Here is a 72,089-nt window from a genome sequence, read left to right on the forward strand (position 1 = left end):
TTGCTGCCACTGGGCTTGGCTTTTTTTGTGAGGGCACTTAAGAATCCCCAAATGCCCTGGCAACTCTTCCACAGCAACGGCGTCATTTTATGGAATATTAACCGTATGTTGCAGCATATTAATACTGCACAGTTTGAAGCAACTGGAAGCATAAGAAGCGACTCCTTTTGGAACAAATCACTCTCCAGACCCATAACAATATTATTCAAACGTTTACTAGCAGAACTCTTTAAAATAAAACAGGATACATCCAGAACATCCATGCAATGTCATGTGCTGTCCTGCACAGGCTTAGCACCTTACAAAATATAAAATAATCCAAACAGACTTAAAAGAAAAGACCTCTCTCTCCCCCTCCACAGTCTGCATTCCAGCCTCCAGGCTGATTACTCTCCCTCCGGGAGAGCTTCATTTTACATCTTCACTCCATGGAGTTTGGGAGAAAAGACTCAAAGGCAACTCCCATCAAAATGGAGATTTGGAACCCAACACCTCTCACGTGATCTAAGGTTACAACACTCACATGTTAGCTACCAAAGAAACAACAACCAGTTAGTTGATCATTAACTAAGCAAGAGTTCGAAGTGTTCTCCTTGGCTTTAATATAGCCCAGATGGGAACGTGGGTGGTGCTGGGGTGTAGCCACTGAGCCTTGGGTTTGCCGATCGGAAGGTTGGTGGTTTGAATCCCTGCGACAGGGTGAGCTCCTGTTGTTCAGTCCCAGCTCCTGCCAACCTAGCAGTTCAAAAGCATGTCAAAGTGCAAGTAGATAAATAGGTACTGCTCTGGCGGGAAGGTAAACGGCGTTTCCGTGCGCTGCTCTGGTTTCGCCAGAAGCAGCTTTGTCATGCCGGCCACATGACCTGGAAAAACTGTCTGTGGACAAACGTCAGCTCCCTTGGCCAGTAAAACGAGATGAGCGCTGCAACCCCCAGAGTCGTTCACGACTGGACTTAACTGTCAGGCAAACCTTTACCTTTATCTGGGGATATCGCCAGACAGGAGGCCTGCGTGAAATCTGGGATGTTTTTAGGGGAGCAGGTGTATCGGTCTGCACCAGCCCATTACCTGGCGGATATCCACTACGTGGAATACCGCAGACTAATTACTGCGGCTAGACTGAATGTCCTTGATTCGGCGGTTTTGAGGGGAAGATTTGGAGGAGTCCCATACGGTCAGAGAATGTGCCATTGTGCCTTGGGTGAGGTAGAATCCACAGAACACATTCTACTGAGTTGCCCCTTTTATAATGATTTAAGGCAATATCTTATAGACCCGTATTTATCTCAGTTTAGTTCCCGACCAAGAGAACGGCAGGCAGCATATTTGCTCAACAAGCCCACTGGGAAAATAACCTCAGTGGCTAAATTCCTCTTCCTGGCGCTCAAGTGTTGGAAACGTATAATCGAATGTCTTGATGTGGGTTATCTGTAGGAGGTTTAGTAGCGCGGTCATACCCCAGTTATGTATCCCTCTGATGCCTTCAGTTTTATATTTTTATATTTTTATGTATCCCTCTGATGCCTTCAGTTTTATATGTTTATCTTTGTATTGAGAAATGTTTTTTTGTTTCTGACTATCGGTCAAATAAAGTACATTGAGACGTGGGAAAACCCCCATGTTAAACCTCCTGCAATCTACCTTTAGCCATTTTTCATTTCTGTGACAATTAAACCAATATACTTAGCACTGCACACATGTCAACAGTGTTTGGGGGAGGCAGAGAAAATACAAAACATTGTTTTCTGCTTCTTTGCCTGCTGCCTGCTGTTTTGATCTGTCCTGCCTCGTATGCCTGCGAGTTGCATGCAGAGTGGAACGTCCCCAGCATGGCGGAGAAATTCCTTCCAGTGCCCAAAGAAAAGATGACTGTGATTCTCATCTGCTAAGAAACGCCTGGAAGAAAAGCAAAGGAAACTTTCAGGCATGGTTAAGTCTGCGCTGTGTCTGCAAGTGAGAAGGGGAACTCTGAAGCAGAACGAATGGAACTTCCCAGCATGTCAGGCCAGCAGGCGGCTCCTGGATATTTTCTCCTTTTTACTGGGAACAAAAGCTTTCCTAGGTGGAGATCGAGCAATTCTAAATATTTCATACCTCCTTTTAACACACGTGCACACATGACAGCAGAGACATTTCCGCCCAAGTGTTTCGGTTACTCTTCCTTTGCCTGAGTAATGAAATTCCGATTCATCTCACTGGGAACGTTCCGCTGTATTTGGCAGTGCATATTTAGAAATTATTTTGAGGTTGGCTGTGGTTACTGCAATTAAAGCTGCCTTAAGAGTAAATAATAATAATAATAATAATAATAATAATAATAATAATAATAATAATAAATTATGTATACCCCGCCCATCTGGCTGGGTTTCCCAGCCACTCTGGGTGGCTTCCAACAGAAAAATGAAATAAAATAATCTATTAAACATTAAAAAAGCCAGCCTCCCCAAACAGGGCTGCCTTCAGATGTCTTCTAAAAATTTGGTTACAGGTAGGTAGCCGTGTTGGTCTGGATCGAAGTAAAATAAAAAAAATTCCTTCAGTAGCACCTTAAAGACCAACTAAGTTTTTATTTTGGTATGAGCTTTCATTGCCTACAGACAGCCACCCAATCTTAAACAACTCCTAACCCACAATAATACAACCACCAGACTTAACATGGACACTGGTACCAGAGCCTGCAATAAACCCAGATGCCAACTTTGCTGCCACATACACCCAGACAACACCATTACTGGCCCCAACAACATCCAACATACCATCTCAGGACTATTTAATTGCTCATCCTCTAACATTGTGTATGCCATCAAATGCCAACAGTGCCCTTCAGCTCTCTATATTGGACAAACAGGCCAAACCCTACGCCAAAGGATAAATGGACATAAATCTGACATCAGGAACCAGAAGACAGAAAAACCAGTAGGAGAACACTTCAATCTCCCAGGACATTCTATACAAGATCTCAAAGTAGCTGTCTTACTACAAAAGAATTTCAGAAATAGACTGGAAAGAGAAGTTGCTGAATTGCAACTTATCACCAAGCTCAAAACCATGGAGGCACCTGGTTTGAACAGAGATATCTTCAGCCATCTCAACCCTTGCTTTTTCATGCAAAACCATTTGCAGTCGTTTGCGGTCATCAACAGCTATCAGTCAGTCAATCACCCATTTCCACCACCCTTCTGAGTGATCCCCCCTCCCCATCCCCACCCCTCCCCACCCCTTCTCTACATAAGTGCCTGGAAACTTCCATTTCACTGTATCTGAAGAAGTGTGCATGCACACGAAAGCTCATACCAAAATAAAAACTTAGTTGGTCTTTAAGGTGCTACTGAAGGAATTTTTTTATTTTTCTAAAAATTTGGTAGCTGTTTTTTCTCTTTGACATCTGATGGGAGGGCGTTCCACAGGGCGGGTGCCACCACCGAGAAGGCCCTCTGCCTGGTTCTCTGCAACTTGGCTTCTCGCAACGAGGGAACCACCAGAAGGCCCTCGGTGCTGGACCTCAGTGTCCGGGCAGAGCGATGGAGGTGGAGACGCTCCTTCAGGTATACTAGACCGAGGCCACCTTGGTGTAGGCACACCTTGCAGGCTTAATGCTGGTTTCATGCCACCTTAACCGTCATGTCAGCTTCACTCAAGGAATCATGAGCATTGGAGTTTGCCAAGGGGTTGAGAATTTTCCGATATTATTTATTATACAGATTTAGAAGCTGCTTCGCAGGCAAATGCTGTTGAAGATGTGTACAATATGATAAAATAAAACCATTCCTACAATTGTACAGACCTGCTCCCGGCTGCAAGGCCCATTTCTCCCTGGCTCCTGGGAGGCCGGAGGGACAACGCTGGAACAACTCTTGGGTTGGGGCAACTGGCTAAAATGTTTTAAAATGTTTTAAGCGGTTTTAATTTTGGTTCATCTGTTTTGTTTTTGTTGGGTTGGTGTTGCTTAAATGTTTAGTTGGGGTTGGCAGCTATTTTAATTTGGGTATAACTGTAAACTGATTATTATTATTAGTTTCTATTGATTTATTGATTTATTTATAGTCAGTATCAGTGCTTTTTTTCTGGGGGGACACAGGGGTACACATACCTGTAAACATTTTGTGTTGCCCTGACCGACGGACAGACCAGCTGTCTCCACAGTAGCAGCGCAGATGGGAGCTCTGTCATTCTCCACGCCGTTGCCTGGGGAGGGGAGTCTGGGGCGGTCACAGTGGAGGCGAGGGCGCTCCTCCTCCTCCTCCTCCTCCTCCTCCTCCTCCTCCTCCTCCTCCTCCTCCTCCTCCTCCTCCTGTTGCCAGGCTAGAGGCAGCCGGCGAGCGCTCGCCCCTCCTTGCTCAAACTGACTCTGTCGCTGGGGGCCTTCCCGTCCTCTCAGTGCCAGCGCTGCCTTGAGTTCCTCTTCTGGGGGTTGGAGGGGGGAGGAAGGGGGCAAGGGGGAGGGGGAGCAGCCAAATGAGAGTACCCCTAAACATTTTTAAAGGAAAAAAAAAGCACTGGTCAGTATAATATATTCTGTTTTTTCATGTTTGATGTTTTTTCATGGTTTTGTATGAGGTGTAAGCTGCTCAGAGTGGCTGGGGAAACCCAGCCAGATGGGCGGGATATTATTATTATTAATATTATTATTATTATTATTATTATTATTATTATTATTATTATTATTATTAAATATTCCATAAAGCATAAAGTTGGGAAGGGTTCAGAAAACAGCAACCAAAATGATCAAGGGCATGGATCGACCCCTCCATGAAGAAAAATCACAGAATTCGAGACTTTTCAGTTTAGAGAAATTCAAGTGAGAGAGTACAAGCCCATCCTGGCTTATAAAAGCTAGCCGGGAAGGGCTGGGTGATGGGCTTCGTGGGTTGGTGAATGCTTTTCTCTGTGAGGGAGCCTTCCCAGACCCGCTGAAAGAGGCGGTTATTAGACCGCTTCTTAAAAAAACCATCTTTAGATGCGGCCAATATGGCCAACTATCGCCCAGTCTCAAATCTTGCAAATCTGGCAAGGTGATCGAGCGAGTGGTTGCTGAACAACTCCAGGCACGCCTGGAAGAAGTGGACCATTTGGATCCCTTCCAGTCAGGATTCAGGCCTCATCATGGGACTGAAACTGCCTTGGCCGCACTGGTTGATGATCTCCGGCGGGATAGAGATAAAGGTGAGAGCTGTTTCCTAGTATGCTGGATCTCTCAGCGGCTTTTGACACCATCGACCATAACATCCTTTTGGACCATCTAGAGGGCTTGGGAGCTGGCGGCACTGTCATGCAGTGGTTCCGCTCCTTCCTCCTAGGCCGTGTTCAGAAAGTGGTGGTTTGGGATGAGTGTTCAGACCCCTGGGCCCTCACTTGCGGGGTTTCTCAGGGTTCTGTCCTCTCCCCCATGCTTTTTAACATCTACATGCAGCCGCTTGGAGAGATCATCAGGGGGTTTGGGCTGGGTGTTCATCAGTATGCGGATGATATCCAGCTCTACCTCTCTTTCAAATCAGAACCAGTGATGGCGGTGAAGGTCCTGTGTGAGTGCCTGGAGGCGGTTGGAGGATGGATGGCGGCTAACAGATTGAGGTTGAATCCCGACAAGACAGAAGTACTGTTCGTGGGGGACAGGAGGCGGGCAGGTGCGGAGGACTCCCTGGTCCTGAATGGGGTAACTGTGCCCTTGAAGGACCAGGTGCGCAGCCTGGGAGTCATTTTGGACTCACAGCTGTCCATGGAGGCGCAGGTCAATTCTGTGTCCAGGGCAGCTGTTTATCAGCTCCATCTGGTACGCAGGCTGAGACCCTACCTGCCTGCAGACTGTCTCACCAGAGTGGTGCATGCTCTAGTTATCTCTCGCTTGGACTACTGCAATGCGCTCTACATGGGGCTACCTTTGAAGGTGACCCGGAAACTACAACTAACCCAGAATGCGGCAGCTAGACTGGTGACTGGGAGCATCTGCCGAGACCACATAACACCGGTCCTGAAAGACCTACATTGGCTCCCAATATGTTTCTGAGCACAATTCAAAGTGTTGGTGCTGACCTTGAAAGCCCTCAACGGTCTCGGCCCAGTATACCTGAAGGAGCATCTCCACCCCCATCGTTCAGCCTGGACACTGAGGTCCAGCGCCAAGGGCCTTCTGGCGGTTCCCTCACTGCGAGAAGTGAGGTTACAGGGAACCAAGCAGAGGGCCTTCTCAGTAGTGGTGCCCACCCTGTGGAACATTTAGAAGACATCTGAAGGCAGCCCTGTTTAGGGAAGTTTTAAATGTTTGAAGTTTTATTCTGTTTTTAATGTTCTGTTGAAAGTCGCCCAGAGTGGATGGGGAAACCCAGCCAGATGGGTGGGGTAGAAATAAATAAATAAATAAATAAATAATAATAATAATAATAATTATTAAAAGGTCAGTGCCTACTTTTGTTATATTTATACATTTAGCATATATTTCATCCTTTGTTGAAATGTGTGAGCCATTCTCCGCAGAACATCAGAATTTAGGATATTACAGTAGTGGATCTAACGGTCCATCTCTCTTGTACAGTACACATTTGTACAGTAGAGTGGTAAAGACCTGGCTAAGGTAGGTGATAACAGGGGGATGTCTCCATGGGTAATTCTTACTGAATGTGCACAGAAAAACTGCATTGGGGGGGGGGAGGAGGAACTTGAGAAGGAAGCGCTGAAAAGGTTTACAGCAAATCCAAGAAATCTTGTTTTAGTTTGAATTTTTTAAAATATAAGATGAAAAAAGGAGTGTTCTTTGTAATTTTGCAAAATAGACTTGTTAACCACATGAAAGGTACTCCTTGCTGTTAATTTTTTATGTAACTTCTTCGTTTACAAACGACTGAAGATTCTGACAGATTTTTCTGAGCGCTTGGGGTCGAAAGAAAGTAACTTCAAACAACTGTTGCTGAGACATTTCTTTCCGAAACTGCTAGACCAGACATGTTCAACTCGTTGACTGCGATCGACAGGTAGATCGCCAGGGTGTTCCCGGTCTATCGCGGGATTTAAGAAAGTGATTGTCTAGGTTGATCACACCTAGCCCTGCCCCCAGTGGTATGTCTCATTGCCGACGCTGCTGCAGCTGTGAAAACTTTTGTTCCCTGCACCTGCGTCAGAGTTGGAGAAGGAGGGAGTGTGGCAGAGTGTTGGCTGAGTGGTTTTATGCAACACCCCCGACAAAGCTCAACAACTCCGGGTGGGTACTCCCTCCTAAAAAAAAGCTCCACAAATCTGGGCAATCCTTCCTACAAAAAGCTCGACAACTCTTTGCAATGACAATGGGTAGCTCACTGCCAGTTTTATTATACTGGGAGTAGATCGCAGTCTCTAGAGAGTTGGACATGCCTGTGGTAGACAGAGCCAGACAGAGGATGATTGGCAAAGACAGAGGATGATGACAGGTGGATGTCTTGCCCCTCCCACATAAATCCTGTCTATGCCCATAGCCACAGGATCTGGTTGGCCACTGGGAGAACAGGGTGCTGGAGCAGAAGGGCCACTGGCCTGATCCAGCAGGTTTTCCCTATGTCCTTATACCATTACAGTCGTACCTTGGTTCTTGAACACAATGTGTTCCGGGAGTCAAGTTCGACTCCCAAAACTGTTTGAAAATCAAAGCATGGCTTCCGATTTTCCGATTTTCAAATCGGAAGCCGCGGAAGTCATGCCGGACGTTCGGCTTCTGAAAATCATTCGAAAACTGGAACACTCACTTCCGGTTTTCGATCGTTTGGGAGCCGAAACATATGAGTTCCAAGGCATTCAGCAACCAAGGTACGACTGTATGTTCCTTTGGAATTTGTCATAAGAAAGAGTTAAGTCTTTAATTAAAGCCCAATGTGGCATAGGAATCTGGTATTTCACAACACTCCAGGAAGTAGGTGTGGGCGTTTAGTGTTTCATGACAATTAACTCCCCCCCCCTCTTAATCAATATCCCTGTTCTGTAATTAGGTGCAAAAGAGAATGACACTTCGTAGAAAGGTCAAGTGTTCCCACCATAACATATTTCAAAGCTGAGAAGCTAGTTTTCAGAAATAACCCAAACAAGATACTTAGCAGTCTGGCAGTACTCTGGCTTTATTGGACAGCTCATCTTCACTGCAGGAACAAAACTTGATCAATGAGCTCTCGAATGAGAGTCTGTGGAAAAACATCCGGTAGGCGTACTTGGCTTCCCCTCCATAATTTGAACAGCCCTGAGCTTAATGGCCTTAACTCCTGGACTACAAACAGCAAGGCAGAATGATGGGAGTGTGTGGTTTGTGTAGGATCTTTCATTCCTCTGTGATATATGGATGTTGGCTCTTTAGCAGGGAAACTTTATTTTGGCTGAACCCCCCCCCCCTTACTTCTCCATTACCAGCAAAGCAACATCCATCATGGCCGTGGAGTACAACTGTTCCATCTTGTGGTCCAGCTTATTTCCGGACACTGTTTCAGTGTTCCATTCCCCAGGACTTAAAAAAACAAAACAAAACAAGCTGATGTTGAAGCTATCTCAAGCTGTTTCATGACTGCTGCCTTAGTGCAGCAAACACACTTCCACATTTCTGTATTTTGCAGAGTGGTGGAGCAGCACCACATCTAAGATGAGCTTTCAGTCTCACTGTCAGGATAGAGAAAGTTGTCGCCACTGCAGAAGCAGGATCTGAGGTGATGTGAAGTGGGAACTGGAAGCCATGTCCACCATACCTGCAATTCTCTGAATTTTCTTGGCCACTCTTGGGTGGGTGCCCATAGGCTCTACTGCCAGTGTCAATATGGCTGGAGCTCTGTGGTTGGGGAAAGGAGGACAACTTTCATTGTACCTGACCATTGGCCATGCTGGCTGGTGCTGCTGGGAGTTGTGCTCTGCCACATCTGGAGGACCTTGGCTACCCCTGCCCTCAGGCCCGGCTCTAGGTACAGTCCCGGTGGCACGGGGCGCCAGGGCGCCGGGCCGGCAGGGGGGGTGCTGCACGATGAAGTCGCGCGGAAGCCGTGCTGTGCGCTGTGAGGGCGGGGGTGCCGGAGTGATCTCCGCGCTTCAGCGCCAGGGCGCCCGACCTGCTCGAGACGGCCCTGCTTGCCTTATGTGCTTATGCATTCAGAGCATCTCTTTCAGTGGCCCACCAATTAGCTGAATGTACTGAGTAAAGGTAAAGGTAAAGGTACCCCTAAAAGTTAGGTCCAGTCACGAATGACTTGTTGAAGATTCATTCCCCATGTTTGCTGTCGTGGGATTTTGTCTATCACATGATGGTGTATGTTTTCATTCCACAGAGTCGGACGTGACGGAAACAGGATGTTTGTGTTACTGTGTTTCCTGAAGAGGGACTATTGTCCTTTGTTCATTCTCTTTGCTGTCTGATGCTAGAGAGAGAGGGAGCCATGTTGCAGTGCTCTGTGTGTGTTTATATGTAAATAAACATAGATTAGCCAAATGCTGAGCTACTGAGTTCTGCTACGCAACTGCGCAAACTCTGCAGAACCGTAAGTTTGCTGATGTTTCTTGGCATCAGTCGCTGTGATGTTCGGGCTGAAGAAAGCTTTTGAAGCTCCCGAACGATTGACCTGGAGGGAGGGAATGTGCCAGTTGGGCATGTGTCTCTGCCAGGGTCCTACTCGTGTGTAAGAGATCCTATCAAGACACTGGGGTTGCGGCGCTCATCTCGCTTTACTGGCCGAGGGAGCCGACGTTTGTCCACAGACAGTTTTTCCAGGTCATGTGGCCGGCATGACTATGCCACTTCTGGCAAAACCAGAGCAGCACACGGAAACGCTGTTTACCTTCCTGCCAGAGCAGTACCTATTTATCTACTTGCACTTTGACGTGCTTTCGAACTGCTAGGTTGGCAGGAGCCGGGACCGAGCAACGGGAGCTCACCCTGTTGTGGGGATTCGAACCGCCGACCTTCCAATCAGCAAGCCCTAGGCTCAGTGGTTTAGATCACAGCGCCACCCGCGTCCCTGAGTATGAACATTAAAGGCACGATGCACTTTGCTTTCAAAACAACAACAGCAAGATGAGATTGTCTTGAATGGATAACCAAGCTATAATTAATTTGAGACACTTCTTTAAAAGCAACGGCTGTTTTTGGCGCGTCCAATTTGTGCACGACCACACATATGTGCAACATGCCCAACCTGGAAGTGACCTGAAAATGTCACAAGGCGGGGATGGGGGACGGTGTGTTTTCAGACTTTTCCAATGGTGTTTCATATATATATGATTTCACTTAAACGTGTGGCACCTTGGAACGCAACCCCAATGTAAATTGGGAGTTGCCCGCATTTTGTTTATAAAGGGCCACAAAACCTTTTCATGGAACCAGAGAATCATAGAGTTGAAAGACACCCCAAGGGTCAACTAGACCAAACCCCCTGCTTTGTATTCAGCATTGTGTGAATGGGAGGCAGCATATACAAGCAATCTTGTTCCCCCCCTTTTCATTCCCCATTGTCCCCTGAAAAACCTTTCCAGAAGAAGAAGAGAAATTCAGAAGTCTGCTCATGTTATTGAGCTGCTATGAAAGCTGCTCTAGTGCAGCTCCCTCCTGCATTATTTCTCCTCCTCCTCCTTCTCCTCCTCCTCCTCCTCCTCCTCCTCCATTTGGGGGGTCAAAGCTGTGACTAATGGAACATGCTCTGTTGGCATGTTCATCATGTGAACCCCTCTGTCCTGTGCTCAGGTTTGGTCAAAGTGTAAATACCTAGCATTGTGTGAATGGGAGGCAGTCTGCTGACCTTCATTCCAGAGAAACCGAACCTGATAAGCGCCGAAACCGTTGGAATCTCCTGTCTCTCAGACATTGGGGTGCCGAGCAACAACATCATCAACATCATCATCATTATTATCCATCCTTCACCCTCATGTCCCAAGGCAGGTTACAACAGTAGAACACAATACACTGGAACCTTGGTTTATGAACACCTCGGTTTATGAATTTTCGGTTTACAAACACCGCGGACCCATCTGGAACGGATTAATCCACTTTCCATTACTTTCAATGGGAAAGTTCGCTTCAGTTTATGAACACTTCAGTTTAAGTACTCCGCGGACCATCTGGAACAGATTAAACCACTTTCCATTACTTTGAATGGGAAAGTTCGCTTCAGTTTATGAACGCTTCAGTTTATGAACAGACTTCCGGAACCAATTGTGTTCATAAACTGAGGTACCACTGTATTTAAAACAGTTTAAAAACCAGTTTAAAATAAATGCGCATGAAAGGAGACCTTCCTGGCCACCTGGAACACATGTCGTGGTTCCTCCAGACACAGAAACATTCCCCCCACTTCACCAGAGTTGTGTGGAAAGGGGGCACTTCTCATGCCACTGTGTCACAGTGGTTCCCACACATGAGAAGGGGTACAAAGGAGGGGCTCTTGGCTCTGCTTGCCACCCTCTGAAATCTTCCTGTCCTCCTTCCCAGCAAACAACTTCTGTGGGTATCAGCTAATTTCTCTTCCCATCTTTTGGGAGAATGATGGCTGGCTGGGAGGTTGCTCAGAGGAGTTGTGCGTGCCATCCCATTTCTGCAGCAGAAACCATGTTGTTTGGGCAGAAGTGAAGGGAGGGGGAGAGCATCTTCAGGAGGGGAAGAAAATTAGGCTGAAAACATATTGAGACCATGCTGTGTGTTTACTGAGAAGAGGATGACTGAAGCAAGAGGATGGCAAGCAAATTGGTCCCCTTTTAAAATGTTGTTGGATTTTACTTTTGTAAGTAAAACAACGGCACTTTAAATTTTCTGCCTCACTTCATTTTCATTTTCTAGTACTTTGTAACTGGTCCTCCTCCACTCTTCCTCATTCCCTACTGTGTAGCAGAACTAATCAGTACTGAAGCAGACCTCACCAATTAATTGAAGAAAACACTTGTCTTCTTTTCTGACTGCGCGCAAAACCCCAGGACCTATTTTATCAGTTTATACAGGTTTGCCGCCTGACTGCATCTTCAAGAAACAAAAAAATAAACCCCCCAAAACAAAAATGCCTATAAACTTTTATTCAGCTCCAAATGTAAAAGGAAGCTTTATTGTAAAATATTTATTCTAATGCATATTAGTATTTTGTGACTTTCTTCTTCTTTTCTTCCTCGCATTTTCTCTCACTTTTAGCTTCATTCTTCAGCCGGCTCTTGAATTTATTCTCCCAAACCCCTGGCATTTTATTGCCGTAATCACAGCGAGGCCAAGCCGTTTAACTTGGCAAAACTTCATCTGAGAAAACTACAGATCCTTTTCTTTAGGGAAGACTTTGCTTCCTCTCTCTCACAGAATTTAATGAGAACATAATTTAGCTCTCTTTGATGGCATGGTGGCAACTGCTTTTTAAACAGTTTACATTTTTGTTTGGTGTCCTTTGTTAGAAAGGCCATGTTAGAAGCTTAGAAAGGACGCCACCAACCCGTAATGTGGTCTGACTTCAGCTTCTGTTGGGAACAAAGAAAACTTCTTTATTGGCAATGGAGGGGACTAGGGAGTCAGTGTTGAGTACAGTCGTACCTCGACTTACGAACAACTCTACTTACGAATGTTTCTACTTACGAACGGAGCTCCGTCCGCCATCTTGGATGTGGTTTAGACATACCTGCCAAGTTGCTGTCAGAGAAATAAGGGACCGGGCCGGAAATAGCAGACCGGAAGTAGCGCTGTCGCCATTTTGGAACTGGGCGGAGCATGCTTAGAAGTGACTTTTGATGCTGCTTTGCCCAGTTCCAAAATGGCCGCCACGGCAGAAGTCGCACTGCAGCCATTTTGGAACTGGGCAGAACAGCATCAAAAGTCGCTTCTGAGCATGCTCCGCCCAGTTCCAAAATGGCCACCGCGCCAGAATAAACCGGGAAAAAACAAAAAAATCTGTTTTTTTTCAGCTAGGAACAGCTGGAAAAATGGGGATTTCCCAGGGAAAACGGGAGATATGGCAGCTATGGGTTTAGATAGGATTTTTTTTACTCACGAATTTTTAGATAGGGTTACTTCGACTTATGATTTTTTTCTTCCAATGCATTCCTATGGGATTCGACTTACAATTATTTTTGACTTACGAATGTGCGTTCAGAACGCATTAAATTCGTAAGTCGAGGTACCACTGTATAATGATTTAATTTACACAGAAATGAAAAAATGTATTAATGGAAATGGGAAATGGCTAAATGTGTTTTGCTAGCACTGGGGTTTCCCCACAATGAGCACTCACACTTTACATTGTGGGTGCCCTTTGCGGGATGACGTGTGGTGCTACAGTTCCCAGCAAGCTTGCTGTCAAAGAGGGGCTGGCTTGCCTCTCAGTGTTAATTTTTGGAGGTTCACACCCAGCCTCAGTAATCAAGTTTCTTGCTTGGAGGTAGGACCAGTCCCATTTATAAACGGGGGGTGGAGCCAACAATAGCCAGGCAGTCAGCTCTGGAGATTCACCCTCCCAACCCTCCCTTTGTTTAATGTTTCTTGTTTGCAGGTTAACTTTTTCTTCCTGTTTAGCGGGCGCTGCCATGGTCTTTGACTGGTTGCTGTTGAAGGACTGGGAAGAAATTTTCCTGCATTGGCAGGTTTTGTCTTCCCCATCACAACTTTGGCAGTTATGGCCTTGGGTGGAATCCTTTAGTCTTTTCTTCCCTATATGGGGGGGGGGGTGAAGTGGTGACTCACCCCCCTGCGGCAGCGATTCCAGGGTCCCCCTCTTAAAGGGGTTATATATATGGGTGTCACTGGCCATACACTGAAAGGTCGTCAGTGAACTACCCTGCGTGTGGGGATATGGACTGAGCTGCCTGCTACACTTACGTCTCACAGAGCACCCCCATATCCCATTTACCCTGATGAGCCCCAGTCCCCCCCCCCGGCTGGGGGGCTGGGAGGCATACACACCCAAGGCCTAAGCCAAGGTCTTCCTACATGTGGAAGTTTAATAAAGTTGTGGCCTAATTTTAATTCCATATAATGTTGTCAGAGTCTTTATTCCTTATGATCCCTGGGGGCTGGGGCTGTCGCCGCCTGGTCATGGAATGGTTTTCTAAAGGACTCTTAGCTCTTTGCAGAATTAATGATTAACTAACTTATTGCTGTTCTTTGGTAACTAACATGTGAGGGTTGTAAACCAGGGATCATGTGCGAGGTATCGGGTTGCAATCTCCATTTTGAGTTTTACCTCCTAAACTTAATGGAGGGAAGACGCAAATGGAGCCGTCTCTTTGAACTCCACAGAGAGAAAGATCAGTGGCGTCGCTAGCCTTCTGGCTGTCCGGGGCGGCAAACCCAAAGGCACCCCACTGGGGGGTGGGGAGTCCGTCGCACGCATGCGTCACACGTCACAGCGCATGTGTCATGACGCATGGCACGCGTGCCATGATGCATGACGGAGTGGGCTGCCGGGGGGCGGTGCTCCAGCGCCCAGATCCGAGGATCCCGATGCTAGAATGGCGCTGCCAGCAACCCGCTCCTCCGTAGCTCACTGACACCGCTCCGCCTGAGCAGGAAGAAGCACAAAATGAGCTATGGAGCGGGTTGCCGTCGCCGCTGCTCTAGCACCGGGATCCTCGGATCCGGGCGCTGGAGTACCGCCGCCAGCAACCCGCTCCGTAGCGTGCTGACGCCCCTCACCGCTCCACCTGAGTAGGAATAAGCACAAAGCGCACGGCAAGCCACTCCATAGCGCACTTTGTGCTTCTTCCTACTCAGGTGGAGGCAGAGCGGTGAGGGGCATCAGCGGCCGCCGCTGACGCTGCTCTCTGGCCCACCCCTTGCCTCTGCCCCACCAGGAAGAAGCGAGAGGCGAGGCCAGCAACACCGGGGCCTCCGAGATGAAGGTCGCGCCGCCACCACGGTAGCGGCAGCCATCGGTGGAGGTGGCAAGGGGGTGCTGCGCTGCCCCCCACAGAGTGGAGACGGGGCACCACACCCCACGCCCCATATTGTGACGCCCCTGAGAATGATGCAAGTAAATGGCTTTCCTGAAGGGAGAGCAAGTAGCCTGGAGGCTGGAATGCAGACTGGAAAGAGACATGTTTGCTTACACGGATGCAGGTGTCGCTGTGGTCTAAACCACTGAGCCTCTTGGGCTTGCCAATCAGAAGGTTGGCGGTTTGAATCCCCACGACGGAGTGAGCTCCCTTTGCTCTGTCCTAGCTTCTGCCAATCTGGCAGTTTGAAAGCATGCCGGTGCGAGTAGATAAATAGGTACTGCTGTGGAGGGAAGCTAAATGGCGTTTCCATGTGCTCTGGTTTCTGTCATGATGTCCCGTTGCGCCAGAAGTGACTTAGTCATGCTGGCCACATGACCTAGAAAACTGTCTGCGGACAAACGCCGGCTCCCTTGGCCTGAAAGCGAGATGAGCGCCACAACCCCGTGGTCGCTCTTGACTGTACTTAACTTTCTGGGGGTCCTTTGCCCCCCTTTCTTTCCTTACAGGTCTGTTCGGCTTATTTCATATTTTGTGAGATGCTGAGCCTGGGCTGGACAGTGCAAGACATTGTGTGGCTATTTTTGATGTCTTAACTATGTCTTGAAGAAAGTTCTGCCAGTAAAGTTTGAATAAGGGTTACAAGACACAAAGGAAAAAGGGAACTCTTGAATCTTGAATAGTTGCAGAGATGAGGAACATCTGACAGGCCTACCTGGATATGCAGGGACGAGGGGAAGTGAACCTGCCAAAATCCCCTCCTTTACATAACTATCAATGGTACAGGACCTTTGTCTTAGCACATGGCCAACCTTGATGATAATGAGAAGTCTCAGTGAAAGAAGAAGTGTCCCCAAAAGATAGAACACAGTCACAATCTATATCCTATATTTCTGCTACCCACTGACCGTTCAGTTGGCATTTCCTTTCCATGCACAGCCCTTCCCCTTTTGCTTTTATCAGATTCTGTCAACTCTGCATGGCCTTTCTTAATTTAGTTCAAATTCTGGCTTGTCAACTCTCTAATGCAGACACCATTGTGCATATTCCACCCAACACTCTTAACTGCAAGCATAAGCTGAGAGATCTACACAGATTCAGACCAAAGGCTTGGTTCATATCATCCCAGCTTGATCAGGTCAGGTGAAAAATATGAACTGAAACATCTGAGCATCAGGATCTAAGAATTAAGCAAAGGTAGAGATTGAACAATGCCCCAATATGCAATAAAGTCCCCCAATTAATAGGTTAACACAACAACACAAGCTCAAAATCCTTCATATAAACACAACCCCCAAACCAGCAGGGAATCTAGTTTTGTCCACAGTCATAATGTCACAGAGGATGTATTGTAACATTTGAATAAATTTAATAATAAAAAAGGAAACCAAAATAATAAGGACTGTTATGACAAAGTTTTAAAAGTATTTGCTCCTGGTTTTGGAATGAGCAAAATTTGTAACTATCAATGATGGGCGGTGAGAAAAGCCTTTTTAATTATCTATATGAAAATAATCAAAGACAGAGAGAGAGAGTGTGTGTGTGTTGGGGTAAAATTCAGTGACATTCCTGTGAGTTAGGTACAGGGTTTGGGGTGTTCTTGAAGTAGAAATGGATTGCTGAGACTATCCCCACAGTGAGTTTGTTTGAGGAGAAAAATGGAGGTAATTTCACACCAGTGTGAGAGAGTACACTAAGACAACAATCTTCCCAGAAGCAAGAACATTTAGTGCTTCTCTGGATTTTCTACCTTAATAGCACATTCTGTGAAGGAACTTAGGGAAATGGATTTGCCAATAACTAGCAATATCGAATTTCCTCTGCTTTTTTAAAAAAATCTTGCAATGAAAGAAAAGACATAGCAAAAGAAAAGAAAAAACCCCGAAACCCGACAACAGCCATGAACCATTAACACACTTTCATAGGGTTGCTAATTAACAAAAGAGACACTTGACACCTTCGTGTCTTCTGATTCTCTCCTGCTGTGCTTATTTGGGACATTGGCCAACCTTTCCTTAACAGTTGGTAATTTGTAGATATGCCCTTAGGCAAGGCCAATCCTCTCCTTAGGCAGAGTGAGGCAAGCATTTTAGATAATAGATGCTGGGGGGGCAGTAGTGGCAGACTTCTTAGCTGTTACTCCTGAGCCCCCTGGCCACTCTCCTCTTTGGAAGATTCAAGCTGTGTGTGCCAGGGTCCCATCATATGGTACAAAATATCAGTGTACTGGAAGAAGCAAAGATCACCAGTGTTGAAGCAATGATTCTTCAACATCAACTTCGTTGGAATGGACATGTTGTGTGGATGCCTGATTATCATGTTCCAAAGCAACTGTTGTTTAGTCGTTTAGTCGTGTCCGACTCTTCGTGACCCCATGGACCAGAGCACGCCAGGCACTCCTGTCTTGCACTGCCTCCCGTAGTTTGGTCAAACTCATGTTTGTAGCTTCGAGAACACTGTCCAACCATCTTGTCCTCTGTCGTCCCCTTCTCCTAGTGCCCTCAATCTTTCCCAACATCAGGGTCTTTTCCAAGGATTCTTCTCTTCTCATGAGGTGGCCAAAGTATTGGAGCCTCAGCTTCACGATCTGTCCTTCCAGGGAGCACTCAGGGCTGATTTCCTTAAGAATGGATAGGTTTGATCTTCTTGCAGTCCATGGGACTCTCAAGAGTCTCCTCCAGCACCATAATTCAAAAGCATCAATTCTTCGGCGATCAGCCTTCCAAAGCAACTACTCTATTCCAAACTTAAAAATGGAAAGCGTAATGCTGGTGGTCAACAAAAGAGGTTTAAAGACTGTCTCAAGGCAAATCTTTAAAAAATGTAGTATAAACACTAGCAATTGGGAAACACTGGCCTGCGGGTGCTCCAACTGGAGAACAGCCTTTACCAAAGGTGTCATGGGCTTTGAAGACGCTCGAACTCAGGATGCAAGGGAGAAATGTGCTAAGAGGAAGGCACATTTGGCAAATCCTCACCATGATCAACTCCCTCCCGAAAATGAATGTCCCCACTGTGGAAGGACGTGTGGATCCAGAATTGGCCTCCACAGTCACTTACGGACTCATTGTTAAAACCGTGTTTGTGGAAGACAATCTTACTCGGCTACGAGTGATCGCCAAAGAAGAGAAGAAGAAGAAGAAGAAGAAGAAGAAGAAGAAGAAGAAGAAGAAGAAGAAGAAGAAGAAGAAGAAGAAGAAGAAGAAGAAGAAGAAGAACAAGGTGGTGGTACAAAATTTGGACATCAATGCCTTCTTACATCCCTAGCATTCAGCATCAATCAACTTTGGGTGCACCTTCAAAGGAGCTTTTTGCAACCACCAACCAGTCTGTTGGGAGCAACCACTGTGGCTTCAAAGTGCTAGCTCTGAATAAAGCAATTCCAGCTCTGGAGGTATCTGCAGAGAGAGACAAAAAGCTCTGTTTGGAGCAGCTGCTTTGAAACTGAAGCGCTTGCTCCAAAAGGAGCATTTCCCCGACCTACAGAGAAAGAAATACTTACTTTGAAGTGAATGGCTGGGGGAGAAGTGAGCATCCCTGGGACACTCCCTAATGCAGCCTTCCTTGCCAGTACTGAGAGGAAGCCCTGCTTGCAAATTAACAGCCAGCAGTTCATTTTAAGCTCCAGGGTGTTGCTTCACAATTGTGTCCATAGCTGGTGCATATGATGTCAAGTGTGGAGCAGGTGGGTGTGGATTGTGATGAATGGTCTTGGGGGCCAAAGTGGGATCTGTGGTGGACCTAATTAGGTCTGCTGCAGGCCAGAGAGGTTTCCCCACCACTGGCATGGCCAATGCTGACCTATATGCAGTGATGGTCTGACTCAGTATACAGCAGTTTGCTAAGTTACTACTCTCTTCTATTTTCCTTCCCATAATTTGAGATCCCATATTTTTTGTTAGAAGTTTTATTAGCAGCCCAGGTCACAAATCAGAATATCTTTAAATATGTATACATCTATATCTATATAATTTTTATTAAACTTTCTGTTTTGCAATTTAGAATATTCATTTAAGCAACCGTAAAATATCAATAACTTCTTCTCCTTCCATGGTTTCTTTTGCCATTACTACATCCATCAAAACTTATTTACACTGTTGAATTTATCTTAACGCTGCCAACGTTTTCAAGTGTACACAGTCCCCCCCCCATATATTCACTGAACATTTTCCAATCTTCTTTAAACGCAAGTTCTTCTTGTTCTCTTATTCTATATGTTAGGTCTGCAAGCTGCACATATTCCATCAGTTTAAGTTGCTATTCTTCTTTAGTTGGGACCTCATTTGTTTTCCATTTTTGGGATTACAAAACATGGGCAGCAGTAATGTCATACATAAATAACCTTTTTTGACACCTGAGAATTTCAGTCTGAATTATCCTGGAATATCTTGAAATACCTAAATAACTTCTCTGGTGCCTCAAGCACTGTGTAGAAACATCACAACCCAAGGCTTCAATGGTCCTTGCAAAATGCAACTTTTGCAAGGGCTAGGCAAAGGTAAAGGAACCCCTGACCATTAGGTCCAGTCGTGACCGACTCTGGGGTTGCAGCACTCATCTCGCATTATTGGCCAAGGGAGCCGGCGTATAGCTTCCAGGTCATGTGGCCAGCATGACAAAGCCGCTTCTGGCGAACCAGAGCAGTGCACGGAAAAGCCGTTTACCTTCCCGCTGTAGCGGTACCTATTTATCTACTTGCACTTTGATGTGCTTTCAAACTGCTAGGTTGGCAGGAGCTGGGACCGAGCAACGGGAGCAGGGCCAGCTCTAGGTAGACCCCCGGTGGCGCAGTGTGCTAGGGCGCCGGGCCGGTAGGCTGGGCGCCGCGTGGCAAAGCCACGCGGAAACTATGCTGCACCCTGCGAGGGCGGGGGCGCCGGAGCGATCTCCGCCCCTCAGCGCCAGGGCGGCCAACCTGCTCGAGACTGCCCTTAACGGGAGCTCACCCCGTCACGGGGATTCGAACCGCCGACCTTCTGATCGGCAAGCCCTAGGCTCTGTGGTTTAACCCACAGCTACACCCACGTCCCTTTTGCAAGGGCTACCATTGTTTATTCATTTATTCCCCCCTCCCTGAGCCACTGCATTTACTTCCTGTTATTCATTTTGTCAATGACATGCATTTAGACTCTGATGCAGCTTGTGTAAGATCAGCTCCTAAAAATGAACGTGGAATTTAGATTATTAAGCATAGGTTCAGTCTCAGGTACGATTTAATTGGGCCATTGACGAGAGAGAGAGAGAGAGAGAGAGAGAGAGAGAGAGAGAGAGAGAGAGAACTGCAAATATCTGAACAGCTGTTCTATAAGAACAGGGGAAAATGGAAAAAGAAATATATCTTTCTTTTGAAGCTGTAAAGATGCTCCTGGATTTGAATCTGTATGTTTGCAGAGCAGAAACAGCAGAAATTAGGCTACATCCCAGCAATGAAAAGTCAGGTGTAGGGTGGGTGGGTGGGTGTGGGTGGGTGGGTGTGCATACAAGCAAGAGGCAGTTCAAGGACACATTCCAGAGGCAAAAACACTCAAAGAAGGTGTGTATTGCAGAGCCAATGAGGGGTGTGGCTTGGGAGGAGGCGTGGCCTAAAGATGGTCCTAAGGGATATCTGGATGGCCTCATTCTGTTGGTTCCTCACCCCTGTTACCTGTTCGGTCTTGCTTTTCAGAAGAGTTGTCAGATCAAAGTCTTCTTTGGCCCTTTTAAATATTGTAGCTACAGCATTGTATTATTTAGACAAGTTATATAAAGCCGCATGCCTGCTATTAATCTATTTACATTCTCCCTCCCTGATAAGACATACAGCTGAAGCACTGTAAATAGATTACCTTGCCAATGTGACACTTAAAGCCAATTTAGCTCCTGTTATAAATGCACTTTGTTTAATATTTTAGCATGGTGCTCTTTGGGAGGAAAGTCAGATGATTTTGCTGAAGGCTAATGGATATGGGACTTTTTTTCCCAACAGAGGGCAGTGTTTATTTGCTAAATAGCTGGAGGTATCCACCATCTCCAATACTTTTTCTTTTTCTTTTCCCTTTCCTGGAGGTGAAGAACAGAAACAGGACACTCCGGAACAGTTCTCCCATCACTGATTTCTCTGTCATTGCTGTAGCTCTGAGCATAAATGTCTTTTTATGGGGATTTTCAAAGATGTGAATGCAAGGGGGAACCAGCACATTAGGATGTAGACACACTCTGCTCTCCCTGGAAAGTAAGAAGATCCAATATTGGTATTCTCCTCTGCACCTCCTTCCTGTGTCCCTGCAGATGATAGGTTATGATCATTATCCATGAAAGTATCTCTGGGTCCTTTAGTCAATGCACACAGTAAGCAGTTTCTGTGTTGTACTTTACTTTTGCCATTTCACAATTAGGTTTAGAGGCCTTGCTTCAGATCACAGGCTGTCTCTCCTTTTTTAGCCTAACTCCACCAATTAAGTTAACAACGTGATTACTAATCATGTCCTGAGTTGGTATGTTTATTTAATTTGGATTAAAACAAATTTAATACAGCCTCCGCAAAAAAGAAAGAACAACAGAGATAGCATTGAATTTATAGCATCATTTTATAGCATCTTCTAAAAACATTAATGGTCAATGTAGGCTCTTGCAAAATTGGTGGGAGAAGTTTGCTATCTACTCCCTTTGCATTTTGAAAAGAAGGGGGACCAGGTTTTGTCAAATGCGTCTCTCTTTAAAACACTTTTTGCAACCCTTCTAAGCCCTGTTGATCGCCCTGAAATAGCCATGTCCCAGAGACTGTTGAACTATACTTCAAGGGGTAGCTCAGTCTGGGATTTCCTAAAATGCGCTATCCCAAACATGCAGCCGCCAGTAGAAAGAAAATTTGGACTTTATGTTGAATAGTAAGATCAGAATCTAGGCTTAATGTGAGCAGTGCTAAAGCTGGATTTGGAGAGAGAGGTTGTTTCACAATTTTGGAAATGGTATCAAAGGCTCTTGTAAAATCGTCCACATATTCTGGACATTCCTACCAAGCATGGAAATACATTCCAGTATTCCCTCATCCCCTCCAACAGAAAGCGGACAAAGATTTGTTGATTTTTGCTAAGCAAACCAGAGTCCAATGCTCCCTGAAGACAACCTTCAGAGAAGGTTCTTGAAGGCGAGATGAAATGGTTCTTAGAGGTGGGGTCCGATTTCTGCGTTGGACTTTTCCATAACAGAGCATGGGAAAGAGAGGTTTAAGCCAGGGATAGCAAACTTTTTCAGCAGGGGGCTGGTCCACTGTCCCTCAGAACTTGTGGGGGGCCGGACTATTCTTTTTTTGGGGGGGGATGAACGAATTCCTATGCCCCACAGATAACCCAGAGATGCATTTTAAATGAAAGTACTCATTCTACTCATGTAAAAACACGCTGATTCCCGGACCATCCGCAGGCCGGATTTAGAAAGCTATTGGGCCGCATCCAGCCCCCCGGGCCTTAGTTTGCCTACCTATGGTTTAAGCCTTCTGTGACCAGCTGCATTCTTGGTAAAAATATTAATTAATTGCACCAATTAGTATGGCAGGGGGAGAGAAATGATGCCTCACTGGTGTTAATGAGTTCTCCTCCTGTGCCTTTCTACACTTGCCATTTGTAGTGGTATAGTTGTTGCTTGATACAATGTCTTTAAGAGTGAATTCGTAGCCGATTGTCTTCAACTTTGGTCACACATTGTGAGGGGTTTGACTTTCCGCACTAATGGAAGGGGTCATGCCTGAATTGAGGAAAGTTCTGTGGCTGCAGTCACATCCCTTATGTACCTTCATGTTCCTCCAGCCAGTAAATGTCGGAGTTGTGAGCATGCACATGGAGACAGTCCTTTCATGACTTTTTAAAAGTTATTTTCAAAAAATCAGTGCCTCATATTGTGGAATTTTATCCGCTTTCTCTATGTCACAAATAATTGTACAGTCATACCTTGGAAGTCAAACGGAATCCATTCTGGAAGTCAGTTCGACTTCCAAATTGTTTGGAAACCAAAGCGCGGCTTCTGATTGGCTGCAGGAAGCTCCTGGAGCCAATTGGAAGCCCCATCAGACTTCAAAAATAGTTCGAAAAACCAGAACACTCACTTCTGGGTTTGCAGCATTCAGGAGCCAAAACTTTCGCCCTGCAAGGTGTTCAGGATCCAAGGTACGGCTGTGTAAACTTCAGTCACCTCTTATTTGCCTCTTCCCTAAACTAAAAAGTCCCATACGCTGCCTAAGAACGAAAGAACCCCCATCGTACCTGGTCACTGAACACGCTGACTGGGACTGATGGAAGTCGGAGTTCAACAACATCTGGAGGCCCACAGGTTGGAGGACAGATGTGCAGAAATATAATTTGACATGCCAAACTCAAATTCCCCCATTTCAGAGCACGCTCAAAGTATGCTTTCACCACATTCCCTCAGCCCTCACATCAGCACGCTTCATGCCAGCCACCAGGAAATTCAAGGGAAGACAATGAGCCTCCAAGGGTGGCTTTCTTGTAGATCACAGCACATTTCTTTCTTTCTTAAAATACAGCCTTGTGCCTGTTGAATGAGCACTTGAAAACCAGTATATATCCTAGATCAGCAACTTTAACGATGGGTCCAGATAATTCCCTGGGAGGGAAAGCTAGTTGCTCCTGATTCTGCAATGAGATATTGCTCTTTCTTGCTGGTCATTAAGTATAGAATGTTCCTTATTCTTCGGTTCTAAGTCCTTTGAGTCATGGGCTAGCAGCTCGTGTAAATTACTAGAGCACCCTTGCATTGAATGAATTTCTTTTGATTTTCACCTGCTAAGGATCAGCCAGCTGTTTTAACCCAGCTGTCATATTTTAAATGAGACGAGGCTGGAATATCTGAGTAGTTTGGAGAATATAACGTCCCAGAAGATCTCTACGATGTTGTCCTCAGCTTATCATTTGACCTCAGCTTGCCATCTCAATGAGTGTCTTTCATTGAGATGCAAAAGGTACATTTGCATAACTAGTGAGAATGAGGTTAGCTATATTGTTGGAAGATCATGAAGATTCCTAAACTTAAAGTTCTATCTGGTGTGTGTGTGTGTGTGTGTGTGTGTGTGTGTGTGTGTGTGTATGTTTCATTTCAGAGATGCCATGAAATGAAAATTAAATCACCATTCAACGGAAATTTGAGGATTCCTCTTCAGATGAAGCGTCTACATAGGGGTGAAAAATGTCAGCCCCAAAGGGACAAATGTGGCCTTTTCTATCTGACCATAGGACTCTCCCCATACCGTACCCCCTCCTTAGCCACACCCCGTCTCCCCACATCCTACTCTGCACCATTCTATTGTGCCTTTTGCTTGTCTGGAATGCGCCCTTGAACTTCAACAATACATTTTGCTTGCCCGGATGGAGAATAGAGAGGGAATTGTGTGTGTGTGTGTGTGTGTAAAAACTAGACTACTGTACAAAGGTAAAATTTTAATTCATTGTCCCAGCCACTTATGCCTCTGGCCATGATGCCCACCACTGACATGCGGCCCTGGAAAGTGGCCCCTCGAATGGAAAAAGTTCCTGTACTCCTGATCAAAGAAATTTCAAGGGAAGCAAAAATGAAGAGTAAAATTCATGAGTGGGTGTCCCACAAATCTCTTATGTTACCAATCTTTGGACCAAATTCAGATAATTGTTCTCCTGTGAACAAATTTTCACAGGGAGCCAAGATTGTTTTGGAAAGGCTAAAGAAAGTGTAGGTTGCATGCTCAATCTGTATCTCCCCAGAACACACTATCAGCTCAAAGTTTTGCAGCTTCTTTTGCAAAGGGGAAAAGCCCCTTTTTTGAGGATCACCTCAAAGTTGTTGAGCTTACTTTGTAAAGGAAAAATATCCTGTTTTTATGGGGTTCAACTCACAGTTCTGCAGCTTCTTTAGGAAAGGAAAGGGAGCCGTTTCTACAGTTTCCAGACAGATAATCTAATCAGCCAGTCACATGTCACTGGTGAAACAAAAAGCCTCTGTCTTGATCAAGCTGGAACGTGTCCAGAAGAGGGCAACCAAAATAGTCAAAGGCTTGGAAACAATGCCTTATGAGGAACGGCTTAGGGAAGCTGGGTATGTTTAGCCTGGAGAAGAGAAGGTTAAGGGGTGATATGATAGCCATGTTCAAATATATAAAAGGATGTCGTATAGAGGAGGGAGAAAGGATGTTTTCTGCTGCTCCAGAGAAGTGGACACGGAGCAATGGATTCAAACTACAAGAAAGAAGATTCCACCTAAACGTTAGGAAGAACTTCCTGACAGTAAGAGGTGTTCGGCAGTGGAATTTGCTGCCAAGGAGTGTGGTGGAGTCTCCTTCTTTGGAGGTCTTTAAGCAGAGGCTTGACAGGCATATGTCAAGAATGCTTTGATGGTGTTTCCTGCTTGGCAGGGGGTTGGACTGGATGGCCCTTGTGGTCTCTTCCAACTCTATGATTCTATGATTCCACATCATTAAAATCCAAGCTACCTATTATTTCTACATGTGTGGCAAACCATAAATCCATTTCTATTAGAGGCAGCTTGTTGGTGGTTCAAAGGTACTCAGTTGCCATCAAGTGGCAAGTGCATAATCTGACTTGTTATTTATCGTGATGTTCCATTGAGTTATCTTTCAAAGCCATGTTTTTCGGGACACGTGTATAATTTGCTGGCAGTGAAGATGCCTTTGCTTATCTGCCACGTTGCATTGCATTGTATCACATCACAAAGCAGTACAGCAGCTCAGGTCTTAGCGCCAAGCAAATGCAACATGACAGAGCTTGTGAACATATTTTAAATGTTTCATCAATACATATGCCTCCTAAAAAAGGGAATTATTCTATAGCAAAGCTTGGAGATAATTTCCTTTCTGAACATGCATGACATGCAAGAGAAACAACCCACTCTGAATTATGCACTTTGGACCACCTTTGATGAAGCCAGTCTACCGTTGAAATCAATGAGGCTTTAAAGCTACATGAGTTTAAGCTTAGGCTCCAGTACTTTGACCACGTCATGAGAAGAGAAGACTCCCTGGAAAAGACCCTGATGTTAGGAAAGATTGAGGGCACAAGGAGAAGGGGGACGACAGAGGATGAGATGGTTGGACACTGTTCTCAAAGCAACTAAAATGAGTCTGACCAAACTGTGGGAGGCAGTGGAAGACAGGAGTGCCTGGTGTGCTCTGGTCCATGGGGTCATGAAGAGTCGGACATGACTAAACAACAACAACAACTTTAGCTGTATCGTAGCCCTGTTTGATTCCCGTTGCCGAGCCAGCAGGGGTTCGGAGTCTCCAAGAAACTCTTTTTTTAAAAAAGAATTTTTATTAATTTTCACATGAACACACAAATTAAAAAACATTTAACCAACACACCCACTAATCACTACAAAAACAGAAAAAAAGAAAAAGATAGAAAGAAAAAAGAAAAAAACGACTCCCTCCCGTCTTTCGGATTTGTTTTTTCCGCCCTTATCCTGCAGTTTCTTTTACCTACTTATTCAAAGTCAGTTCGTAGGATTTATTTTAGTCCTGCAAGTGTTCTTAGACTTCTACAGTTCCTCTCAATATATTCCACGAATTTACTCCACTCTTTTTGGAACTTTGTTTCTCCCTGATAGCGGATCCCGTGGGTCAGCTTCGCTAGTTCTGCATAGTCCATCATCTTCGTCCTCCACTCCTCAACTTTCGGTAAATCCTGTAATTTCCATTTTTGGGCCAATAAAGTTCTTGCCGCGGTTGTAGCGTACATAAAAAGTCTCTGATCTTCTTTGACAATTTCCCCTCCCATTATACCCAATAGAAAAGCTTCAGGTTTTTGGGGGAAAGGTATATCTAAACATCTTTTTCAGCTCATTATATATTTGTTCCCAATATTTTTTAACCTTTTCGCATGTCCACCACGTGGTAGAATTCACCATCTTTCTCTTGGCATTTCCAGCACTTTATGCTACCTGTTCTATACATTTTTGCTAATTTAACTGGTGTTAAATAAGGAGTCTGCAATAAACTCTTGCCTGAGAGCACAATCCACACAAGCCAAGCCAGTCCACAGGTCAGGGAATCCAGATGGTCACAGAGTCCAGCAGGAAGGTAGGGCAAATGCTACATGCATAGTTTCCAGCGTTTGACTGCTGCTGAGTGCTCTTTTGAAGAAGCCCAGAGGCAGCTGGTTCTCATCAGTGCGTTCTGCTCTGTGACTGCTCAACTGCAGGTGGAGTCACTTCCCCTTCTTCCCCTTCAGGCTGCTGTTCAGCAGGAGAATGACAAGCTATCTGGATCAGGTCTATCAGGGATAGGCAATGTAGTGCACTCCAAGTGTTGTTGGGCTACAAATCCCATCATCCTTGACCATTGACTATATTGGCTGGGGCTAATAGAGGGGGCTTCTGAATGGAAGATGTTGGCCGGCAGCCATGTAAAAAAGAATGCTCTCCCCCTAGTTCATTTATGAAACACCAGTGAATGAGGAATCTGCCATTAGAAGTTCAAGAGGAGAGGATGGCCCTTGCCTGGCACCTAATAATAATAATAATAATAATAATAATAATAATAATAATAAATAGAAGATCTTCTATGCCACCCCTCTGATTTGGTTGCCCCAGACACTCTGGGTGGCTTCCAACAAAATAAAACATCAAACTCAGTAAAACATCAAACATTCAAAACTTCTCTATAAAGGGCTGCCTTCTGTTGTCTTCTAAAAGTCATATGGTTGTTAATCTCCTAGATATCTGATGAGAGGGTGTTGCACAGAGTGGGTGCCACTACCGAGAAGGCCCTCTGCCTGGTTCCCTGTAACCTCACTTTCTGCTTTGAGGGTTATTACAGGGCCTGTAATATTGTTCACAGGCAAGATACATGGTTCCACAATGTCCACATTTCCTCATCTTTATTTGATATAAGTTGTTTTTATTGTGACATTTTTGTATTGGATCAGATTGCGATCTTTGTTGTTGCTTCAGCTTGTGAACCGCCTTGTGAAAGGGGAGAAGATACTAGTGTTAGCTCTCCTCATAATCTAATTTTCTACCTCCTTCCCAAATTAAATCCCCACATTCACTCCATGTGAATTAATGTGAGGAAGTAACAGAGACAGCACTAGGCCAGCGTTTCTCAACCGCTGTTCCGCGGCACACTAGTGTGCCGCGAGACGCTGGCTGGTGTGCCGCGACGTGCGGCGACGAGAAGGGCGATTTGCATTGTCACGTGCCTGGCGGCCGCCAATATTCATCACTGACCCGCAGGAAAGGAAGCCGGCCAGGTCACGACGCGGAGTGAGCGCAGCTCTCAACAGCCACCACCACGGGAGGGTGGTTTTAGACAAACTTAAAGAAGCTGGCTGGATGAGCTCAACCTGAAACTTGCTGAGCAAAGGATTGTGCTGGCAGAGAAATCAGCGGCTTGTGAAGCCTTATTACAGGAGATTGCAACCAACACAGCAATTGGCAAGTGTTTCTTACAGTCATAATTATATAGTCAATATAGGGCGGCACAGAGTTTTTTAACTTTTTTAATGGTGGTGTGCCTTGTGATTTTTTTCATGGAACAAGTGTGCCTTGGCCCAAAAAAGGTTGAGAAACACTGCACTAGGCTATGGTAGTAGCTACTGGGGAGGTGTTTTTTTTTAGTGCTGGAAACATGGAAGATAAGGAAATGTGGACATTGTGGAAACATCTATCTTAGCCTAGTGATGGATGTAAAGTCTTGGTGTATTACAACATAGACAATCTAGGATGTCACAATTTTCAGTGCCAAGAGGGCAGTATTTTGATCCATGGCTATGGAACACAACATCTTATTCATTAGCCTTCTCTAATAAGAATGGCAATCTTATTACATTAAATATTGTGCAATGCCATCAGGTTCCCAGCTGTATCAATCAAGGCAAGCAGCCTACGGCACTGTAAGCCTCGGTTCACGAAGAGAGAGTCGAGTCTTTGATGCCATGGGCACAAAGCATATGATTCTCTGGAGGCCCTGTTTGCCTGATACACACACGCAGGAAAAGGTACACAGAAAAAGTAATGCAAAGCTAAATTGTATTTCCTAACAGAGGAAAATTCAAGCCGCGTTGCTGCTAATTAGTCAAGTTCTGTATCGGAACTACCCCCAGTGCAAGGGAAGCAAATATTTCTTCATCCAGAAAGCTTCTCTATCTGACTCCGAAAGGAACCTGCTAGTTTTTCAAAGGGAAATGGGAAAGGCTTGGCCTGCACAGGAATCCATGTCCCACTGTTTGACATCAGCCGGTGCTAGAGATCAGCGACATTCACTCAAGTGGATTGGCGGGTGGAGTCAGGAAAGTTAGGTTACGGACTTCACTACCTCAGGGAATGTTGATGGCCAGTGGCTCAGGTGGCTTTAAAAGGGGCTTAGAGAAATCCATGGGGAATATGTCTTATTGACGGCCATTAGTCTTGCTAGCTAAATGGCGTATCTAGGTTTGAGGTCGATGTGCTTCCAGATGCTGTTTGCTGGGGTGCAGAGGCTGCCCTGGCCTCTGTGGGCACCAGGAAGGCAGACCAGAAACATTGGAGGCTTATTCAGCTGTACACAGTTATTTCCCATATATTCAATAAACGTTTTCCAATCTTCTCTAAACGTATGTTCTTCTTGTTCTCTTATAGGATGTAATATAGAGGAGGGAGAAAGGTTGTTTTCTGCTGCTCCAGAGAAGCGGACACGGAGCAATGGATTCAAACTACAAGAAAGAAGATTCCACCTAAACATTAGGAAGAACTTCCTGACAGTAAGAGCTGTTCGACAGTGGAATTTGCTACCAAGAAGTGTGGTGGAGTCTCCTTCTTTGGAGGTCTTTAAGCAGAGGCTTGACAGGCATATGTCAAGAATGCTTTGATGGTGTTTCCTGCTTGGCAGGGGGTTGGACTGGATGGCCCTTGTGGTCTCTTCCAACTCTATGATTCTATGATTCTATGATATTCTATACGTTAAGTCTGCAAGCTGTACATATTCTGTCAACTTAAGTTGCCACTTTTCTTTGGTTGGGACCTTTCCCATTGAGCATTAAGATAAATTCAACAGTGTAAATAAGTTAGGCTGGATGTAATAATGGAATACTGAATGGTATCGTTTCTGTAAAATATGCAGGGATTTGTGATATGTAAAATGAACCATGGAAAGAGAAGAAGGGAAGTCACTGATATCTTAAGGATGTTAAAAATGAGTACTTTAAATTGTAAAACAGAAAATTTAATAAAAAATTTATATATACAAGAAATATGGGATGCTTATACTGAGTAAGGTCGTTGGTCCGGTTACCTCTGCATCAATTGGCAACAGCTCTTTAGGGCTTCATTTTGCATCAGTACAGATAGCAGCAGAACCTGGAAATGCTGGCAGATGAGGCTGGGACCCTTTGCATGCAAAACTTTGAGCAAAACCTTTGATACTTCTTATTTGCATACCCAGTGGGTGCAAAGCCAAATGTGTGTGTGTCCAGCACTTAACCAGAAGTTCATTTGTGAAAACAGAATTTCTCCTTCTTGCTAGACTAGTTATTGCCAAGGAAGAAAACCTCTAATATACCAATAGAGCCTTGGGTTTATAACATCTGGGACATTGCTCTATCAAAAAGCCCAACATACCACCGGCGACTAATCAAAGGCATCTCCGAAAAAGATATCTTTGGCACAATTTGGTCTCTCTTTTTTCTCTTTTGTTGAAGAACAACAGGATATTTTAATGCCACCATCATCACAGAGGTGTTTGTGGAGGGGATGTATTAACTGAAACCGTCTAGCCAATCAGATTGGTAGTTGGGTTCCTGTTGAGGACATTCGGCGAGTCAACATGACAGTGATTGAGGACTGGAGTGACCATTCTGTGATATTATGGCAGTGGACAAAGCTGTATTGTAACTTTTGAATAAATGGGCAGTGGGGTGGGGAGAGAGAAATTCTGCTGCTCGAGTTCTCCTCAAAACATTTCTATTGACTTGGGTTTGAGTCTCACGATCCCAGGTATGCGTAAGAGATTCGGGAACTAAGTATTTACCATCTCCAAGGAATGGCCAGGCTATCCAGAAAAGGCAATCAGAGAGTAAGGCATTATCAGGTATCCTGGCAGACAGGAGAGAAACAACAGACTCAAATTTCTGCTGGGCACCACCTCTTTCTGAGATGTATGTATGATGTTTTGGGGGTGGTCTTGAGCTACAGGGCAGACAATTTCAAAAGTCTATATAAGAGCTTGCACACCATTGTTCTGGGTTCCTCTCCTCCCTCCCTGCGTGGGGGACCCTATTGCAACAGTTTAATAAAGATAATGCTTACTAGCTGCTTTGCTTTTCAATATTCTCTGATTGGCTTCTGTTATTTTCTCCTACCGATAGAGAACCCACTTAAGGACTCTTAGATACCCCATAAGGGAAAGGGAGCAGTTCCCCCCCCCCTTACAACAGTGTTTTCCCAGCAGTGAAGGTATTTCGCTCTTGCACAACCGGATGACAACAATGACAATATTGCTATTGATGATCAAGATGATTCCTTCACAAGTTCCAGAGCTAAGCCCTTGCACAGGTAACGGGTTGTAAGGTGAAGCCCTTTCTCAAACCGAAGCCCGCTCCAAGCCCAGTGAAGCTTCTGTTTAACAAATGTCTCATGGCAAGGTTGTAGCATATCCGCCCACTTGTAATAAAGCTTTTCTGGGTCATTTTCTCTGTGCCTTTATTGAATCTGACCAACGACAAGCTGGAAGGAGCAGCGAGCGCAATTAGGAGCAGCAAGGATAAGGCTGCAGAAGGAGTTGAGTGGCATGGCTGCTTTTACAAATGTATTTGGGATTCAGAGTGTATACGTTAGTGAAGATTCTTTGGTCTAACCATCCATCACCGTCACAGTGGAGTAATGCAAGTTTTAATTTATTTTTAACCTTCTCCTTGCCCTCTGCATATTACTGCTCAGCTGCAGATTTTCTTTCTCATTCCACTTTGAGAGGCTCTCATAACCGAGTCTATAAAACAGGCTAAATAAGACTATAGATAATATATTTGCATGCACAACTGACATAAAACCTAAAGGTCTGTGAGCAACTGAGTTAATGTGTTGCCTTAACCAATAACACCTCCCCCCCCCTGCCTGCAGCGGTAGCATAATACTAGGGCTGCAATCTTTAATCAGTTGATTGATTTGCAAAAGCTTTAGCTGGTTCATCAGTGGGGCCAGTTTTAGTCAGGGAGAAGACTTCTATCTCTTTTTTTTAAGCCACTTGAAGTTTTGTTGCATCACTGTAACAGGGGACAAAAATATACTAATGATGCCATTTTCTCTGTGTGGTACCTTTTGCTTACTAAATGGTGATTTCCCCCCCTCTTGTGCTTCGTTTAAGTCCCAAAGAAAACAGCAATCAACTGCTTAAATGACTACAGACCCATTGCATTAACATCTGTAGTGATGAAATGCTTTGAGAGACTGGTTCTTCAACACCTTAGGACAGGGGATCCCATACTAAGGCCCGGATGCCCGGATGTGGCCCAATCGCCTTCTAAATCTGGCCTGTGGACGGTCCGGGAATCAGCATGTTTTTACATGAGTAGAATGTGTCCTTTTATTTAAAATGCATCTCTGGGTTATTTGTGGGGCATAGGAATTCGTTCATATTTTTTTTCCAAAATATAGTTTGGCCCCCCACAAGGTCTGAGGGACAGTGGAGCGACCCCCTGCTGAAAAAGTTTGTTGACCCCTGTTCAACACCTTAGGACATGTTTTCCACTGGATTTTGATGAACACCAATTCACTTATAGGAGAAATAGGTCAACAGATGATGCCATAGCCACAGTTTATCACCTTGCAGCGAGTCATCTGAAGAGACCGGGGAATTATGTCAAAATGCTGTTTATTGATTATAGCTCGGCTTTTAATACCATCCTTCCGGACGCTCTTATTAAAAAGCTGATGGACTTGGACCTTTCTTCTACCATCTGTGATTGGATTAAAGCCTTTCTGAAAGGGGAGGTTTTGGACTCCCTGACTTGAAATTATATTATGAAGCAGCGTGTCTAATGTGGTTTAAAGACTGGTTTGTGCTTCAGAGACCAAATCTATTAGACCTAGAAGGATTTAACTTAAGATTTGGATGGCACGCCTATCTGTATTATGACAAAATTAAAGCACATAGGGCTTTCTCTAATCACATAATACGAGGTTCTCTCTATAAGGTGTGGGAGAAATATAAAAACTTACTAGAGTCAAAAAACCCTACTCTGGATTTCACCGGTTGAGGCCAAAGCCGTAAGGAGGAAATACACCAAGGAAAAATGGATAACTTATCGATCACTGCTGAGGTGGAATGATGAACAAGTTGAAATGAAGGGATATGAAGAAATAAAAGACGAGTTAGTAAGCTGGTTAGATTACCATCAATTTAGAGAAACCTTTAAAGAGGATAAAAAGAAAGGATTCAATACGGAACAATCTAGAATAGAAAGAGACTTGTTGAATAATAATTCCAAAATCATTTCCAAAATGTATCATCTATTTCTCGAATGGGAAGTTCAAGAAGAAGCAGTGAAACACGTTATGATTAAGTGGGCCCAGGACCTGGGCCACACAATAATGATGAAAGATTGTGAGACGTTGTGGAAACATAATATGAAGTTTATGGCGTCATATGCAATAAAGGAAAATATGTATAAAATGATGTACCGGTGGTACCTCACACCTTCTAAATTGTCAAAAATGTATCAAAATATGTCAGAGGTTTGTTGGAAATGTGGGGACGTAAGAGGAGATTTAATGCATATGTGGTGGGGTTGTTGTAAGATAAAAGAATTTTGGAACAAAATCTACGAGGAAATGATTTTTTTTTTTGAAATTTAATTTTGCAAAAAAACCTGAGGCATTCCTCCTTGGAATATTGGCGAAAGACATCCCAGCAAATTATAGAGAGATCTTTTTATACGCTACGGCGGCAGGGCGCCTGCTGATAGCTGCCAATTGGAAAGGGGACAAAATCCCTTCAATTGAAGAATGGCGAACGAAGTTATTAGAATTTATTGACATGGCTCAACTAACCGATAAATTAAGGGGGAATTCGAAACAAAAGTTTATGGAAAAATGGGAAAAATTCAGAAAATACTTACAAGAAAATTACAGTAATGACGAAATCTTCATGGCAGCCTTGGATTGATTGGTATACATCAATGAGTCAGACAAATGGGTATGATCGGTGTTAGTGTGTACAAAAGAATTACCAGGAATTCGAGGAGAAGGGACCCGTACATAGGGAAACTAAACGAGTCGCACAGCAGATAGCGACTGGAAGTCAGAGGTACGAATATGAATAGATGAATTAAAGGATAAATATGGTATATTGTAGAAATTATGTTCTGGTGGTGGAAGCATAAAGAGATTAAATTACTTGTTTATCTTGTCTTAGGAATTAGGATTTATAGCAAATGTAGTAAGAAAAAAGAGACAAGAAACTGTAAAATTGGTAATGTTTATTGACTTTATTTTGTAAGAGTTGTAAAACTATGGAATTTCTTTCTGCTTATCTTTTTCAATAAACAATTTTTTCAACGGAAAAATAAAAAATAAATAAAGACTTTCTGAGGGATCACACACAAATATTGAGGATTGGGCCCACAGGGATGAGTGCTGAGTCCCTACCTGTACTCATTGTATACATGTGACTGTATTTCATCCGATCCATCCACCGTAATTATTAAGTTTGCAGATGATACCACCATAATGGGTCTAATTACAGGTGGAGATGAATCAGCATATAGGGAGGAGGTTCAAAAAGTCTCAACATGGTGCTAGAGAACAACTTGCACCTAATTATCAGTAAGAAAAAGGAGATGGTGTTGGACTTTTGGAGGAAGAGAGGGAAACTAGCCCCGTTGCATATCGGGAGGGCTGTGTGGAGAGAGTCTCTTCCTTCAAATTCCTGGGAGTTTACTTGGAATTCCAAGTGAAGACCTCACTTGGAAAATCAATACAACCCAGGTGGTTAGGAAGGCCCAACAGAGACTCCATTTCCTTAGGGTCCTGTGTAAGAACAACGTCAAACAAAAATTGATGATCTCTTTCTACCGGTCCACAATAGAAAGTGTCCTTTCATACTGTATTACAGTGTGGTATGCTGGTTTGACAGCCACGGACAGGAAGTCCCTACAGAGGGTGGTGAATACAGCACATGATATCGTGGGCTGTTCCCTGAGTTTGCTAGATGATATCGCAGGAGACCGCTGGCTCAGGAGAGCGAGGAAAATTCTCAGGGACAACTCACACCCTGGCCAGCACCTCTTTAATCTCCTACCTTCGGGCAGGAAATACAGAAGTATAGTCAGCCGCACCAACAGGTTAAAGAACAGTTTTTATCTGTTGGGCTGCTGAATGGGAAAAAAATAGTGGTGCTATTGACTTCCAACAAGCACACAGAGTGCGAACAAGACTGTGTGTGTGTGTGGGGGGCTCTTTTAATTTCACTGCACACAGTTGGTGTAGTGACAATAAAGGTTTATTTATTAACATGTCACCTTTGTTGAGATTTCTCAATAGCCGTATTTACAGAACCGCCCAACCCAGCCCTTTGTTTCAAGCGGTGATAGGAGGAGGGGAGGAGGGGTTGGACTGCGTGGCAGTAACCCTCCGCAGGAGCCTTCCTAGCCTCTCTCAGCCCTCCCTGCAAAGTGGTGCCAGCATCAATCCACTGGGGCACAGCTTTCTCTACTGCGTAGGTGAGCAGAAACCCCACTGGTTGGGTTCATTGCCATCAGTCTGTGGAAAGCTCTAAAATGCAGCATTTTGAGGGCAGGGAGGGACTAAATTGATCCCTGGATCATGAGCTGGCCCCACTGCCATCACATGATAGCATCAGGTTCTAACTGGACTTGACTGTTCTGCCTGCCACCTCTACCCTCCACCCTGGCTGGCAAGCTCGGCAGGGTTGTGAATTCAGTTGTGGCCCCATCATTCCATGAAGTTCACCAAACTGTGGCCAGGGTTAGGATTGTACCCATAGTTCCATTTATAGTGCAATCCTATACAGGTCTATCCAGAAGTACCACTGAGTTCAAGGAAGCTCACTTCCATATAAGTGACTGTAAGATTGCAGTCCTAGAACATTTTTAGCCTACCATTCTTCTGGTCTCAAGGTCATGGCTAACTTTATATCAACCCTGTAAGAGAGCTAAACAAGGACGCGGGTGGCACTGTGGGTTAAAACCACAGAGCCTAGGGCTTGCCGATCAGAAGGTCGGCGGTTCGAATCCCCACGGCGGGATGAGCTCCCGTTGCTCGGTCCCAGCTCCTGCCAACCTAGCAATTCGAAAGCACGTCAAAGTGCAAGTTGATAAATAGGTACCGCTCCGGCGGGAAGGTAAACGGCGTTCTGCTCTGGTTCGTCAGAAGTGGCTTTGTCATGCTGGCCACATGACCTGGAAGCTGTACGCCAGCTCTCTCGACCAATAACACGAGATGAGCACCGCAACCCCAGAGTCGGTCACGACTGGACCTAATGGTCAGAGGTCCCTTTACCTTTACCTTTAAGAGAGCTAAGAGAGAGAAAAATGCCCCAAAGCCAAACTTGATGTGTGTGTGTTTTATATGTAGTAGATCTGCCATACTAGATCACTATGCGTGAGTCCAACTCTCCTTCCGCTTAAACACCGACAGCATTAGATGCAAGTCCAAATATCTGACCTTTCATGCCCTGGCTGCTCTTCATGCAGCTAGGCCAGTGGGAAGAAAGAAATGGGGACCTCTCTGCCCACACAGGTCCCAGAAAGACAGGGGTGTGTCCTTTTAGAAGTTGATGGACTTCATCTCCCATCCTCCTTGAGTGTTGGCCATGCTGGCCAAGGTTGATGGGAGCTGGAGCTCCACAACACCTAGCGGGCCACAGCTTCCCCACCCCTAGGTGTGGTGGTGGGTTTAAAGACTTGAGCCTTGCTCAGCCATGAAGTTCACAGTGGGCCAAACTAAACATAGACTTAATAGCTGCAAGCAACTATACATCTTGTTTACGAGGGCAGCTGTGAAGGCACAACATGGGGATGGGAAGCTAGTTTCTTCACTTTCCTCACCTATACCAGTATGGAGCAGAGGCAGCAGGTTCTCCAGAGGATCAGGGGAGCCCAACACAAAGTTGCGCAACATCCCCTGAATATTGAGGGGACCTGGTCCCTTCAAAAAAATTCGGGGGGGGGGGGCGAAACAGCCTTGGCCCCTAGGAGTTGGCACCTATGGAATGGAGACCAGCCTTCTCCCATGCCTGCATGGCTAGGAGCCAATGGGGAGTCCCCTCCCCCAAGGTTCTTAGCTGTCTCTGTATTTATATGCAACTCCCTTCTTATCTTATCCCTTCCCACGCACTGCTTTCACAGACAGCATCAGATGCCCCTGCAATTATACCTCTGGAAAAGCAAGACACATAGCTGCCTGCAACATATCAACTACACATTCTAGTTTGGTTCTCTGGGAGCTTCATGGCTGAGGAAGTATAGAGGCTCCCTGCCAGGTTGTAAGAAATTCCTGATGATGTCAGTACTATGCTGGACGCGGGTGGCACTGTGGTCTAAACCACTGAGCCTCTTGGGCTTGCAGATCAGAAGGTCAGTGGTTCGAATCCCTGTGACGGAGTGAACTCCCGTTGCTCTGTCCCAGCTCCTGCTAACCTAGCAGTTTGAAAGCACGCCAGTGCAAGTAGATAAATAAGTACTGCTGTGGTGGGAAGGTAAACAGTGTTTCCGTGCGCTCTGGTTTCTGTCACACTGTTCCATTGCACCAGAAGCAGTTTAGTCGTGCCGCCCACATGACCAGGAAAGCTGTCTGCAGACAAACGCCAGCTCCCTTGGCCTGAAAGCGAGATGAACACCACAACCCCATAGTCGCCTTTGCCTGGACTTAACCGTCCAGGGGTCCTTTACCTTCTTACCTATGCTGGAATCTGTGTGAGATAGGCCTGGGAAGAGATGCAAAGGCAGAGGGGGCTTCTTTTCTTAACTATTTTGGATAACCAGGAATTTCTCAGCTATCGGGCCAATAGCTACCTTTCTGCACCCCTATTAACAGGAGCCCTGCCTGCCATTTTCATCTGGTGGCTCAATAAAATGCAGCCTCTTCTAGCACAAATGTAGAGCCAACTGTTTGAAGAGTCCTCTGGTGAATATAGGTCAACTGCACAACAATATGTGGATAGGTGTGAACAGCTGTCCTTGAAAAATTGGGGAAAGTACTGCTGTGCCCAACTGGGTAGCAGATGGCGAGAGAGAGAGAGAGAGAGAGAGAGAGAGAGAAAGAGAGAGATTTTCAAGATTGGCCTGGTTTTCTGACTTGAGAAAACACCTTATCAAGCAGTTGGCAAGATGCTGGTATTTTCTGCTAAAAAGAAAATCTGAAGGATTCTCCTTCCCCTTTCCTCAAAAACAGATAACTGATATCACCATAAGCAAAGAACAGTAATAAATGATACATGAACTTCTCCGAAGAATGATTGTGTAAAAGTGTCATTATTGTTTCACTGTATCTTTAAGAGTCAGGAAAGATTTAATGATTGGAGTTCTGCAGCTGTGGAGCAGCTCTACAGGTGTTGCTGTGAAGTTAATGATGCAGGGTATATCAGGGGTGTTGTGTGTTGCCTCTGTGCTGGGCGTTTTCCCAGTGTGCTCTTGGTGGGTGGTTTGGTTGTGTGGGTATTTTGTGTAAGCCTAATTTAATTTTTGTAATTTTTCCTTTCTCCATTAAACCAAGCATTTGTTTAAGCCTTGGTCTCTATGTGTAAGTTCCTCAACCAGTTTCTGCTGATTTTGCTTTTAACCCTAACATCTTGGTTATGGGCCCAGTGGTTGAGTGTGGAACTACACATGTTAGTTTTTGGAGAAAGGTTTAGAAAGGTTTTTTCCCTCTTTTCTGCTGCAACGGTTTTGTGGGCTGGTGGTTGAAAAGTTCCAGCATGGCAGACTGTGTTGCTGAGGCTGAGAAGGCTTTAACATTCCCGCAACTAACGGCCGAGAACTACAGTCTATGGTCCTTTCGAATGGAAGCACTTCTAACTTCCCGTGATGAGTGGAAGTACGTGACTGAGGACCCTCCTGCTCCTGTGACCGATGCCTGGTCGAAAGGTGATGCTAAAGCAAGGGCATTAATTAACCTGTCTGTTAGTGATCAGCAAGTTGTGTATATAAGAAATAAGAAGACTGCCAAAGAAATGTGGGACAGTCTTGCGGCAGTGCACGTTAGAAAGGAGTCAGCGTCTGCCATAGCTAGCCAGATATCTGCTGTACCTCCAGCACAATTAACTGTGGAAGGGGTAACAGCAAGATTGATGGGCGAGCTGGACAGAAGGGAGGCTTGTGGGATTAGCACTCCTATTTCTAAAAATAATGAGGAACGCCGTATGCAAGTCTGTGGTGATTCATCTGCTTTCAAAACTTCCAAGCATTGCTGGTTTTGTAAAAAGCAGGGGCACCTTGCGAGGGACTGCAGATTTAAAAAGCAAAATGCTTCAGGGTCCGTTCCATTTCGTAAATCACAGACAGCAACCCAGCAGTCGGCAGTACATCGTAAAGATGGACGTGAGCCGCGAGCGTTCCATGTTCGTGAATTAGGTCGTAAAGTAATTAAAGATGACACGTGGAAATCGTTTGTAGTAGATTCCGGGGCGTCAAGTCATCTTTGTAACGACCGAAGTCTGTTTGTTTCTTTCGAAGAGGAAATTGGCACCATTCATCTGGCCAACTCCGACGTTCTACAGTCGCTTGGCAGAGGTACTGTGAAACTTGACTCCTTAAACATAACAATAGCAAATTGCACTTACTGCCCATCAGTGGACAATTTATTATCAGTAAGTTGCTTTGCACGCCAAGGAGTAACTGTGTGCTTCACAAAATCACTATGTGAGTTCTACAAAGGGGGAAAGCGTGTATTGTATGCCAGAGAGTCTGAAGGTTTATATAGACTATATTTTAAAAAGCATTCACAGCCACCAGTGAACTGTAGAGTAACCCAGCCAAGTCAGGGGCTGAGAAATGTAAAGCCTCACTCCGGTTGTATTCATGAGGCGCATAGACTTTTGGGACATTTAAATTTCACAGATGTGATAAAGACGGAGAAGATTGTTGATGGACTAAACTTGAAGCCATGTAAATACTATATGCAATGTGTATCTTGTTGTAAGAATAAGATAAAAGTTGCAAGAAAGGGTAAATGCTCAGGCAGGAAAGTAACAGAGCCATTTGAACGTGTGCATTGTGATTTAGTAGGGCCACTCCCTCCTTCTTTAGGAAATTCAAAATATTGGCTTACTCTTATTGATCAGTACAGCAGATATTGTTTTGTTTACACCATTGCTGAAAAGTCACAAGCACTTGAGAAGTACAAGATTTTTTGCAACTGGGTAAAAACCCACTTTAACAAACCTATAAAGCATTTGTTTTCTGACAGGGGGGGAGAGTTTGTTTCTGAGGAATTTTCACATTTCCTGGAAGCGCAGGGGACTGTTCACGAGTTGTCCTGCCCTAGAAGTCCTTGGCAGAATGGGATTGTAGAAGTAGTGCAACGTGATTTGCAGGCAGGTGTTAAAACTTACTTGCATGATGCTAATTTGGGGAAAGAATATTGGGCGGAATCTCTTCATGCCTATCTTTTTGTTAAAAACAGATCCTATCATTCTAGTTTAAATGTTACACCCTATGAAATGTTGTTTAAAAAACGCCCTAATTTAAAATACCTGCGAATTTGGGGTTCAGACGTTATTATTCACTACCCTGCTAGACACAAGTTGGATGAGCGTAGTGTTCAAGGAAAGTTTATGGGCTACCAGCAGGGGGCGTACAGAGTTTATGTACCAGCAACTGGCAAATTTCATATTACCAGAAGCATGATTGAAACTGTAAATTGGAATAGAGTTGCTATTTTTCAAGATAGAGATGGTTTAGATAATGCTGATGAGGAGGAAGTAGAAGTAGAAGAGGAAGAAGCTGGAGCAGGGGATAATAGTGAATCTGAAGACGAAAAGCCTGTTGTGTCTGGTGATTTGTTTGAAAATTTAAAGACACAGACACCTAAAGAAAGGTTAAGTTCTTCTGAGTTTTCTGAAAGTAAGAAAAGCCCACAAGAGTCTCATCAGTCTGATGATAGCAATTTACAGTCTGAAGCTAGAAGTCCAAATAGTTCTACTGATTTTGAAGGGCCTAGCTCTTCTTCAGGACTAAGACGTTCAGACAGAAAGAGACAGGAACCAAGACGGTTTTCAAAAGAGCAGTTATATACTGTGTATGCCAATAAAGCAGTTTTTGAGCCAAAATGCTACAACGATGTTCAAAAATTACCTTTGCATGAAGCTGCAAATTGGTACAAAGCTATGGATGCTGAAATAGCTTCTTTAAAAGAGCACAACACTTGGTCTCTTGTACCACAAACCCCAGACATGAGAGTTATTGATTCAAAATGGGTTTATAAAGTGAAAATGAATGATAAAAACGAAGTTGTAAGGTACAAGGCTAGGTTAGTAGCCAGAGGTTTCCAGCAAATCCCGGGTGAAGACTATGATTTGTGTTACTCACCAAGCGTAAAATATGGATCTGTTAAGCTTTTGTTAAAAGATGCATCCCAGCGTGGACATGCTGTCTATCATGTAGATATAAAAACTGCCTATTTGTTTGCAGATTTAGAAGAACAAATTTTTATGCGTGTCCCTGATGGCGTAATCGCCACTAAAGGAGTAGTGTGCAAACTAAATAAATCTCTTTATGGTTTGCATCAGAGTGGTAAAAACTGGCATCAGACTTTAGTGAAGGAATTGCTGAATTTTGGTTTTACACAAGGCAAGGCAGATAACTGTGTATTTACAAAAGAAAATGGAAATTCTGTGACCAAATTATGTGTGTTTGTAGATGATATACTAATTTCTACAAGAACTAAACATGAATATACACAGATAGTGTCACTGTTACAAGAAAAATTTGATGTGGTAGAATTAGGCAAAGCTAAAAACTATATATCCATGCAAATTGAAGGCAAAAATGGTTCTTATCTGATTCATCAAAATGCAAAAATAGATGATCTTGTTGAAATGTTATGTTTAAAGAATGCAAATGGGAAAGAAACGCCTATGGTATGTGGTTTCACTTTTACAGATGGCAATAACACGTTCTCTGACAAAACTTTGTATCGCTCTGCCATAGGCAAGCTCAATTTTATTCAAAGAGTTTCAAGGCCAGATGTGACTTATGCTTTTCATTTTCTGGCAAAATTTGTAGAAAAACCCACTACCCAATGCTTCAAAGCTCTTAAGAGAGTGGTGATGTACCTCAAACACACAAAACATTACAGATTGGAATTTACACCATCTATTGACAAAGGTTTTGAAATATATTGTGATGCATCTCATGCTGTAGAGCAAAATAATTACAAAGGTACATCTGGTATGGTTTATTTTTATAATGGGTGTCCTTTTGAATGGAAAGCACAGAATCAAAGGATTAATTGTCTTTCTTCAACTGAAAGTGAGTTATATGCCTGTACTCAGGCCATTCGTGATATAGAGTGGTATTTACAAATATTTGAAGACTTAAAGATGCCAGTATCACTCCCAGTAAAAGTTTATCTCGATTCCCAGAGTGGACTTGCTATCCTGTGCTCAGAAACCAACACACAGCGCACTAGAGTGTTGAGATTACGTTTACAATTTGTAAAGAATTTGATTGCTGACAAAACAATTGTTTTTGAATATGTCCCCGGTGACAGACAAGTTGCAGACATCTTTACTAAAGCACTTCCAAAAGTTGCGCATGAAAGACATGTACAAAGTTTGTCTCTGTTTCACAATAATGAACTGCAGGGGATATGTTGAATGATTGTGTAAAAGTGTCATTATTGTTTCACTGTATCTTTAAGAGTCAGGAAAGATTTAATGATTGGAGTTCTGCAGCTGTGGAGCAGCTCTACAGGTGTTGCTGTGAAGTTAATGATGCAGGGTATATCAGGGGTGTTGTGTGTTGCCTCTGTGCTGGGCGTTTTCCCAGTGTGCTCTTGGTGGGTGGTTTGGTTGTGTGGGTATTTTGTGTAAGCCTAATTTAATTTTTGTAATTTTTCCTTTCTCCATTAAACCAAGCATTTGTTTAAGCCTTGGTCTCTATGTGTAAGTTCCTCAACCAGTTTCTGCTGATTTTGCTTTTAACCCTAACACTGCTGTGGTGGGAAGGTAAACAGTGTTTCCGTGCGCTCTGGTTTCTGTCACACTGTTCCATTGCACCAGAAGCAGTTTAGTCGTGCCGCCCACATGACCAGGAAAGCTGTCTGCAGACAAACGCCAGCTCCCTTGGCCTGAAAGCGAGATGAACACCACAACCCCATAGTCGCCTTTGCCTGGACTTAACCGTCCAGGGGTCCTTTACCTTCTTACCTATGCTGGAATCTGTGTGAGATAGGCCTGGGAAGAGAAGAAAAGAAGCCCCCTCTGCCTTTGCATAACTATTTTGGATAACCAGGAATTTCTCAGCTATCGGGCCAATAGCTACCTTTCTGCACCCCTATTAACAGGAGCCCTGCCTGCCATGTTCATCTGGTGGCTCAATAAAATGCAGCCTCTTCTAGCACAAATGTAGAGCCAACTGTTTGAAGAGTCCTCTGGTGAATATAGGTCAACTGCACAACAATATGTGGATAGGTGTGAACAGCTGTCCTTGAAAAATTGGGGAAAGTACTGCTGTGCCCAACTGGGTAGCAGATGGCGAGAGAGAGAGAGAGAGAGAGAGAGAAAGAGAGAGATTTTCAAGATTGGCCTGGTTTTCTGACTTGAGAAAACACCTTATCAAGCAGTTGGCAAGATGCTGGTATTTTCTGCTAAAAAGAAAATCTGAAGGATTCTCCTTCCCCTTTCCTCAAAAACAGATAACTGATATCACCATAAGCAAAGAACAGTAATAAATGATACATGAACTTCTCCGAAGAATGATTTCAACCAAACCCACATGTAGGTAGTCGAATGACAATGTTATGTTTATTAAATATGCATATATTTCTACTTCAGGAAGTTGAGGTAGTTCAGGAAGTTCGGTCTCTAGATGGAGCTGTAGCACCTCAATAATATTCATGAAGATAAATTTTGTTAGTATTGATTCCCTCTCCCCAACCCCATCCGCTCCCAGTTTCTCCATTCAAGTCTCTTTACAACTATGCATTAGCTCATGTTTCATAGCTGTAGACAATATTTGATTTTTCTCCTTTTAGATTTTCTTTTGTCCTTCCCTTTTCTGGGCAACCATACACCCTAAGAACATTAGTTAATACAACCACCTAGTGTGTGTGTGTGTGTGTGTGTGCGTGCGCACACACACACACTCATCCAAGTGAATCCCAGGATGGTTACAGAAACAAAATACAATAAAAGCAGGTGGAAGTTTCATGGTTGATTGGCAGATAGGAAGACAAAATATCGAATACTCCAAGGACAGAATGTAGGCAGGGATGGGGCAGGGTCATAGCTCAATGGTTGGTCATCTGTTTCCGACCTCATTTTTTTTAAACAACAGTGTAATGGTGCTGGAGGCTTCCTCGCGAGTAATCTGCTCCAAACTCTGTGGCTGGTTTTTACAGAGTTTTATTATATACAAGACAGAGCAACAAAAAGCATGACTGTTCTATCCCAAATCAGAATCCGGAAGCACCACCCTTTGTGACTTCCACCAACAGAACACGCTGGGCTTTCGGAATCTCCTCCTCTCTGTGTGCCTCTTTTCACCCCTCCACTGTTGGGGTGATGGGGCTGCTGGAGAACCCTCTCCACTTGAACTGCCCAGCTGGGGGGCTGGTGCTGTCTCCTCTGGCACCTCCCCCTCCTGAGCTCTCTGGTCCCACCCTCCAACGCTTCCCTTTGAGGACCTTCCCTCCTCAGCATCCTCAAGGGTCTGCTCCGCTTCCTGAGGGTCAGCACCACCTCCTGCGGATGGTTCCTCAGCACTCCCATCCTTGGCTCTTACTTCATCGGAGAGTCCTTTTCCGCACTTCCTGGTCTCTCCGCTGACCCCTGGTGGTCCCCTGACAATCAGCAACAAGAAAGTGACTTTCTCCCCACCCAAATTAGACTACTGAACTAAAGAGAGCTAACTAGTAGTGGATTTTGTGTTTAATGACTGGGAGCTCAGTTCTGGAACTGAAAGCAGATTCCTAGGCTCAGCCTGTGCTTAGAATATGCCAGTTCCTCGATTCTATCTGTATGTCTTTTGCCACCAGCCTCTAGATGGTTGGTCTTGAGGTTCTAGCACAGATGCGAAATTGATCCGGCAAGCCTGCAATCTGCTCAGCCCTGCTCCGCTTGGTTCTTCCACCCCTGAGGTGCTGTCCTCAGCTGAGTGCCCCAATCCAAATCCCTGCAGGAAAACAACAAAGAAGAAGCTTGATTCTCAACTGATAGGCAAGGGAATGAAACAGAAAACTGCTCCCCCCATATAATCCACCGTAAAACAAGGCCTGTTTTTGTCCATGGAGTTTTCTTGGCAGGGATACTGGAGTGGCTTGCCAGTTCCTTCTCCACTGGAAGGTCAGATCCTGGAAGCTCACTGGAAGGACAGATCCTGAGGCTCCAATACTTTGGCGAACCCATGAGAAGAGAAGACACCCTGGAAGACACCTGGTCCATTGGGTCACGAAGAGTCGGACACGACTAAACGACTAAACAACAACAACAAAACAAGGCCAACCAGGAAGATAGCTAAAATCCAATGAAGCAGACTGAAAAGACACATTAGCCCTTTAAAATGTCCGAGTAAACAAGAAAGTCTTCACTTGGACCTTTAAACATTATAATGCCAGTTGGGAGGGTCTATATTTTAGAATTGCTAGATTATGCAGATAGGGTGCCAGAGAGTCGAAATGGGAAGGTGGAAAATAGTCATATCATGGGCAAAATTTCCTTACTGTGGCCGAGTTGTTCTGACGCTCAGTATCATTTAGGCACTGACAAATTAGACTGTTTGCTTTACTAAAACCCAAAGTGAGTAGCTGTTGTGGTGATAAACCACAAGAGTGAAGTTATTGATAGTCAATTTTAGTCCAGGGGCTCTTGTGACAATCTTGCAGCACTAGGGATATTAGACCGGGGGGATTTGAGTTTAGGTGAAGCCAATAGGTAAGTGTCCTATGCCAGATCCTTCTTAGTTGTGCCAGGTGGCATGCTATGGTTTCGTGGCCTGTGTTCTCTGGCTCCATGTGGAAGCCACAATACAAAGAGGTTACAGAACGGTGGTGATTTTTTTCCCTCCCCATCTCTTTCGATCCCTTCTCACAGCTTGGCACCAGGCAGTCATGTGACGGAAAGAGAGCATCAGATTGGCTGCACCGTACCACAAGCGTCAAGCTCCCCAGTGAGCACCAGTCATGTGTTGTGTTGTGATGCTGGGAAAACAGCAGTACCTCAGCAACATCACCACATGAGGCAGTATTGAACTCTCATTTGAGGGTCTGTGTTTAATCCCAGCTTTGATACCAATTTCCGCTCCCAATTTTGAACACTTGGTTAATCTTAAAACTTGAATCAGGAAGCAAGCTTGCAACAGTGTTTTAAGTTCCTGTGCAGCTCTGTGGATGATGGCGATGCTCCGACGTCTCCCCATTTTGCTCCCAGAGGCATTTGTGACGGATTGGGCTGGCTTGAGTAGAGCTCCAGGGTGTTAAGTGTTAAACCCAGCCTCTTAGTTGATTGATGGCATTCCATTCCATGAGGGGCGGGACATCCACGGGTTTAAAGAGGATGGGTAGCCGTTAATTCTGGGGAGAGAGGGTTTTGGGAGCGTGAGTGTGTGGGAGGTTGTGGAGTAGGTTACTAGAGTAGGTGTAGATGAGGAATTGGTTAGGTTTGTAATTATATGATTAACAAGAACAGTTCTATTGAAACCACATGCTTGTACACATGAAACTTGAACGCAACCGTTAAGATTTTAAGACGTTAAATGTTAAGTTAAAGTGCCATCTAAACTATCGTCTGTGTGATCTTTCCAGCAGAGGTATCTATTGCTCATCTGGTGGAGATACTCATTAAAAGGACAAAAGGCAAGGCAGAAAGGATAGTTTGTGGTCCCTTGAGTGCACCGAGAGGGGGAGGAAGAGGGAGATTGGTTCAAGGGTGACACAAAGTTTCCTCGGGAGGGAGGAAAGCTTCACAGTGGGGAAAGCTCAAGTGAGGAGAACCCCTTACTGGTGTGTACACGAGGAATAGTCTCATATTCACCCCAGAGCTTAAGAAGATACCGGGCCACGTTTGGGCTGGAAAAGTACTCTCATTTTATGTGTAAAACCCACAAGGGATAGGGGGATTACAATAAGGCTATAGGGAAGAGTGGTGAGGTTTAGTGTTACCTCAGAAATCCCTATTAGTGCTTTTTATAATTTGAGAGGTTTGGAAACAAAAGGCGTAAGGTGGGGACTTCTTACGCCACAGCATCATATAGCTTAATGTACTAATGTTTGGAAAGACTGAAATGGAAGGAGCTGTAAAGGAGAGGAGTCCTGTAGTAAGGGATGTTGACATTTGTTGGCTAAAGAGAAATGAGGTTTCTGTGACAGCCCATTTATTAGCCGTCCGTTCGGAAGTGTAATAATCACCTGTAAAGGAATGTCGAGATTCAGTTCACGAGCGCTGCCTGAAGCAAAAAGATGGCAAAATAAAAAGATCCATCAAATAACTTTCATTCATTTCTGCAATCATGTCTTAGGCCGACTCTTTGGCTGATTCTTATCAGGGGTTTAAGCACAGAGGGGGAAAAATCGATAAGTCCAACTTTTTCTTTCTCATTTGTATATTCTGTTTGTCCTCCCTATTTTCCATGACCTTAGAGAAGCCTTGGGATGGTGATCTACGACTGTTCCCCGACGCTTCTCTAAACCAACTTATAGCACAATCCTAACCTGTGCTACTCGGAATCAAGTCTTACGGAATTCAGTGGGGCTTACTCTCAGGCAAACGGGGTTTGGATTGCAGCTATAATTGGTGTTTTTTTGTTTGCCACATGGCCATTTAAAAAGTGTTTGCATGAAACTTCAAGAGAGAAATAAAAGGAGGGGGAGAGAGAGAAAAGACGGATCAAAACTCGAAACATGTTGCGAAAATGGGAAGAAATGAAAACTGGGGAAATGAGAGAAACTAAAACCCACAGAAGGCCTGCATGCCTAACAGCTGCAGTAGAAGAAAACGGAATGAAACAGCAGAGAACAATGCAAATTCTTAGCAAGGGGGTTATTCTTTGGTAATGAGATCAGTTTCACCTACGATTGGGAAAGAAATTCCATTCAGTTCCTATTTAAGAGCAAGCCTACCTAATTTCCTGAAACAACACATGAATCAAAACATTGCCATCCTTCAGAATTCACCCTTCTCTGAATTTTGCAATGCACTTTTCCGCATGCAGTGTGCAATGCATATATTGGTAATTTTTTTATTTTTTAAAAAATGTATTTGGGGAAATGGCTTGTAATAATGTGTATATTAGCACACAATAATGTTTATGTTAGGATAAATTCACCTCAAAAGGCTGATGGAATGTTTAGATGAGGATTTTATTTTTATTTTATTTTATTTTTTAAATGTCAAACTGATGTGGAAATGTGGAGAACTGACCTCATGGTTGCAACAATGAGAAACTCAGAGAAGCCCAAATTGACTGATTCACCCCTCTTTACAGAATATTTGACACAAAGCATTTACATCTGCAACATCTTACAGGCTAAAACATCGGTGCATTACATTTGCCCAGGCCTCCGACATTTTCTTGTAGCTATCCTGAAATTGGAATGACCTGTGTGTAGCATTTCTCAAGAATGTCAGGAAACCTATCATGATGGTCATTATGAGGATGTGTTTTAAAGCATAGTAGGGGTAATAAAATGGCTCATTTGATTATTATCTTATGCAGTTACAATCTCAGCAGATTGCTTTTTCCTTATCTCCTCGGAAAACTTTCAGTATCGCCAGTCCAGTATGTTCTGCTGGTTCTTAATGAACTCTAATGATATTGCAGGTTTAATAAAACCCATCGAAGTCTCCATCCACATTTCCCTTTATTGTTGCTGATAAGAAAGTGTCCCAGGCCACTGTAAAGTTCACTTAATGAGGCAGAAAGTTTAGGAAGATCTAACATATTCTTAGCATCAGGGTTTTGAATTAGTTCCCCCTCTGTCAGGCCATGCAAGCTTAATGTGGGGAGTAAACAATTTGGGTGGGTGGGAAGAGAAAATGGAGAGTCAATTTTTATCACCATGGCAAATAAAGTCTTGATACTAAATCCCCAGGCCTGTTTATGGGGGGAAGCATGCGTCAGGTTTCTCCCCCCCCCCTAGAAACAAAGGTCCTAATCCACCAGAGGTCAGACCCCGGGTTTGGGTATGTGTGTGAAGAAAAGAATAAGTTTGGATTTGATATCCCGCTTTATCACTACCCGAAGGAGTCTCAAAGCGGCTAACAATCTCCTTTCCCCTCCCACCCCCACAACAAACACTCTGTGAGGTGAGTGCGGCTCAGAGACTTCAGAGAAGTGTGACTAGCCCAAGGTCACCCAGCAGCTGCATGTGGAGGAGCAGAGACGCGAACCCGGTTCCCCGGATTACGAGTCTACCGCTCTTAACCACTACACCACACTGGCTCTCTGTGTGTGCACACAGAGCCCTAAATGTCATAAATTACTGTATCCATTTACATACCCTCCAACATTCCTCAGATGAAAATGGGGACATTTCTCATTCCCCCTTAACTGACCCTCCCTGACCCACCCATTCTTGTCCCCCACCCCACCCCACAGAGCATTTCCTATCAGAAGTAGGGTGAGTGCCACCACCAAAAGGACACAGCACACAGGCCCTCCGCCATCCTGAGAAAACCCCTTAATCCTGATATTATTTTATTATTTGGTAGATTTACAAAAATAAAAACATACACTTGGCGCCTTCCCCCCCTAGGGGTACTCTCATTTTCCTACTCATATTGAAATATTGCCCTTCATTGAGGCCAAACTTAGATTCACAAAAGGTTTAGGGGTACCCATTTTACTTTCCCAATTTATTTTATTCTTGCACAGACGTGTTTTTTTCCCCCTAGACAATTTTGGGAGGAAGGCTGGGATGGAAACGAAACGAAACAAAACAAAACAGTAAACAAAGGTGTCCCTAGCTCCATAACCATCAAATGACTGTTATTCCTGTTTAAAACTTTCTGCATCTTGGTTGTCAATGGAGCAAAACCCGGGCAAATTAACCTGCACTATGAGGATGTCCACTTTAAAAATATATTCATTTTGCTCCGAGTTTATAAGCCCAAAGAAGAGTTCTGTGCATCTCAAAAGCTCATTACCAGCGTTGTTGGTCCTGTCAAAGGACTTGTCTCAGTTGTTGTGTGTTGCTCATTATGTGGGGCCAATGAGGCACCTAACACCCTGACAAACCAAACACAATTTTCCAAAGGCAAAACTCCCTCCCTCCCTCTACCCCAACAGAGCAATCAGGTTGTCCTTGTTAATGTCCTAGCTATGGGGCATGTAGACTACTGAGCTGGTATTCTTCTTCCTCTGGCCTCCACCCTGGACAGCCAGGTTTTATGTTGCTTCATTAACAAATAAAATCACACTTTCCCCTTGACAAGGAAGCGAGGCATTACATCCCGATGTTTGCAGTGTTGAGAGCAATGAACAACATGTTTCAAAATCTTAATGGGAGCAATGCCATATTTCCTGGGATCATTAATTCCTTATCTGGCCTGTACATGCCGGCTAACCAGGCCCTTTTGTTTACTTCATATTCATCAATCCTGGTCTCTCTTGTGCTCTCACTATGCAGATTAAAAAATGCCCAGTGTATTAAAATTCAGAGAAAACCACAATTTTTTTTATTAAAAAGTTAAGAAATTGCAAACAAGAACAGCACTTTGCATTTTGTGTGTGTGTGTGTGTGTGTGTGTTGTTGTTGTTGTTGTTGTTGTTGTTGAGTCTCAAATTCTGACAGATGTTTTATGAATACAAACTTCAGGCCGCAATTGCCAAGACAGAAGTATCTTTCTTTTCTTAGCTTGCAGAACCATTCCCTTTTGTTAACACTGCATACCTTTTTTTAGGGGGGGGGGAATCCAATTGATGTAATTGTGTACCCATAATGCACCACAATATCAGAGAGAGGAGCCTAAATTAGTTTGCCACCATACTGTATAATAAGAGATTCTTAGGACTGTTGATACAGGGGTCAGCAAACTTTTTCAGCAGGGGGCTGGTCCACTGTCCCTCAGACCTTGTGGGGGGCCAGACTATATTTTGAAGGAGGGAGAACAAATTCCTATGCCCCACAAATAACCTAGAGATGCATTTTAAATAAAAGCACACATTCTACTCATGTAAAAACACGCTGATTCCTGGACCATCCGCGGGCTGGATTTAGAAGGCGATTGGGCCGGATCCGGCCCCCGGGCCTTAGTTTGTCTACCCATGGATTAGGACATCACAGAGTCTGGGGTGGTCCATTAAATTTTGCTGCCTGAGGCAGAGGACAAGATGGTGTGTTCCCTCTCCCCTTATCCACCTCTCATCCATATAAAGAAACCCACTGGACGGACATTTTAAACTTGCTTCAACAGTGGTGACTAGCAGGCCCACCAAGTGTCTTTATTTTCCAGAGACAGTCCCAGATTTATAGAAGCCACCCTGGTTTCTGATTTGATCCTGGAATGTCCCTCTTTTCCAATGTCCCTATTTTCATCAGAGAAATGTTGGAGGGTGTGATAGGATGTCTTTATTTTCTTTGGATAAATTTTGGAGGGCATGGAGTTATGTGACCCCTGAACCAAGGAGATAAGTAATTACATCTTTTAGAAGACATACTAGTTGGTGCTGCCACACGTTGCGGTGGCTCGGTTTGTTAAATGGAGCCTCAAAGTCCCACTTCAGACTCCCCTCACCTTCAGAGTCCCCCTGTTTTTCATGTGTTATGTTTACATAGGCACATCCCTGTGTCTCCCCCCCGTTCTGTCCCTCCTCCCCCAATCCCTCAGTTCATCCCTGTGATTGGGCCCACACTGTCCCAACCTATGACCTATTCAGCCCCCCCATCCCCCACCCAAGCAGGCCCCTACCTCCATTTGGCCTAGTCTGGAAAGTGGCCTAGTCTGCAAAGCCAAGGCAAGATACTGTGGAGAGGGCAGGTTTCATCCCTGTGTCTCCCCCAGCCTGTTCTGACCCATTACCTATCCCTGCCCCCTATTTGCCCCCCCCCCAGGGCAGGCCCCTACCTCCACTTGGCCTAGTCTGGAAAGCGGCCTAGTCTGTTGCGGCCTATTCAGTCTGCTGGGCAATGTTGGGCCTTTTTGCTGCAAAAGGCTTGTTTTCAGTTGGTTGCTGTGGAATTTTGTGATGTCATCTGGTGGCGCGGCTTTGGAGGCAGCAGCATGCATTTTGCCTTTCTATTGGATGCTGCTGGAATCTTCAGAGTTTCTGCAGGTGATGTCTAATTTGCGCGCCACTTTTGTGTTTAATCATTATTTTAGGTATGAAAGGGGTGCTTTTCTGGAAAATAATTTATGCCAGATCCCTCCCTGATGGGAAAGGTACGCTTTGCCCTAATTTGATGCAATTTGGTTCAGCGGTTACGGAGGGAGGGTGTTACATCCACTCACACAGTGGATATATATATATATATATATATATATATATATATATATATATATATATATATATGAAGGCAGCCCTGCACAGGGAAGTTTTTTTAAAAAATGTTTTCTTAATTAGCCGTTCAGATGCTGTTAGACTCAAACCCCCATGATCCCCAGCCAGCATGGCCAATGGTTAGGGATGATGGGAGTTGTAATCATATGTCATTCAGAAGACAGAAAGTTTGCCATCCATGTCTATCTACTATACCACTCTGATTCCAATTTGAGATATTACAATTGGACAATACCAGGAATTCCCTGCAATGTCCTCTCACCCATTTCTGCCCATATTGGATCCAGATAGCGATACACTTTGTCCCATAGTCAAGCAGGAAATAGTAAAGGTTTAGGTGGATGGTTCTCAAAACTTCTTTTTTCCAAAGCGAAAACTTTTTCCGAAGTTGTTTTCAACACATCCTATAAAAAGGCATATGCTAATGTGCATGAAGCTCAATATAAGGATTTCTCGTGAGGCACAGTTTATCTAGATCATAAAAATGAGCCAATATAGGGAGCTTGTTCTATACAGTTTTTTTGGAAGTAAGTAGGGGGTGGGGGAAGGAAGAGAGAAAAAGAAAGGAAGGAAGGCCAAAAGAAAGACAAATTAAGTTTGAAAGTAGTCCCTCTGCCACCAATCTGCATTACTATGGTACAAGCGAGGATTCACATTGGATATTCATTGCATTCAATAAAGAAAATCAATATGCCAGAAGGGGGAAAATACACATTTCATTGGAGACTGAATTTTCTAAATGATATTTCCGATCTCGTCAAGCTTCTTGTTTGCAACGAGGGGAGGCATTTGACATCGGGAGTAATAGCTCCTGTTATTGACCTCTGGTATCAAATGAGTTGAGCACTGAAACTTATTGAATCATTAGGATAGTGTTCTCTGAGAACATGATCCGAGACGTTCAGCATCTCCCGGGCATCTCCATGTGTTTAGGAAAGAAAGGGCACACGCAAACACCCCTTGACTATACGGAAAGGAAGGCAAATAACCCTGACCCTCCAACCATAAGAATTCCACTGAAATTTTATCTCCCCGTTGATAATGCTCAAATGCCATTTCTTTCCTCATTAATTGATGGGAAATTGTTAAGATAAAGCAAATTTTGGCACAGCTGCAATGGATGTTTCTTCAATGGGAGTTTCCAAATTTCCTTCTCATCAAATGCTCCAGGACTGCCAAGGGGTTGGTTTTTTTGGGGACTTTGGATCCTATTTAATCCATGACAAGGACCATTCCTCTTTTCAGACCCTACCACCATTGGATCCATTCTTGGTGCCCATGGCAGCCATTTTGTGCTGACACTTTTGTCAAGACCAGAGTCCCCGACACCTCCGTTTTATCCCCACCCCACTAGAAAACACACTGATCACAGTGATGGTTCATTCATAACCATCAACATATCTCCGATGAAAATAGGGACATCCTATTCAATTCCTTCTCCTTCTCCTTTCTCCTCCTCCTCCTCCTTCTTCCCCACCTTCTGATTGGGTTGCCCCAGGGTGGCTTCCAACATATAAGAAAACTTAAACATATTAAAAACATATTTTAAAAAACTTCATGAATCAAGGCTGCCTTCAGATGTCTTCTATAGTTGCTTACCTCCTTGGCTTACGTGTGGGGGATCAATTCTGGAAGGGTCTCTTCTCTTTCCTTTAGACCCTTCGTCAAGTTCATTGAGGAAGCTATTCACATTGCGAGAGACTGCTCTGTCTGGCAACACCAGGTCTCCGGAGCGGCCAGGCCCTTCTGTTGGGTTTTTTGACTACGTGCCGAGTTGCAGCTTCTTAGCTGATGGCCAAGAAGACTGAGCAAAGGAGTTATTCTGCCTGGAAACTTGGGTCCCTGGAAACAGCTATGCGATTGGCTGAGGTTACCTATAAAGGCATGATAGGTCTCACCACTCCTCGGTTGGTTGGTTTGGTTTGGTTTTGTGTGGTCAGTGGTTGTCAGTAACAGAAGTGTATATAGAGAGAAGAGAAGATGCATGTCTGTATCTTGTACATAGTAACTTGTGAGTCTGCTGTATATAATAAACGTCCGTAGTTAACCATGTTACTAGTAGCAGCGTCTTGTTCCTGCCTCATCACTACACTGTTTGCAACTGAATGCCTCCTGAAAGTCTGTGTGTACTCTGCTTTATCCAACTGGTTACAGTTGCAACATTCCAACACCTTCCCCAGACATGAAAGGCGAAGCAAAAAGAGCTGGAGCACAGAGCAGCTACATATATCTATAGACATCTGGAGCAGCGCCTTGGAAGGCAGGATTTTATCAAGAGACTCAGCAGAGCTAGAGGGTATAGTGTAAGGCCAGAAGGAATTTTGTGATACCTTAATCCGGCCTCTCATACAGCAAACTTTTATATCTACCTATCTGAAATGTGCCTAAGGCTTTGCTAGCTCACACGGGACAGATTGCAGAACAATCCTTTGATTTTGAAACCACAGCGTACACAATGCACCTGCGATATCCCTTCGAGCGGGAGCACCACGGTCCTGCTATAGTTACCATGTATTCCTATCTTGAGAACCGCTTCGCTGTTAGTCATTATTGTAAAACAATAGGTGGGTAGAAGCTACAATGGTTGTGGCAGCTCGGGGCAGAGGCGACAGGCTGTTCCCCCTTCCCAAGCTTGAGGGGCCCTGGCGTGTGCCACGCACGCATGATGTCACACGTGTCTCCCGACACCGTCCAGGTCGGTGCAGGCTTCCATGTTGTCCCTTCCTCTGGAGGAAACATCGCATGTGTGTGCTGCATCCTGGACCCTCTCAACATTGAGGGGGCTGGGCCCTCTTCAAACAAATATTGGGGGGGGGGGTCAAAGACACCTCGACCCCCTAGAGTTGGGATGCCTGGCTAGGGGTACGGTTGGTGAAAAAGAAAAGAAGAGCCAGTGTGGTGTAGTGGTTAGAGTGTTGGGCTAGGATCTGGGAATTGGGGTTCAAATCCCTGCTCAGCCACAAATCCCATGGGTGTCAGGGGCTGAGAAGGAATGGTGGGGCTGCCCCACCTTCTCCTGAACCTTCCTGAGAACGGGAGGACAGTATAGAATTACAGCAGTGGCTTGCAGGTCATAGTTCAGAAGCTGCAGAGGGGAGAAGCTAGGAAATATTGGGAGGGGAACAGCAGGAAGAACCAGGGGAGAGGCAGCTGACACACTCAGGAATGCTTTCCTGACCCCCCCCTTCCAGGACAAGGCAGGTATTGAGAGTAGTAGAGCAGAAAGCTCAGAGGCCTAAAGCTCAGATCAGCCATTGCAGGTATGACGTAGAACAGAAGAGACGTAGGGGGTGGGATTTTACTCGGAGCAACACCATTATTCTAAGAAAGACTTCATTCCTTCATCTCTCTCTCTGTGAATATGGAATAAATGACTTGGTAGGAACTCTTCTTGTTTATCTGCTTCTTGGCTGTCACCATGGGAGGGATCAGATTCCCTGAGGCCTGACAACGGGCGACCTTGGACCAGTCATTGCTTCCCAGGCAATGAGAGTAGAGCCCTTTATGGGCATTGCCACATGATTGGGGGGGGAGCACAGCCAGGTCTGCTGACTCCATCCTTCCCACTGCATCTTTGCCATCCCCACCTCCCTCTGCCTTCTGTTGCCCAGTCCCAGGCGTGCAGGAGGGCGGAGCCAGCTGGCTGCCTCAGCATCTCGCTGGCTTGGTTGCCCCTGAATTCGTGGCACAGAGCTGCCCGCAGCAGCAGTGCCCGCCGCGGCGCTCTGACCGACGGGCGGGCTGTTCCCCGGACTCAACTCTCAGGCCCCGGACTCTCGGCCCCTGAGAGCCTGGTGCCCGGGTGCCCTGCACCCCTAGTGCCTATGGGTGAGACGGCCCTGCTCATGGTGGTGGGTGCCTGAATGGCAGGTTGTAGAGCAGGACTATTGAGGACACAACAGTGATGGCTGGATCTGTGAACTCAGCTCTGCTCCCCTCCCATGCAGTTTTAAAGGAGAATACCCCCCAAAGGGCTTTAAAAGCACCTGTTTTTCATGAATATGGTCTGGCACAAAAGCACCTATAATTTTCAATGGGAATCAACACCAGAAACCATAATCCAGATTTCTAAAAGGGAGGAGGGTGGGGGAGTTAACTTGAACCTACCCTTTGACAACCGTTTGCACGAAAACGATGGAATCTTATTAAGAAAATTGTTGGCCTGGGCTATTTGTCTTCTTTCTCCGACAGGCCTGGCACAAATATTTAATTTAATTTATGTTCCTTTTTTTTAAGTGTCTCTATAAAACTGAATGGTACCTGCCCACCACTGAATTGTACCTGCCCACCATGGGGTGGGGACGGGGACGATGTTTTTATATCGCTGTGTGCTGTTCTCTGTGAAACATCTAAATATGAGAGCCAACTGCTCTTGATAGACTGGAATGTTAACTCACTCCGGGGCTTCTTGCTCTCCCTTTTACAAGAGATGGAAAGGAGAACGAGGATTATAGATGTCCCACATCAGCAGGCACTATTTGGGCTATGGAAATAGCATCTTTCCTCTACCTTGCCTGAAGTCTATGTCGTAAAGCTTCTCATCATTGAAAAGTTGGATTGAATTCTTTCGAGGGAGCATTGCCAAGAATGTATTCAAACTTAGCTTCTTGAAGGTGTCTGGGTGACTACAGAAACCTGCTAAATAATGTTCTGCCTGATACCATTGCCCTGACTATCCTGGTCACATTTCATTTCATCTCAGTTTGCCACACATTGTCACAGATCCAAATATCATGCCTTTTGGGGGTATTCTAAAATTGACCATTAGTAAAACCCTGGGCTTATTTACACATCCTTTTGTCCCACTCCCCCCCCCACTCCCCAGGAAAACCAATCTTTATTGATTAGTCGGAGCAAACAGCAATTCAAGTTTTCTCCAGGTTGCTATTTTCTGGGATTTGGCACTAAAGAGTAGGTTTTCCCTGGGCAAGGAGTGGGGGAAGCAGAAAACTGCACAAGAAAACTGTGCTTTCTAGGCATGGAACAAGTAGAAGTGTAGACAACGCCACTGCCTCCGTCCTCCACCTTTTGAAGAGATATTGGGTGTGTGTGTGTGTGCTATTAAACATGTTGTTTGCTCTAGTGAAACGATTAGGTTTCCATGCACGCAGAAGGAAGGAAAGAAAAATTATTTTAGAAATAATAATTTATTGATTTCTTGCGGATTGGCAACTTGATGAATAACCTCACTTGTAGATATTGGAAATGTTAAAATATTGCAAAAATTGGCAAGTGGACAGCTGATGCTTAAGGACAACATGTTAAAAAATAACCAAAACTATTGTAATATAAGGTTAATTACAGGGAATGGAATGTGAATCAGAAATAACTGGGAAAACAGAGCAGCAACAAGAGGAAATTATGGACACATTGAGAACGGAGTGTGGGAAGCCAATTTTTCGAAAAATTGTATTACAATTGTTTTAATTTGTGATTGATTCATTAAAATTTGGAAAATCAATAAAACCACATGGCAATAAATAAGTAAAGAGACAAACAAACATGTTGTTTGCATGCATGCATGTGTGCTTGAGTTGCCCTGTGTCTCTAATGTAGGGGTATGTGTGTTTGGCATATTTTTGCTCTCAGTTTCTCTTTTTTCCAGTATTAAGTTTAATTCTCCACATTTCCAAATCAGTTTGTGATTTTTTTTTAAATGAAAGAAAGAGAATATTCAGCATCATCTTAGTGTGAATTTCTCCTAATATACAAAATTTTGTACGCAATTTTGCCAAGTGTACACATTTTTGCAAGGCAATTTCCCCTTATATAATGCATTTTTGTATGCTACTTCCACAAATATGTGCATTATTTTATGCACACTTTGCCCTAGCATTTGAACGACCTAGCTGGACAGTCACACTACAAAATTCAGGAAAGCGTATGTTTCAAAGGACGGCTGTGTTTTGGGTCACATATTGTTTCAGAAAGTGTGAATTTGGTAGGTTTGCCTTTAAATGTGAACTGAATTGAATGGCTCTCCCATCCCTAATATTGGCCCACCCTTCTGCCTGTACTTCATATGCATGTATACGTTTATCTATTTAACAAAGCAGCCTAAAAGCCGAAATGGTTCTCCCACCATAATTCTTGGGAAGAAATCTCCATGCTCCATTTCTTTTTTTTTCACCGTTAATTTACGTTAGCAAAGAGTTAATGTAAATGGCAGCGCACCACCAATACACAAAATTCCTCCGATGATAATTTCAGTGTGCATAATGCACACAGGGTGATTCAAAACACATTTTTAGGATGTTTCGGACAATAAATTCCTTCAGCTAGATCAATGGCTCCGCTGTACCAGTGCTTATTTTCAATTTAAAATGAGTTAGCTTGAAGAAGGATTTTATAGTCTGAAACGTCTTCTTCTTTTTAATTTCTGCGTGCATATTTTAATAACAAGTTGTTGTCTGCTTCCTTGCTGTACAGCTTATTTTGCATGGCTGAATCAAGGAAAGGTTATTATTGTGCTATATGCGTACCTGTATGTGTGTGGGATATATATTTCCCTTCTTCTGTCTCGCTCTCCAACTCCACTGCAGATGCATTCTCACAGAGCTAGAAGGAATCTTAAAACTCTTATTAGAATCTGGCGGAATGCAAAAAGAACAACCCAGTTCTGCTTTCATACTGATCATATTGGTATCAAGTATGTACTCAGAGCATAGCTGCCAAGTCTCCTGCTGATAAATGCGGGATCAGCAGCGGCGTGGCACCGGAAGTCACTTCTACGCATGTCCAGACATGCCGCACTATCCATGTCTGGGCACCGGAAATCGGGCGGTGGCAGGACCCAAAATGGAGTCTCCCTGGCAGGTAGGAAATCCGGGGGATTTACGGGAATTTTTTTCCAATTCGGGCTGCCAGTGGGAAACGGTCCAAAATACGGGGGTTTCCCACGAAAAATGGGAGACTTGGCAGCTATGACTCAAAGGCAGAACTGTATGGGGATGCTTACATTTTTGAGGGCGCCATAGATCTCTATATCCAGACCACAGACCAATCATAACTCTCCTGTCCTATGGAAGATGGGAACTGGAGCTTTGTGACATGCGCAAGAGGAATACAGTGGTACCTCGGTTTATGAACTTAATATGTTCCGGAAGTCCGTTCTTAAACCGAACCGTTCTTAAACTGAGGCGCGCTTTCCCTACTGAGGCCTCTCCTGCTGCTGGTGCCCTTCCACTGTTTGGCTTCCGTTCATCTTCCAAGGCAAAGTTCACTAACCGGAACACCTACTTCCGGTTTTGTGGAGTTTGTACACTGAATAGGTCGTTAACAGGGCTGTTTGTAGACCGAGATGCCACTGTATAACAGATTTTTTCCACCACACTCATTAAGCTACAACTTACAGGAATCTTTGGGAAAAGCTAGACGGGTAAACTGGTGGGACCCAGGTGGCGCTGTGGTTAAACCACTGAGCCTAGGGTTTGCTGATCAGGAGGTCGGCGGTTCGAATCCCTGCGACGGGGTGAGCTCCCGTTGCTCGGTCCCAGCTCCTGCCAACCTAGCAGTTCGAAAGCACATCAAAATGCAAGTAGATAAATAGGAACCGCTACAGCGGGAAGGTAAACGGTGTTTCCATGTGCTGCTCTGGTTCGCCAGAAGCGGCTTTGTCATGCTGGCCACATGACCTGGAAGCTATACACCGGCTCCCTCGGCCAATAATGCGAGATGAGCATGCAACCCCAGAGTCGGTCACGACTGGACCTAATAGTCAGGGGTACCTTTACTTTACCTTTAGACGGGTAAACTAGTTGGCATCCATCTGTCTTGAGAGACTTCAGAGTGGGCCCCAGAGGCAATGTCAAACTACTGGAGAATCACAGCACCTGCTTTTTCTGCGACAGACTCTGCTAGCACCTTCCAGCATCAGCCCATGGTTCTCATCCATAAGTCTACACTCAAGGGTCAATAGGCTATGCAGTTGTGGTCCTCCAAGTTTGCTGGACTCCCATCAGCTCCAGATAGCGTAGCCAGTGGTCCGGGAGGATGGGAGTTGTAGTCTAACAACATCTGACAGGCCAAAGGTTCCATCTTCCTGGGTCTGAGGAAGAGCTATAGAACCTGGTAGTCTAAGAATGGTGGAAAAGAAAGCCAAGAACAAAGGAATTGATGAGGTTGAGCTATCAGCAGAGAATTGTGGCCACACCTGGTGACTGGAGTCAGGTGCAAAGATAATAGGTCAGGGAGGAAACACATAGAGTGAAGGATCCTTGAGGAATTTGCATAAAAGAGCTGATAAACTGTCCCCCAAGCAGTTTTAATCAAGAAATATTAAATATTTCCCTGGATAAAAAGTTGAGAATCTATTGTACCTTGTTTTTGTTTTGTTTTGATTTTGGTATAACTGGTGCCATTGCTGCTCATTTTTAGGTGAGCAGCAAAAATAGTTTCAGGTCATATCAATTTTTATAATAATAATAATAATAATAATAATAATAATAATAATAATAATAGATTTGGTGTTATGTTAACAAGCTTTTCCAAGATATTGTTTTTAAGACTGTATTGCTGTTGCTGTTTTTGTTGTTAATATTAGTTCTATTCATATATATATATATATATATATATATATATATATATATGTATATGTATATGTATATATATGTATATGTATATATATGTATATGTATATATATGACAGAGGACAAGATGGTTGGACAGTGTTCTCGAAGCTACGAACATGAGTTTGACCAAACTGCGGGAGGCAATGGAAGACAGGAGTGCCTGGCGTGCTCTGGTCCATGGGGTCATGAAGAGTCGGACACGACTAAACGACTAAACAACAACAACAACATATGTGTGTGTGTGTATGGAAGTGAGAGCTGGACTATAAAGAAGGCTGATCGCCAAAGAATTGATGCTTTTGAATTATGGTGCTGGAGGATACTCTTGAGAGTCCCATGGACTGCAAGAAGATCAAACCTTTCCATTCTTAAGGAAATCAGCCCTGAGTGCTCACTGGAAGGACAGATCATGAAGCTGAGGCTCCAAGACTTTGGCCACCTCATGAGAAGAGAAGACTCCCTGGAAAAGACCCTGATGTTGGGAAAGATGGAGGGCACTAGGAGAAGAGGATGACAGAGGACGAGATGGTTGGACAGTGTTCTCGAAGCTACTAACATGAGTTTGACCAAACTGCAGGAGGCAGTGGAAGACAGGAGTGCCTGGTGTGCTCTGGTCCATGGAGTCATGAAGAGTCATAGAATCATAGAATCATAGAGTTGGAAGAGACCACAAGGGCCATCCAGTCCAACCCCCTGCCAAGCAGGAAACACCATCAAAGCATTCCTGACAGATGGCTGTCAAGCCTCTGCTTAAAGACCTCCAAAGAAGGAGACTCCACCACACTCCTTGGCAGCAAATTCCACTGCCGAACAGCTCTTACTGTCAGGAAGTTCTTCCTAATGTTTAGGTGGAATTTTCTTTCTTGTAGTTTGAATCCGTTGCTCCGTGTCCGCTTCTCTGGAGCAGCAGAAAACAACCTTTCTCCCTTCTCTATATGACATCCTTTTATATATTTGAACATGTCAGACATGACTAAACGACTAAACAACAACATGAATGGAACTAATATTACTAGTTCCCTTCACACACACACACACACACACACACACACACACACACACCACAGTATGGTGTCATTTCTGTACCACCCTTCAACAAAAATGATCACAGGGAGGTTTACCGCGAAACAAGACAGCATACGATAAAATGCATGATAAACAGGAATGTGAAAAATAATTCTCATAGAATAAAGCAGCATTATTTACAGTGGTCTTTGCCATTTAAACACTTTGAAACTGCCTTGATTGTATTTTGAACAGGCAGAAAAGATATCCAAGAAATAAGGGAAGTAAGTATCCTTGGAGGGGAAACTTGGTTTTGTTGCTCTGTAAATGTATGCAAAAGGACCTGAGAAAATGAGAACACTGCCAGGCAGATTTTCAGAGTTTGTATTCCTCCCTCCTTTCTTCCAATAAGAAAACAAGACAACACTTTTCAATAAATCCCCCCTCCCCACCTCTTTCTGATTGTATCTGCACAGAAGCTGCAAGAGTCATGAATATTTCACATTAGGAGATAACCCCCCTCCCCTCTCCCCTTTTAAAGATCTCTTTGCAACCAGCGCATGGCAGTTGCTTAGAGAAGCTTTCCTTTCTTCTGAAGTTTCTTTATGTTCCTGTGATCGAAGAGAATTAAGTTATCAGGAGGACCAATCATCCTATTGAAAAGGGCTCAGGGAAGGTAACGCTCGAGATACACATGCAAATCTAGCTGCCGCGGGAATCTTCAGAGAATTCACACAACGGTGGCGGGGAGGAAGAAAGGGAGCATCCCCTTCAGATTTTCAGTCGCCTGCCTGCCTCACCTTGTCTCCTTTTACATAACTGCTGCCTTTTGAGGTGTGTGCACAGCACAACAAACGGAGGCAAGGCGGCAGGAAAAAGAAAGCACCCGGCCAGCCACATCTAAATAGGTTGCGGAGCGCACAAAAATAACATCACAGCTGAGCGGGTGACCTTCACAGGGTTTCAAACAGTAGCAAAGCACTTGCAAGGTGAGACACCCCCCCTCCACAGTACTCTTCCGCCCCCTCCCCTGCTTTCCTCCCTCCCTCCCTCCCTCTCTCTGGCAATCGCACAGCTTTGCCTACCTGGGTCTAATCTGTTGCAAGCAGTAAAAACGGCAAGGAGAGGAAGTCATTATTTTTGCATGAAGAATATAATGGCAACCATAAAACAGAGGGGGGGGGCTGAGCCTGAAGGGGACCATCTGGGAATTACCCAATGGGGACAGCTAATCTGCTGAATCTTATTAGCATCCTTTATGCGGCAGTTGTGGCCTGACGGGTAGCGCTGTGTGTTTGCTCCTTCTGCCTAAATGAATTCCCCTTCCCTTAGATATTAGAAATACCTTTACACACCCACGCACGCACACCCACACGACTTTGGGCAAAGGTAGAGAGCATTTGCCACGCAGTTGTTTGTAACCGTCAGACGATAGACATGATATTTACAAAGCATCATCATAATTTGGTTCTCGAATGCCTTGGTACGGCATTCGGCTTCCAAATGCCCCAAACCTAGAAGTAAGTATTCTGGTTTTCAAATGTTTTTTTGGAAACCGAACATCTGACTGGGCTTCTGTGGCTTCCAATTAAGTGCAGGAAGCTCCTGCAGCCAATCGGAAGCCGAACTTTGGTTTTCGAACGGTTCTGGGAGTCGAGCGGACTCCCGGAATGGATTAAGTTCGACAACCAAGGTACCATTGTACTGACTGTAAGAATGAAGGGACTGGAGCGCAAGCCTACCTAAAAGCCAAACACTTTGTTGATGTAACTTGCAGCTGTTCCATCAGGCTGCAACAGAGAGAGAGGAAGAGAAGGGACACAGGGCCACACCTTTGGCACAACTGAGAGGCCAGCAAACTGTTTCCATCTCAGCTGGTCATTAGAAGAACTTGTATCTGAGGAAAGTGATCTGAGTAATCCAGAGCTTAATGGTTTCCTCCTCTTTCCCAATCCAGTTTCCTCTTGTGCCATGTCTTTTAGATAGGAAATCTGAGGGCGGGGACTATCATTTCAAAAATTAATCTGTTCTGGGAGCCTTTTGAGGAGGGGATTGGGGTGGCACAGCTAAAAGGCAGAGTATTTTTAAAAAAAATACATTTAAATGCCATGACTGGTGTGTGGAAATCCTCTCTACAGCAAGGCGGGGACTCTGCACTCCTGCATGCTCGGTGCAGACATGGCTTGTTGGTCTTGGTGTCTGTTGTTTATAGCAGCCCAGCCCCTGTTACAGCTTTCTATTGGTAGTAGTAGTAGTAGTAATAATAATAATAATAATAATAATAATAATAATAACAACAACAACAACAACAACAACCACCACTGATGATTGGCTTCTAGGGTCACCCTAGAGAAGGTGCGTGGGAAGAACACTGAGGAATTTTTGTTCTGTATATTCCAGAGCCAAACATTTTGGAACACTGCAAAAAAACAAAACAAAAAGATGCTTCTGTTTAAATAGAATGATATACAAGTTCTGTTGCATACAACTCAAGTCACTCCAAAATAAGATATCGGAGCACTCCAAATCATTTGCCCAGAAGATCTAGCTGAAACGCAACACATGAATGTTGCAACAAACCTCTAATTATTATTATTATTGTATAATTATAAGATTATTATATAATCGGAGAAGGTTGTTTGATCTTCCGGGGTAGGGTGGCTGTGAGGTGCTGTGGCCGTGGTTATTATGAAGGGCCTACCATTGTTCTACTGTGCCCTGTATCAGATATGAAGGAAACCTTCCCCCCCCCCCCCCGATGTTGCTGAAGTACAATTCCTATCATCTCTGGCCTTGGGCTATGCTTGTTTGGGTCAGATGGGAGTTGTGGTTCAGCAACCTCTGGAGGGCCCAAGGCTCCCCACACCTGCCCTACACGATCTGTGTGCTGTAGTGTAGAATATATCCCAGAATCCTCTGCATCGCGCAGAAGTTTCATGACAGACCAGCAAGGCTTCCTTGGCTGAAAGAGGTGGCAAAGGCTAGGTGGTTTGAAAACCACTGCAGAAGGAGAACATGCCCTTCTAAATTTCTCCAGTGTCCTCTCCAACATTTCTCTGATGTAAATACAGACACTCTAAGGAAAAGTTGGACATTCCAGGATCAAATCAGAAACCGGGGCGGCTTCTATAAAGCCAGGACTGATCCTGGAAAACAAGGACACTTGCAAGGTCTGAAAGAAGCTAGATCAGAAAAGTCCAGCCCACAGACAGGATTTTGACATCCTGTGCCATCTCTCCTACCTTTTCCCAAAGAGCAAGGCTATATGGAGGTGAATATAAAACCTGTGATCTACCGAGGTGCTTTGCATGTCAGATTTTGGCAGTGAGAATGAGTCATTTTTATGAATGTGCCTTTACTGTAATATTACTGAAGTAATATAACAATATATTTTTCAGAATAAACATGATTTAACGCGGAATTCTGAAACCACGGTATCTTCCCTCAAACCTGCCCAGAGCTGCCACTCTCTTCCCTGCCGAAGCTTTGTCATGGGCAGTCGTAAACTTTGCGAGATGACATTTCATTGTGCAGGGGTTATGTGCACCAACTATTTATTTATGTATTTTATTAACATTTTATGATAGGAGCCACAAGGTTGCAAATAAACTTGACTTCATAACATGCATGGCTCCCATTAGCAATAAATTATGGGGCGACACTGATGACTCGCCGTGTGCTTGCAGGAAAGGAGAAGGAAGCCCCCCCCCACTCGAATTTTCGGATTCGCAGTGTAAAATGAAATTATATCAAGGGAGGCTAGAACACGAAGGGGCAGACTGGAGCCAAACAACTCGAGTGTGACTCTGAGACCCTTGTCACCACACAACGTGGAAATGCCTGACTCACTTAAGGTTTTTGTACCACTGACCTTCTGATTAGCAAGCCCTAGGGCGGCTCAGTGGTTTAACCACAGTGCCACCTGGGTTCCTACCTTAGAGACCTTAGAGAGTACCTTAGAGACCAACTAAGTTTGTCATTGGTATGAGCTTTCGTGTGCATGCACACTTCTTCAGATAAACACAAAAGCTCATACCAATGACAAACTTAGTTGGTTTCTAAGGTGCTACCGGAAGGAATTTTTTAAATTTTGTTTCATGGGAGAGTAGAATGATTTCCACATGTGCAATGGAGACTCTCCCCCGCCCCTTCCACAGATGGGAAGCCACAACCGAAAAGGCCTTCTCTTTTGCCCTCCCTCCCATCCAGATATCTGGAGCAACGTTGTCTGGCGCAGATGTGTTTAAGGGTGGATGAATCAACCTTTGACTAGCCTGTGCCACTTTTGGCCAAGGTTCACCCATAATTCGATTCCCAGATCAATCTGCACATAAACAAAATATCATTGAAGCACACATTTCAATGCATATTTTTTTCTGCAAGTCGAATGATCTGAAGTTATAGGAGGCCATTACAATGCAGAAGCCAAACAAACTTGGATATGGTCAGGGTTTGGATGGGTAACCACCTGGCAACAAGCATATTGGTTTCCATGATGTAAAAACAATCAGGATACAAAGGTAAGCAAGCAGGCAAGCAAGCACGCCAACAAATATAGCATGAGCCAGCTTTTCTGGGATGTGTTTGTGTGTGACTGAAACTAGTTTTCCCTGATTTTGATTCGAGGCTCTCCTCTTTCACTGCTGTTAAATTGGCAGTGCCACTGTGCTTGCCTCAGCACCCCGATACATTTATTTGCTCAACCTGTACATTAGCTAATAAATGGTCTTTTGAACTCCTGCTGGCTCCGAGCTGCTTTTGAATGTAATGAGAGGCAGTGGCTACGCGGAAGATGCTGTTCCGTGCCAATTCGCAAAACCGCGATGGAAGCAAATCGTTACCTACTTAGAATAGCAATAGGGGGAAAAAATTATCTTGTGATTAATGCTGCCTGTTAGCTTAAAGAGCTAACAGTAGTAGAGGAATGCGACCCATCACTCATTCGACAAAAGTGTAAGGGGAACAGCAAAATGCTGAATCCGTTCCGAGAACATTACCAAATGGTACATTAAAATTATTTGAATGTACTTTTTGTCTTTTTGGGGGGGGGGCTATGATTTTTTTCTTCCCACTCCTACAGGTTCTTTAAAGGCTGATGTGTTTGCAGTCAATACTAGAACGTTTCTGCTTTCTGCTCTGCTAACTGCAGATTGCATTCTGTCAACATATTCTCTAGCTGAAGGCATAACAGAATGCTAATTGTGGAACATACCCCTCATCTTGCTTTCGTGGTGTCTTTTGCTAGCCTGGCTCTCTTAGAGAAGTTTCCATTGTTGCCCCGACCAGCCATAAAATGTTTTGACTTCGCGAGGCTCAGTGGCTTAAAACGTTAAGATACTTTAAAATAATTTTTTTTAAGTCGTTAATTGGGGGAGTTCTCATCTGACCACCTTCTGAGTACTAAACAACAAAAAGAGCTCTGCTGGACTCAAAGCAAAGATCTATTCCATTCATTCATGTATATTTGGCATAGAGGTGGGAAGAAATTCATTTTTTGTACATTTTAAAGCAAACCAGCCTGATTTGTTGGTCCTGGATTCATGTGCGGATTGGAGCACAGCCGTTAATTGGGTTCAGTGGCATAGCTTGCGGCGGCGGGGGGCACTGTGGTTGTTGCCCTGGGTGCAAAATTGTTAGGGGGCACACAATTTTAACATCCGGTACTGCCTCAATACAGTTGTGTGCTTCCGTCATTGAGATCTGTTGAAACAGCTTCTCCATGTGAATCAGTGAGTGACCTCTCCAGACAATGGAACAACTCTTCTTTTACTATCTCTGTGGCTGTGATCTTCTGGGTGATGTGGACACTTCTAGGCAGCTGAATGTGCATGTGTATTCTGTGCATTTAAGTGCTTCCCCCCCAAAAAAAATATGTTTAGGGGTACTCTCATTTCCCAACTCATATTGAAATTGTTGTTGTTTAGTCGTTTAGTCATGTCCGACTCTTCGTGACCCCATGGACCAGAGCACGCCAGGCACTCCTGTCTTGCACTGCCTCCCGCAGTTTGGTCAAACTCATGTTCGTAGCTTCGAGAACACTGTCCAACCATCTCGTCCTCTATCGTCCCCTTCTCCTAGTGCCCTCCTTCTTTCCCAACATCAGGGTCTTTTCCAGGGATGAGGCCAAACTTAGATTCACAAAATGTTTAGGGGTATGCGTCCCCCTGCTTCCCCCAGAAAACCCCCACTGCTCCCACCCATCCCCTCTGCACAGCCCCTGGTGCTGGCAACTCACGCTACATCACTGATTGGGTTACACACTTTAATTTGTTTTAAATAAATAAATAAATAAATAAATAAATAAATAAATAAATGCCCTTTTCCAGCAAGAACCCAGGGCAGTTTATGGAAATACCACCCAAACAATAAACTCTCCATAAAACATTAAAAGTGCAAAACCTTTGCCTTTTAAAATCACATATCATCAGTCCATCACTAAAGTACAGCAGCAGGAAACACAGTTGCATTTACCTTGAACATTTCCATCTCTCCCAAGCTTGGATGAACAAATGTATTATTTGTGTGATAGTCACAGCCTCAGAGCATGGAAGTGAGCAGTAAACTTGCACTGTATTTCTGGACGTGGCTTCTCTGTCATGTTAAAGTTCAAATGTAATGCAGAAATTTACAGTTAGGGAGACTTCAGGAAATCACAATACACAGCAGTGTGAATGCAGCCTTTGTCATGTGAAATTGCAGTACAGCACTCCCTCAATTTTCCAGGTTTATATGAAGGAAAATAACGTGGCAACGTGTGATAAACTACATTCCAATAGTTTCCCAGAAGTGGTTTGTGTGTCACATGAAAGATCACACGAAATTTGAAAATTAACATGTAAGGAAATGTCATGAAAACAGATCAAAGTGCTGTCTGAACGTGGCCAGTCTCTATCTGAATCCATGTTCTTTGTTGTTTGTGAATGTTACCCATAGACAGAGTGCTACAGTGCTTTCATATAATTCAATTTAGGGCCATCCACATCAAGGATGAAACAGGAGTATGGCAAAGCTCATATTGTCCCAAGGCAGTTTCTGAAAGAGGCAGGGGAAGAGACAGAGGTTGAGGTGTACTTAGGGGTCTGGTCAGGTTGGCTCCCCGCAAGGTCCCAGGCCCAGGGGTGGAGCACAAAATCATGCCTCTCTACTCTGGCTTGGAGTGACTAGGAGCCAGCCCCGCCCCCCCACCATCTGCATGGTCCTTCGGCTGCTCTTCCATTGCTCTGGGTAGCTGGGTGAGGCCCACAGGCGCCTCTGGGCATCTTGGTGGAAGATTCTGATAACTGTTGTGGGTCATTGCAGCAGCCTTGCCAGTCAGCTGGAAGCACAATGAGAAGTGTGAGCAGAGAACCCAGAAGGGCTTGGAGGGAGGAAAGATGGAGAGAGCAGTAAGAGCTGCAGGAGGAGGAAAAAAATGTCATGAATTGGCAGGACAGTGGGGAGGAAGAAGAGGATACTGGCGAGGGGTGGAGCTGTGAGTGGGACACACCGGGGCAAGCTGGAGATGGAGAAGAAGTTGGTGCAGAAAGCATGGTGAGGGGGTGGGAGGCAGCGCACAGGAACCAGAGCAGCGGGACTCATCACCAGAGCCAGAGGGACCCCTGTCTCCATGAACATGACAGGCTCTGAGGCATAAGGAGCAGTGGGAGGGGTGCTCTAGGAGGTGGAGGCAGGCAAGGGCCCACAGCCCAGGTGGGGCCTGCAGTGATACCTCAGCTGGTGTAGGATCACAACAGGTGAGGATCACCTGCCTCATCAAGCCCAGATACTGCAATCAGCATGCAAGGTATAAAAGAGAAGCCCAGGTGAGGTGCTGTGTCTGTTTGTCTTCCCATGTTGGTTAGGCCATGGGTTGTATGTTCTAGGGAGCTTTTTGGGACAGTGCAGGACTGACCTCCAGCTGCAGAGGTGGAAACCTGGCCTGACCGGACTTTGGACTTGTTGGCCCACTGGACTGCTGGACTACGTGCAAGCATCTGTCATGGAGTCATGTACACCAGTGGGACTTGCCACCAGGTATCCCTTGGTTAAGGCCAAAAAGGTAGGAAGGGAAGAAGCAGTGAGTATAGAGAGGGAGGGAGGGACAGGTGGACAGTGGATGGACAGATGGACGGATGGACCAACAGAAGGGGAGGAGGAGGGGAGATGGAGCAGACCAGGGCAGACCAGACCTGGACCTGGACCCGATGGCCAAGGTGGAAGTAACTGGTGGTACGTGACAGGTGACCAAAAACAACCTTTTTGAGTTTCTGGTCCATGGTCTCTCCTGGCTTAGGAGGTGTGGATACAGTTCCTTGCCAAAGACCCAAGGAATGTGGTGTGTTTGCTGAGACAGCTCCTTGCTAAGGGTGAAAGGGAGCCAAGGTGTGCCTTCGGGCAGAGGAAAGGCAGTGGCGGCAAGGTCCATTCTCCTTCGTCCAATCAAATCAAATGTAATCAAACACACCTTTGCTCTGTTTGCCTGAAATTTGGCAGGCTTCATCCACAGAAGGAACTCGTATGCCAGGAAATTTTAATTCAGTTTCATACAAATATGAAACATTATTGGTGGCTGATTTTCCCGTTATAATCAATGGGGAAGTCATATGAGGCTTGTTATAACAATAAGGCATTAACAATACAAATTATCAATAAATATGCAACAGTTCATTTGTCATTCTTTGCAACACTGCTGAGTGTTGCAACAACCGAAAAACACAGCGATTCCAGTGTAGAGCCTTGTGGATTTCGCTTTCTCACTTGAGTTGAAATATCTGAACAAAACGGGAGCTGGATCCTTGCTGTGTGCCTGCACAGCCTTGCTTGTCTTCATTTTAAACCAAAACATGAACACTTTTTTGGGGGTGGGTTGGGGGAAATCAGCCTCCAACTAATCTGTTGCATTGGCTGAATGCTGTGTGTGTGTGTGTGTGTGTGTGTGTGTGTGTGTGTGTGTGTGTGTGATAGATATTAGCATAGCAAAGCAATTGCTTCTCCTAGTCTCTCCACTCAGCCACTTTGATGCAAGGCAGATAGCTGAACTTAAAGCTGAATTGGCTTGCTAGTTCACGTAGGTTTTTCAGGGCAGGTTGTCCAGTGCCCCTGCCAAGTCTGCAAAGCACTACAAAGAATGGGAAAAGAGAGGAGGGGAGTTCATTGTGCCAATCATATTGTAATCATTCAGCATTCACATCAGCCTGTGAAGCATAGATGCCAATGAATTAAGCTCTTCCATCATGTTCTTTGGCTCAGCTAGGCAGAAATGGTTATTACAATGGTACTGGAAGAACTTCCCCTGGAATATTTGAGTTTTCTGGTCTCTCCTCACTGTCCTGTTTCTCAGTGTTGCGAAGGGGAAACACACATCCGATACAGTTAGCACTAGATAGAAACATGTGGGGGGGGGGTATATGGAAGCCTAACATGCAGGAATGATATAAATGTATTCGGTAAAAGAATTCGCTGGATCCCTTGTCAGACCTCCATTTTTTTAACAGAGTTCGCATGATAGATTAAGAGTGAACAGAGAAGCCTACTGGAAAGTTCAGTGGGTTAGAGTGCTGTGCTGGTAACACCAAATTTGCAGGGTTGATCCCTTTTTGGTACAGCTGCACATTCCTGCATTGCAGAGGGATGATCCTCAGGGTTTCTTCTATGACTTCTTCACCAGAGGTAAGAGACTGTGATCTAGTCAAATTTGGCAGCAACAGTTTACTCTTTGGTCTTAACCCCTTCATGCATTAACTAGAGGTACAAATGCTAGCTATTGGGATCTGCAATCTATCCCACAAACCCCATCTCAGGCCAATATAACAATTGTATGCAGAATTTAAGAAACCACCCAGAATCCCATCTTGACTCAATTGTTCTCAAAACTTTCTCCTGGTAGAGGCTTAGTGAGAATGTCTGCAGTCATCTCTTCGCCAGTTCAACAAGTCCATCGTATACAAGCCCATCTTATTGCACCCCCAATGTGTTTGGTTTTCACATGAAACCTCTTGCTTTGAGACAATTTTGAACAGCTTCGGATGTCCTC

The 72,089-nt window shown here is 44.6% G+C and overlaps 1 long non-coding RNA gene across 1 annotated transcript; it reads right to left on the reverse strand.

Annotated features, from left to right (window-relative positions):
• Positions 1-1,588: 1,588 nt before the first annotated feature.
• Positions 1,589-54,284, reverse strand: LOC148683447 (uncharacterized). Its single transcript, XR_015947205.1, has 3 exons — positions 54,102-54,284; positions 4,091-4,467; positions 1,589-1,896 (listed from the first exon to the last, which is right to left on the reverse strand). It is a non-coding gene; the product is annotated as an uncharacterized LOC148683447 (long non-coding RNA).
• Positions 54,285-72,089: the final 17,805 nt, after the last annotated feature.

The sequence above is a fragment of the Zootoca vivipara genome, chromosome 15 (assembly GCF_965207765.1).
Source record: "Zootoca vivipara chromosome 15, rZooViv2.hap1.1, whole genome shotgun sequence".
Classification (NCBI taxonomy): Eukaryota; Metazoa; Chordata; class Lepidosauria; order Squamata; family Lacertidae; genus Zootoca; species Zootoca vivipara.